The 72,089-nt window shown below is 41.0% G+C and overlaps 2 protein-coding genes across 2 annotated transcripts in view; both read left to right on the plus strand.

Moving 5' to 3' along the window:
* The window catches only part of LOC142108023 (nicotinamide N-methyltransferase-like), an 18,881-nt gene extending 16,791 nt beyond the window's left edge, over positions 1–2,090 (plus strand). The window contains exon 3 of the mRNA XM_075191714.1: positions 1,670–2,090. Coding sequence (XP_075047815.1) covers positions 1,670–2,090 — 421 coding nt within the window. The remainder of the gene's footprint in view (positions 1–1,669) is intronic.
* A 47,884-nt stretch (positions 2,091–49,974) lies between these two features.
* LOC142107918 (nicotinamide N-methyltransferase-like) lies at positions 49,975–57,879 on the plus strand. The gene is made up of 3 exons (XM_075191580.1): positions 49,975–50,131; positions 56,023–56,230; positions 57,459–57,879. The coding sequence occupies exons 1-3, from the start codon at positions 49,975–49,977 to the stop codon at positions 57,877–57,879; spliced, it is 786 nt and encodes a 261-aa protein (XP_075047681.1).
* The last annotated feature ends 14,210 nt before the right edge of the window (positions 57,880–72,089 follow it).

A 72,089-nucleotide genomic window follows, 5' to 3' on the forward strand; every position in this document is an offset into this window, starting at 1 on the left:
GATGTGAACTTTTACAAGGAGCTATTGCTCAGCAAGTTGGCCGCTGAACTGGGCCTTGGCTTGATGACGTGTCCTCCTTCACTTTCTCAAGCTGCTGCTGCTCGTACAAAATTACATTTCCCAAAAAGAAGTAGGGTAGACGCAGGGGGCAGACCAGAACAGTTTAACATCTGGGCTGGTTTGAAGGTTTTTTCAAAAAAATGTGTCACTTTGCCCATAACTCCATCCAATACAAGTATAAACATGTAAAGGATGGTGGAGGATTATTTTCAAGAGGTAGTTGATATGGAAATGTCAGACAGTCCCTTTTCTTACTGGGAAGAAAAGCAGGCCATTTGGAAACCCATGTACAAACTTGCTTTGCAATACTTAAGCTGCCCACCCTCCAGTGTGTACTCTGAACGAGTGTTCAGCACAGCAGGGAACTTAGTCAGTGATCGCCGTCGAAGGTTACTTCCCAAAAATGTGGAGAAAATGATGTTTAAAAAAAGGAACTACATCTTCCACGAATAAGGCCTTCACCATCCAAGACATCCAAGCCTTGACTGTTCTCTAATGGCGGATTCAAGCTGCGAGGAATTGATAGTCTGTGATGATGATGTACACACTGATGAGGGTGAGGATGAAGCTGAAGATAATGATGATAACATCTTTTTAAAACTTTCTATGTAAGTGTAGGGTGCAATCTACCCAAAGAGGAAAGGGACTTGTGGCATTTCCATATCACGTACCGTCTTCAAAGGCTGCTGTTTGGGCAATTCCTCCTCATAGACAGAGTGACCCCAAACTGGCTTTGTCCATTTCTCTTAATATTGTACAGTCTATAACGGCTGAATTTTTTTGTATTTTCGACAAGTGGAGGGGGGCCTAGAGAGCCAGAAACCAAACTGGCTTTGTCCATTTCAATTAATATTGTACAGTCTATAACGGCTGAATTATTTTGTATTTTCGACAAGTGGAGGGGGCCTATAGAGCCAGAAACCAAGCTGGCTTTGTCCATTTCAATTAATATTGTACAGTCTATAACGGCTGAATTTTTTGTTTTTTTCAACAAGTGGAGGGGAGCCTATAGAGACAGAAAGCAAACTGCCTTTTTCCATTTCTTTACATATTTAACTATAAGTGTAGGGTGTAATATACATCCAAAGACGATGACTGCATTACCAATATGCATAGATGGAGAGGAAGACAATCTGTTTTGTGTGTAGAATAAATGAAGGCCTACCTACCAGGAATTAAACTGTTTTTTTGATAATTTATTAGCTTTACAATTAGATTACTTATCTATGAAACAGGTGGAGCACTAAATTGGGTTATTTTAGGCCCAAAAACATTGATTTTCCAATAAAATAGCAAAACAAAAACAAACAAAACCAAAACCAAAACACGCAATGGCGGTTTTGCAAAACCAAAACCAAAACCAAAACACGACGGTAATCCAGATCCAAAACCGAATACAAAACCAAAACATGGGGGTCAGTGACCATCTCTACTTTAAACTGACTTGTTTTTCTTAGCACCAGGTAACTGATTATTGAGCCTTGCACACTTATATATCTTCTGACACATCTAGTTATTTTGACCATTCTTTCTGTAACACAAAAATCACAACATGCCTTTCTTATATCAGTTCTGAAAGTATTTATATATTCCCAAATTTATTTTATAGATCCACCCCTGAAGAGAAAGCAAACATGATAAGAAGAAAAGTCTCACTGATGAAGTGTGATGTCAGCCAGACCAACCCACTGCAACCCAATTCCCTTCCATTGACAAACTGTGTGATCACTACAGCGTGCCTTATTTGTGCTGCCAAAAACTTTAAAGAGTATAAAACTGTTGTTAAAAATGTTGTATCTTTAATCAAACCTGGAGGGTATTTGATTATATTTGATTACTTTGGAGCTTCATATTACATGCTTGGAAAGGCAAAACTTCCAGTTTTGACACTTGATGAAAACATTGTCAAGGAAGCAGTGGCTGAGAGTGGATGTGAAATTGAAGAGTTTAAAATTTTTACAGACTTTCATATTCGAGAGGAAGTATTTGATTGTAAAAAAACATTCTGCCTCTTAGCCCGTAAGCTATGAGGTAGAAGTCAAATCATATTTTCAGTGTCCATTGGCCTCAAATATTCATTAAAAGACAACTATATTAGTGATAACATATACAGCTTTTTACAGTGATCTATACAATATTGTCTTACTATATTTCATGCACATCAAGGTTCTGATTTAGAATTGGACATACTTGCAATATCTGTGGCACTGCACAAAGGTAGATGAACACATTATTGCATGTACACATAATTCATCATCAACATTTGTTTATATAACGGCAGCATATTCTGTAGCACATTACAATTGGGAATGAACACAGTAATAAAATATAACTGGGTAATACAGACAGAGAAGCAAGATGATATTGCTCAAAAGCTTACAATCTATAGGACAATGGGAGTTTGAGACATGAGGTTAAGTGCTACATATTGCATATTGGTCCAGCCAGATTGGAAAGGTAAAAGTGCTTAGTAGCCTCTATGATTCAGTCACAAATCAATGCTGATAAGAGGGTTGTTGTTTTGAATGGAATGTGTAGAGGAAGAGGTGGGTTTTCTGAAACTGCTTGAAGAGTAGAGGAAAATCTTGTTGTGCTGGGGAGGGAATGGGTACAGCCCAAAGAAAATCTGTAACCAGGAATGGGAGCAGGTAATGATTGTGGATGAGAGACGCAGATCTTGTGCACAATGTAGGTGTTGAATTAGGAGATAATTTGAGACAAGGGAGAAGATGTGCGTTGGTGCAGCTTTGTTGATGGCTTCATATGTTAGTAGAAGAATTTTATAGTGGATTTGATAAAAATAACAGGCAACTGGTAATGTGCAATATGGCTGATCATGGGGGTTGTATAATCTAGACATGGTAATCTGCAATATGACTGAGAATGGGGCTGTGCAATATGACTGGTCATGGTAATGTGTAATGGGGCTGTGCAATATGGCTGATCATGGGGGCTGTGCAATATGGGAAATGTGTAGTATAACTAATCATGGTAATGTGCAATATGGCTCATTATAGGGCTGCACAATATGGCGGGTTATGGGGCTGTGCAATATGGCTGATCAGGGTAATATGCAATATGGCAGATCATGGTAATGGACAATATGGCTGGTCATGGTAATGGACTGTCAGTCAAGAATCAGTCTAGCGAGATGAAATAAGCATTATCTCACAAGACTGTGTCTGTTTCCTCCAGTCTCCTGTGTCTTGTTCATTGCTAGTAGGGAGTGTACAAAACCTGCTCACTTGCCAGGAGAACCAGTACAGCTCTGTCTGCCTTCCTGCATCTACCTAACATAAATATGCCAGGAGCAAGAAAAGAAAGATAACAGGAGGCAGCTGAATGAGTCCCCCAGGATTAACTGGGGGCCCTAATCTGCTACTTGCCCTTCTGCTTTGGTAGCGTAATCCTGGCAGTCTTGACATGAAGCTATAATTTACATGTTTCACTTTACAAAATTAAACTAATATACTACTAATGGACTGAGTAAGATGACACTAAACATTAAACTCTTTCACACAAGCACTTTGGCAGTTACTAGAAAAGACAATACTATACCATTTTATCTTAGGCAACACCTTGATTTTATAAACAATTGCAGTTAATGTCCTGAGAAGTTTTGGATCTTGCAGCCAAACTGCAAATCCACAGATGCAAACAGGGGTTTACAGCAATTTATTCACATTGCTCAAATACCAAGTTAATCCATTATTGACTGTCCTGCTGGTCATGCTCCCAACATGGTCACACCCTTTGAGTGCTGCACTGCCACTGAGTGGTGGCGGACAAATTTCTTTCATAGACAACAATAGAGGAGGACCAAATAAGTTTCAGTATAGGGTCCCAAAAATTCTCTTGGAAGCCCTGTGTCCAGCCCCTCCAACAATCTTGAATCAATACAACAAATGTGGTCCCACGCTATTTCAGCCTTAGAACGTGGTGGCACAGATGTTTCACAAATTAATACTTCTCGCTAGAAAGTGGAAACATTCCTTCCTCAATTTATCTAGATTGACCTTTGCCAATATATTTAGATTATTGTTTACAATGAAAAAGGTGTGTAGAGCAACAGAAACTTTATATAATGAATTGGAATTATTACAATGTAGCCCAACAAATTATGTATCCTGAAAAATATCACCAGCTATAAACAATATAAATATTTCCAGGCTCAAAGTATACTGCTTTGTTTCAATATATCCAAGTGCAATCTTTCGAAAAGAGACTGCTACAAACACCTAAATCCACAGTTTTTCTCCTTTGTTAATCTGCCAGCATGTTTTTGTTTTACAAAGTTCAATATCAATTATAAAATAGTCCATATCCTAATTTCCTTGCTTCTGTAATTATCAGTGTACAATTACAATAGCTATACAATATCCTAATCTGTATGTTCCTGTAATATACAGTAACACTGGGTCATCTTCCTTGCATCCTTGATGTGTAGAAAAATGCAACCACGTTTGATAATCACATTTGAAAACAACTGCAATCAAGCAAAATGGCTAGACATCTTTTAGAAAAGCTGCTAATAAACACATGGAAACTAGAAAAGATACTAAAAAATCAATAAAAAGAAAAACCACCATTTTAGAGGAGTTTTCAAGAGCGTGCAGACTATAAATTCAGTGATATCACTGGTTCCTAGCCCCAAAATGGCTGCCTCAAAATGTATTTAACTATACATTGAACACCAAGCTTTTTTAACAGAAAATGTCTTGATATTACCTCAGGGATGTACAGTACAGATATGAAAATATAACCTTTAATATACTGCATTACATCCTGTATATTCTGCATATGACTCAGCACTTTAGACAATTTTATGCTGCTAACAATTTTTTCCCTAAATGCTCATTTTTTTTTTTTTCATTATTTACTTTTTTATCTCTAAATTCAACCACATTATATGGGAAATATCACAATCTACATTTGTTTTGTGGTATTTCATATACCACTTTGCTTGAATTTAGAGGCTGGTCACCTTATACCTTAGCAGCTCTTTATTTCAAACTTTTTATATGTTACGTAACCCAAAAAGAGCAAATGGGTGTGATTGCTGCCTTAACAATTGATCTGTTTGGTTCAAAATTAGATATCTTACAAATATTATAAAAGTTTCAAGAGATGTGTAAAAACTATCAAAGGGTAAAATATGACAGTTGTTAATTCTTGCGTGATATTAATACACTCTATCTCTGAGATATATCTATCATCTGGACTGTATTACTACAGAAATCCATTGATGTTTTCTGGATCTGATATGTCACAATCCTCTCTACCTGAAAATGCCCAAAAATGTTATGGGCCAAAGACAGCACCTCCTGAACTGGCATCTGATTTTTTAAGAAATTCTGATTAACCAGGTTTTCTGTGCAAAACAGGCTACAATCTCTATGACACATAGTGGCAGAGCACTGACTGATAGGATGGTCATTTTATACAAGTACATAGCTGAATGTGGGCTGCACCCAGAACAAAAATGGTGGGAGAAAGACCACGCACACAGCCTGTCCCAGATACAGCAATCTGAACAGCTGGCTGTGACTGGTGTCACCTTAGTCACTTAGCAATGAATACAACTTTTCTGCCACCATGAAGGATTTATTATGGTGTCCTTACGTTCACCAGAACCACTTATTAATGTTTCACACTTAAATCACATACATATGTAGCATGAGCCACCCTGGGCTCTGTAAGTTCACAAAAAATCATGAAGAGTACAGTAGATAAAATATGTTTAATCTGAAAAATGTTTCCAAGGCTTATTTACAAAAAGGTAATAAACAGACATACAATAGGTTTGCACAGATGACTTTCAGAAAATAAAATGGGAAATAAAATCAGAATCCCTACTTACAAGTTCAGGAATTAGCGTGTAAGGAGTACACAATGAGATGAATGACACATTTCAGTAATGGTAGACCCTCCTCAAAGAAATGGACAATCTGGGGGTAAATGTATGAATGTCCGATTTCTGCAAGTTGCCGAAAATCAACGACTTTGCAGGTAAAATTTAAAGTGGCGTTGGCTTGTAAAGGCAAGTTTGCCTTTACAAGCCATCGTCCCTGCAAAGCATGCCCTTGCAAACAATGGTTACCAGTTCAAGCTGGAACACATAGTTGCTCACTAGCTGGCAGTAGTTCCACAATAGTTCTGCAAAACCAACTGAGGATTCCAGGCATTAAACGTTGCATGAAAATCTCTTTGTTTTGCATAAAAAATTTCTGCTTTCTGGACTCCCCCCCCCCTCCCACACACACACACACACACTTTTTTTTTTTAGCAGGGTCTAGTGAGCAGGCACTTCCTTCAAAAATTGAGCACAACTTGGATACTTTATTTTGTGAAAGGAAAAATTCTAAGTATAGCGCAGGATTAAATTCATCCATCTTGTTTTACAATTGTTCCAATTAATACCCTGCAAATCACAGGTATATTACTCAATGTTTTCATTCATTCATTCAACAAACTACAGTTCCCCAGAATGCCTCTGGGAAGTTCAATGGAAGTTGTCTCTGCCATTTTGGAATGAATAAACTGCAAACTACATCCCCAGGCTGCAAAATGTAAATATACAGAACAAAACAAGCGCTTCAATAGAATGCTGTCCTATCTACACACGTTGGTACAACGGAAACCACCAATATAAACAACCACAAAGCTAAAAGAGGGGTGGAACCTACGTGCTTCCTGAATAGAGAGCATTTAATCACAGATAAGATAAATACTATTCAGATGAGAACCAGCTACAGTTCATATTTTAAAGATGTAAATATAGTTCAAATTTATTTCAGATGACAATGTAGATGTTCTTAGCAGTGCTTCCCATCTCCATGTGGTTATATCACAAGAAGGAGGATGGTGTAGCACTCATCAGATATAGCATATCTAAAAGACAATAATGGACACTGGTCTCCACTCTACTCCAAATTTCAAGTGACCTTCTTACACCTTTGGAATTCTTTCTTCAAAAGGCACAGATATTCCAAATATGCCGATATGCATGAGAATATCTAATACTCTAAAGGCAACGTTGCCATTTATATTCCACATAAAACAAAAAGAAAATGATATGGTGTAATCCCGTTTGCATAAAAACATAAAATTCTTTTATTGATACACTTACATTAAACATTCATGTTAAAAGCAATATAAAACGATTTTCTTAATATTGCATCAGAAGTTTGATTCTATTGTGAAACTGCCTAAAATGGTTGCTGATGAGAGAATTGCAAGTTGTTTTACTCTAAAGTTGCAGGGAGAGATTGAGTATTAATTTCATCTTGTACAAGTAAATAAGCTTCATGTATCCAGCTGAAATTTCGTTTTAACCTGTGGATAAGAATTTACCCCCCTGGGTTTTGTCTATTGTGATGTGACCCTAATCTACAGTCATTTCTGCTAATGCAGCTAACCTGAACAAGCTATATTCATCCTTGTTGCATCTTTCCTGATTTTGTGTCATAAGTGGTGTATAATTGCACTAAAAGTCTATTGTGATTAGAGATGTTCACTGACCCCCGTGTTTAGGTTTTGGTTTTGGATCTAGATTACCTTCGGGTTTTGGTTTTGGCTTTGGTTTTGTTTTGCTATTTTTTACAAAAATCCATTTTTTGGGCTAAAATCACATAATTTAGGTGTTATTTTATACCTACATTATTATTAACTTCACTAACACTAATTTCCAGTCATTTCCATTCCATGTTTACCATCTCACAGGTCACAATATGCTTTTCATACACTTTCAGCCAAATACTGCAGCGAGCTGGCTGGATGTTAAGCGACAGAGCAATGACACAAACACACTGCAGTTTACAGCACATCTAGAAAACATTGCCACAAACCAGTGTCACAAACTCATAATAGAAAAGAAATACAAGATGGAATTGTCCTTGTGGCCTCCCACCCACCCTTATGTTGGATCTTAAAAAGGACATGCACACTTTAACAAGCCAAGCAGTTCATCCACACTTTTGTGACTGAAGTGCTTATTTTCTTTCGGCCCTCAATAAACAAGATAACAATGTCACCCACAATTAGGAGAGGTAGCATGTACAAATTATCAAGCCAAGCAGTTCATCCACAAGGAGTGCCACTTTTGTGACTGAAGTGCTTATTTTCTTTCTGCCCTCAATAAACAAGATAACAATGTCACCCACAATTAGGAGAGGTAACATGTACAATTTATCAAGCCAAGCAGTTCATCCACAAGGAGTGCCACTTTTGTGACTGAAGTGCTTAATTTTTTTCGGCCCTCAATAAACAAGATAACAATGTCACCCACAATTAGGAGAGGTAGCATGTACAATTTATCAAGCCAAGCAGATCAGCCACAAGGAGTGCCATTTTTGTGGCTGAAGTGGAAGTTCAACGTGGCCCTCCCTAAACAAGCTAATAATGGGCTTGTTAGAGTAATGGCTGAAACACACATCAGTGACAGGAACGATTAATGGTGCAAGATGGAATTGTCCTTGGGCCCTCCCACCCACCCATATGTTGGATCTTACAAAGGACATGCACACTTTAACAAACCAAGCCCTTCAGCGACAAGGGCTGCCACTTTTGTGGCTGAAGTGCTTGGTTTGTTTGGGCCCCCACTAAACCAGCTATCAATGCTCTAAAGGCAGGTTAGACCAACAGTGCTGTCAAATGAATTCTACACTGTCAAGATGTTGTCGACATCATTTTAAGCATCATCCTCACCCTCATCAGTGTGTACATCATCATCACAGACTATTAATTCATCTCCGCCAGAATCTGCCATTATAGAAGTGTCAGTACTTGGATGTATTTGCCGGTAAAGGCCTTCCTCGTGGAAGATGTAGTTCATTTTGATAAACATCATCTTTTCCACATTTTTAGGAAGTAACCTCCTACGTCGATCACTGACAAGGTTCCTGGCTATGCTGAAAACTCTTTCTGAGTACACACTGGAGGGTGGGCAGCTTATGTATTGCAAAACGAATTTGTACATAGGTTTCAAAATTGCTTGTTTTTCCTCCCAGTATGGAAAGGGACTGTCTGACATTTCGATTCCAATGAACTCTTGAAAATAATCCTCCACCATCCGTTGCATGTTAATAGTAGGATCGGATGGAGTTATGGCCGAGGTCACACTTTTTTTGCTAAATTCTTTCAAACCAGACCAGTTGTATCAAGGTCCAATTTTGCAAATCCAGCAATTTTCTCGGGAGAGTTGAAACTCGCAGAGGTATGAAGCTGAGATTTCATGTAAAATCGCCAGAGATGTGCTTCTGTCAAAATCGCTATTTGCAAAATCGATAGAGATCAAACTCCCAACTGTTTGCCACTCCAGCTATACAAGTCAAATGTATGAAGCTGCAATTAAGCAAACTCAGGAGAGTTTGCTTTAACACACGCCAGATACAACACGCTGCTTGCTAGCAGCGTGTTGTATAAACACATCACTGTTACACTGCCCTGTCATACTGCCGGAGCTCCGGCAGCTGTCAAAACAGTAAAAAATAGATCAAAGTGTAAAAAAAAAAAGCATGGGGTCCCCCCTCTATTTAGTCTTAAACCTAGTGCTGCCAGACTACTGCTGGTTCAGTAAAAATCGGGGAAAAAATTTGCGGGGGGGGGTCCCCCCTATTTTCAAGGAACCAGCACTAGGCAAACCAGTCGGGATTGGTGGCAATATAGCAGTAGGATATACAGCAGGGGTCCTTCTCCCATTATGAGTAAGCAACTCCAGGCTGTTCAGCACTGGGCTGGATTCTCTAGGGAGTGGGGTCCGCCGAAAAAAATGAGCAGGCTCGTCCCCCCAGGGACACCCAGCTGATAGGACTAGGGCTCTTCCTACACTCCTGGGCGGTGGGTGTAGGGTAATAACGGCAAATAATGTATAAAAAAAACAAACAGACGCCATTTTGATTTGTGGAACTACAAGTCCCAGCCAGCCAGGGTGCCATAAATAGTGTGGGCATGCTGTTACTTGTATAACTACAAGCACCATATTAAAGTAATTCTATCATTTTAAAATAAGCATTGCTCAATCAATTGTATGTGTGTCCAAAGCACATGGTGGTTTATTTTAGCAGATGTAAATAGTCAACAATTCAATACGTTAACATATTATAATACAGTACAGTACAGCACAGCCAATACCAAAAGTTACATACATACATACCGCTGCAATCGCTGCGCTTCCATGGGTCCCAATGGAACAGTGTATCTGTTAGATAACTGTGGTCAGAGTTGACTGACCCTGATGGGGGATGCAGCTAATATATACAGTCAGTGTTTCATTGTGAACAATAGAGATGACGTAGCTTGCTTCCATTGGTCCAGGCACAGGGTGGCTTCAGGGTAAACAGTTCATAGGCTGATTCAATCTAAGGAATCCAAAGGAGGGGGTCGTCTCTCCAGGGGGTCTGCTCCTTTCATAGCCAGCATCATACAAAGGTTTATTCCCTAATATCAATAACTAAAGTATGCAATGTGCGATCTCTTCGCCGACTGCACCCGACAGCTGCTGATGATTAGGGCTTCAATATGATATCAGGCATGACACCTTTCCTATAACCTAAACCTTTAATAACACTAAAATGTACATATAATCATATTATATAAACTAATAATAAACCAAATGCTATCTGCTCATAAATTACAGTGTAACGGAACCTATATGAATTGTATAAATAACTAAATGTTGTAATGCGAGTGTGTGCGTGCGTATTTTACCGTGCGATCGCATCACGCCACGTGTTACTTGGCGTACGTTTCGCAACACGCACGGGAAACCAATATTAAACCAATATACTTTCGTTCATCCAATTATACGACTTCAACAGTCCACCCTTTGATAGTATAATAAACTATCACCTTAAAGATGTTATATGCAGGATCTCAGTACCACGTTTCATTGTTATGTAATACAAATCCCCCTTGGTGTATGACCACGCTGTTTGTAGATCTAAACAAGTTATCATAAGAGAGAGTCTTAATCCTCTAAACGATTTCTTCTTTTACTATAAACCGTACACTTCTGGAGCTTGGAGATAACCTTTTGTATGCCCTTCAAGGGTGCAATAAAACACTTAATACATTATTTGGAAAGGTACAAGGTACAGTAGAACATGTATCAGCTATACAGAATTCTCTACTACAGTTCTTCAAGTTTAACAGATTCTTCTGTCCAACGCGTGTCTTTAAGCTCAGAATACATTTAAACACTTCATGTTCATCAATAGCATCATCCTATGTCTATCAATAATGTCCTATACAATCTCCTTCAGCTTGCGTTAATATACACACTTCTAATAATGTCATCAGTTCTTTTCATCAACACTTGTGGGCGGGCTATTGTCTGTTTGTGCTTCCCAGTCTCTCAATACTCAGATTTAACAGTGATCGGCTTGCAAAGCATTGGGAGACTTCAGACTAAGGGACCTAGGTGTCCTACTTTTTCCCTTAGTGACCTCCCGCCTATAGTTCGGGTACCTCAAGAATATTTAGTGGAAAGAGAACTAATCCGACTTGATATAATCACTGAGGCACGTGTGAGCACACCCAGCACTTTGTTTGGTCTAAAACCTTCCCCTACCAAGAATGATAATCATTCTCAAGGATGCCTGCTCAAGTCCGAATATTACTGGACTGGCCTCGCTGGGTGTATCTCTTTTCTAACCATGGGGTCGCCGTACTTACGGACGTAATGCTACTCAGACAATAGCCCCTCGCACTTTCTCCAAGCTCCAAGGTTTCTAAATTTTCCTTTACCCCTGAATTGAATAGAGTAATTGGCTGGACTGATTATGCTACTAACTTCTTCCTCCCCAATACCTCCTTATCATTACCTGAACCAGTCTCTGTCACCTGCTAATAATCATAAGAATTAACCGCCCTGAGAAGAGAATGAAATGAGAGAACACAAAACAGGAAAAACTACAACTTCATGCTGGACAACAGTCTTAGCCTTTGGCTCAGGTGCTACTAACTGCATTCGAGGCCTTCCAGTACAGACTCATGAGTGCCCTTGGACCCTTCTCTAAGTGTTGGCCCCTCTGCAGTAGGTGGAATGGGCACCAGTGTGTCTCTGCTACCCTCGAAGCCGTGATGCTGGTAGCCTACACCTGGTACCTGTCTGTCAAATAACCTAAGCTTAAGAAATTTCTGCTCCACAACTTACTCTCCCGATCCAACATCCTGACAGTTAGTGTGACTTTTCAGGAAACAGTGTTTTGGACGTTCTTTGTTGCTGTCTCACTATTTACCTTCTCTCAAGATCTAACCTAGCCTCCCAGTTACAATCTCATCTCACGAGGGGTCAAGAACATTTCAAAAACTGACAGGTTAGGAGTCTGCCCAGGAGTTATCTTTTGGTAGCGGGAAAGGACTAGTGGCCGAAGCTATCAGTCACTTCAATCAAGTTCCAACTCTTAATCTATTCAATTCGTTCTACCGAGTACCACTACTTTATGTTCACACTGGTTTATGGCTAAGTGAAAGTATGTGATTTGTTACCACTACTCATACATTATACCTCTATTATCAATAACATGAATACCCCTATCATCTATTATAACTCTAGGACTATCACATTGAATAACAAAAGTTTTGAGTATGACACAGTAATACATTAGACACATTTCAATACACCTTTACCCAGACATATTTCATTGCTACACCAGTGTATACTTGAGGATCCTGCATATTGGTAATTGGATGACGTGTATTTGTTTTACCTGGAGGAAAACCCATCAGCAGGAGGGATATGGGATGGCTCTATTGGTCTACCTTGTCCATCTCTCCAGAGTCCACCAGACTCCTCACCACATCTCTTCACCTTCCAGACAGTTTATCCCTCAGGTAACACAAATCTTCCTATATTAACCAATATGTGTATGCGTGCATGTGTGTGTGTGTGTGTGTTCACATTTTAAAACTTAAAACAATACAACGAAAAACAAAACAAAACATAGATTTGTTAGCTGTCACATAAAACCCTGCTGTCTATTTGACAGCTATGTTCGCCCTGGTGTGACAGCCATGTATGGTCGTGTGTGTAAGTGTGGACTTTACTAGCAGCTACTTCAGTTGGTAACTGTGTCACTGTATAAAGTCCTCTATGTAGTGTCCTAATCATGTGCTGGTATTGCTATAAAACGATTTCTCAGTCACCTCAACATCGCCCCCTTGACTAGAAAAATGCTGAAGACCAATGTATATCAATCGATTTTCCCTCTGCCAACTCACATGTCATTCTCAGTACCTCATATTCAGCTACTTGACTAAGTGGGAAAGGCAAAGGGGTCTATTTCTATAACACTTTCTTCAAATATAATAGTATCCAGTACATGCCTGTCTAACAGTGAAAAAAATATAAAACATGAAAATTCTACATTTTCTAGGGTTTCACATTATGTCGTATCTTGTGGTATAAATCCTACTCCAATGTTCTATACAGAAATGCATATCTGTATGCCTAACCTCCAGCAATCTCCTATCCACCCTTTGTGCATCCATATAAAGGCACAATTTTGTACAGGAGGCACAAATCATAAAACAAACAAAACAAAACAGATATGCAATCTATAAAACATGAATCGTATTTCCACAACAGAACCTTTCTGCTTAAAAATCAGCAGTTTCTATACACATGAAAACAAAACCCCTGACTGTTTCTGTAACTCATGTCAATCTAGTGTGTGTATCTCTGAATTTGTCTTATGTAAAAAATAAAAATATGTTTTAGCCCCATTGTTGAGACTGTGTCTGATTTTATCTCTACCAGAGCAGAGAGAGAGAGAGAGAGAGAGAGAGAGAGGGAGAGAGAGGGAGAGTGGGAGAGAGGGAGAGAGAGAAAGAGAGAGAGAGAGGGAGAGAGGGAGAGAGGGAGAGAGAGACTAGCGTTTCTTAAAAAAAAAAAAAGAGAAATAGGAAAGCAATGAATGATAGGAATGTAAAGATTTGAATACAAACATACATGCAGAAAGGGAAAATTTTTTACAACAAAATGACAGCTGGATTGGACTCTGACTCTATGGGGAAATGGCTGTATTCATTCCACTGCTCCCCTTAGCTATTTGCTAACTATCACCCCTCCCCATACTTGACTAGGGGGTCTTAACAGTGCAATCCAGTGTCGTCCGTCATTTGTTCATTAAGAACTCTGTATCACATTGACTACATACCCTTTCAACGAATTTTCCTAACTTATAATAGAGAAATGTAAAAATTAACTGTTGATGACTCGTCTGAGATACCTAAACGATATTTTGGAGCAAAGTATGTATATACTTCATTGTTGGATAATGATTCTCAGCCAAACAAATTATCATGAGACACTGCAGCCTAAAACAAAGAGTGTTCCATTTGTCTATTGTTAATTAGTCTTTCAAGAGTAATTCTTCTATTTCTCTATCTCACCCCTTTTAAACACTAGTCTATACTTCTTTTGTCTACCTTTATCTGTGAAGAAAAGACAAGATAGTTATCTTTAAACAACAAACAAACCAAGCATTCTCATTCTTTACCATCGGCCAGCGATTAGGAAAACAAGCATTTGACAACATAAAACAAACAAACAAAATCAACAAAGATTACTTTTTAAACTCAGTTTCTTCCTAAAAGTACACACTAATACTTACCATAGATTAAACCCCCCCTGGTTGTAGGACTGCAATGTCTGACCTGAACTCTAGAGTTGGTTATAGTTCTCCCCCAAAATATTAGTTGTTACAGAGTGTGCAATCAATTGTAAGGGAACCTCTGAGAGAAGTGTACACCTCTTTTGTGGATGTCTATGTGATTTCCAACCCAGGTATCCGTTCTTCTCTCTACACAGTTCCTACTCATGTGTCCCTTCTTACGGCAGTAGAAACACGTCCCTGTCATGTCTGCACACTGTTTTGCTAGGTGTCCTATTTTATTGCATTGAAAACACTTCCTCAACTCATGTTGTTTCTCTTCCTTTTTACAATCTCTTGCGAAATGGCCTTCTTCGTTACACTTAAAACACCAGATTTTTCTATGTTTCTTATTATGTGGGTTGTATGCTGGTGGTCGGGGGTGCAGACCCTCTAATGCTGGCATACTTACCATCATTACCCTATCACTTAGTGTCTCTTTCTCTTTATTCATACTTCTATCATGTTCTATAGCTGACTCCCTGAGAACACTTACAGTACTTCCTCTCCAGTATGGTAATGAAGTTTGCACCCTTCTTTTCAAGTTTTCCCTAAGTCCATCCATTAGAACTTTAACAGCAACCTCTCTGTAGGGTACACTATCTTTTATGTCTGGTACCCCAGTATATTTGCCCATTTCTATTAGAACTCTGCAAAAATAGTCTGTTGCATTTTCACTATCTTTTTGCTGGATAGTAAAAATTTTACTCCAGTCCACTATCACTGGGAAATATATGGCCAACCGTGTGATTATTTGTCTAATATCGTCCTGATTATCATCCTCGGTTAAGGATTCATCCTCCTCCAACATACAATCCTTAATGAACTTTTGTATATCAGTATTGAGAGGAAGACAGGTCTTCAATAATACTCGCCAACCGTTATTAGTTGGCTCGTACACATTACCATAATATCTAATAAACTGCTGACATTTGGTAAGATCTTTCCTAGGATCAGGGAAATCAGACAAAATTGAAAACGTTACAGATCTAGTGCATGTATCATGCTTTGCTACATGTTTTAAGGGAACGTCACCATCTCTGTCCGCTTTCCCATTGGGAACTGTTGTAGTGCAGAAAGGATGTAAGTCTACCAAATGACTATGTTCTGAACTAGTTGCTGAAATTGCTGCTGCAGTACAATGGATGTCTCCCCCTGTGTTAACCTTTACATTATTCTCACCACTTTCAGTCGCTGCCCCTGCTGGTGGGGCTGTCCCTCTTCTTTGTCCTGAAACATTACTTTTAACATTACTTAAAACAACATACAAGTTACTAGTTACAGTTTTTACATTTTTGGTATTGGCTGTACTACCGCCCCGACCGAATTTGTCGGGGGCGTGTTTGCGCTCAGTTCGCTACGCTTTGCAACGCACACTTCCGGAATGCTTGTTTCCGGTACACTCACTTCCGCTGTGCGTTCACTGCTCTGCCACGTGTTACCTTCCATTTGCCACGATTTTAAACAATGATTATGTGCATTTCTTACTTCCGTTGACTTAATCAACCGTACTTTATCTTTTACGGTATTTAGTACCTCTGCATTAAAACTCCCTGTTGTTGGGAAAGGCCTATCACAATCTTTGGTCATTTCGACCCACGTGTCACAATACACAGTTGCGTATGCACCATATTTTTCACACATGAGAAATCTCGCTGACTCAATAAGACCTTCCTTAGGCAGTAAAATGGCCATCTTTAGCGTATGCTTAGCACCCATGTTGAACAATATACCTTCTACCCGGGAACACAGACACACCGCAATGCTCTGTTCCTTCCGGCCAACAATACCCTTTTATGTGGAATACAGACACACCGCAAGGCTCTGTTCTTTCCACCCAACAATTTCAACTCTGTTGCTACAATCACCGCTAGAGATCTGTAATGCTCAGTGAACGTATTTCCTTTAGCCGCGTTCACTCGCTTTTCTCGCACCAGGCGAGGATCCCTAATACAGAAATATCACTGTGGACCCCAAGGGCTATCAGCTCCTCGATACCCTGGCTCAACCACAAAAATCTGCTGAGTTTATTATAACTGGGAGAACAAAGTCGATACAATCAACCAGCCTTTCCAACATAATTCCTCCTAGCTGCTTCACCAATTCGCACTGATGGTTGTCATGCGGTTAGATCGCACAGCCTACCAATACTAATTATTAGCAAACCTTGCGATCTATTGGTAGCGCTTTGCGAAAACTCGGTTTTCGCATTTGGTATACCTGCCCTGTATACCGTCCTTCAGTTGGGAAATCCGCCTCGTCAGACAGCAACTGAGTACAATGAATAATAACAGTGTATCTACGTTACAAAATCACACACTATACACCATTTCTGCGCAGAAAATTGAAAGTTCCCAACAACAGTAATAATGTCTCAGAGGTTTTAACAAGTAATTATACTATGCACATATACTAACTATCAAGACGATTGTTTAACCACGTGGCAAATCTACCGGAAGTTTGCGTACGCACAGCAGGAAACACACATGCGCTCAGCAATGCAATACACTTTAAAACATAAAACAATAAAAAGAAACATTTTTCTTTCTTGTCCCTAGATTTCAATTAGCGTTCCTTCAGTCTATGCAACAACGGACATTCGGTCTCTCAACACAAAGTGAACCACAGGTCTTGAACACATTACGTTCTTTCCTGTCATGCGACGCGTTCGTCAATCCACCCTTTGTTGAGGAACCGAATACCGTGAGCGTTGCATACCTGCCGATAACGTAACTTACCTTCGAGCCCCCAAATTATTAAAGTAATTCTATCGTTTTAAAATAAGCATTGCTCAATCAATTGTATGTGTGTCCAAAGCACATGGTGGTTTATTTTAGCAGATGTAAATAGTCAACAATTCAATACGTATATTATTATATTATAATACAGTACAGTACAGCACAGCCAATACCAAAAGTTACATACATACATACCGCTGCAATCGCTGCGCTTCCATGGGTCCCAATGGAACAGTGTATCTGTTAGATAACTGTGGTCAGAGTTGACTGACCCTGATGGGGGATGCAGCTAATATATACAGTCAGTGTTTCATTGTGAACAATAGAGATGACGTAGCTTGCTTCCATTGGTCCAGGCACAGGGTGGCTTCAGGGTAAACAGTTCATAGGCTGATTCAATCTAAGGAATCCAAAGGAGGGGGTCGTCTCTCCAGGGGGTCTGCTCCTTTCATAGCCAGCATCATACAAAGGTTTATTCCCTAATATCAATAACTAAAGTATGCAATGTGCGATCTCTTCGCCGACTGCACCCGACAGCTGCTGATGATTAGGGCTTCAATATGATATCAGGCATGACACCTTTCCTATAACCTAAACTTTTAATAACACTAAAATGTACATATAATCATATTATATAAACTAATAATAAACCAAATGCTATCTGCTCATAAATTACAGTGTAACGGAACCAATATGAATTGTATAAATAACTAAATGTTGTAATGTGAGTGTGTGCGTGCGTATTTTACCGTGCGATCGCATCTTCAGCCAGGAGGGCTCCTTATTGTAAGATCCACGATTCTTCTGTTTTGATTGAAGAAAAATAAACAAACAGCTGGACCACCGCAAACAGCTTCTACTAGGTAGAAGCTCCGATATGCAATGAGCTTAGCTCATTGCGCTAGGTCTATTTATGGTATATGGGGATTTTCTCACGGTCTTTGGAAAATCCCCTAATACTATAAATAGACCTCGCGCAAGAGCTAAGCTCATTGCATATCAGAGCTTCTAGCTAGTAGAAGCTGTTTGCGGCGGTCCAGCAGTTTTTTTTTTCTTTAAAGAAAACTAAAGAATCGTGGATCTTACAATATGGAGGCCTCCTGGCTGAAGACTTCAATCACCAAGGGGGGCTTCGCGCCCAAGAAGAACTGAAGAGAATTCAAGCATGGACTTTTGGATAAAAATACGTTTGTTGACATTACAAGCATGGACTTTGGGAATTACAAATTTATTTTGGACTTTGGTGACAGTCAGATTTGGATTACAAAGCTGCTGACAACAGAAGATAACTTCAGTAGTGAGTATATTGGGTATTTATTATTTTTAATAAAAATATATGGTGTAAATGAGGGTGTTTATTGTCTTTATTGTGGGTTTATTATTTTTAATAAGTGTTAGTGGGTTTAATGAGGGAGTTGTGCTTTTGTAAACATTTTGGTTTGTGGAACTGCAGGTCCCAGCCAGCTGTGGGTGTCAGGGCATGTTGGCACTTGTGGTTCTCCAAGTGCCAACATGCTCTGGCTGCCATGGGTATGCTGGTGCTTGTAGTTATACAAGTAGCAGCATGCCCACACTATTTATGGCACCATGGCTGGCTGGGACTTGTAGTTCCACAAAACAAAATGGCAACCGTTTGTTTTTTGATACATTATTCGCTGTTATTAGCCTTCACCCACCGGCCAGGGGTGTAGGAAGAGCCCTAGTGCTATCAGCAATGGGCTGGGTGTCCCAAGAGGGGGGGCCCATTCGTTTTTTTTGGCGGACCCCACTCCCTAGGGAATCCAGCCCAGCGCTGAACAGCCTGGGGTTGGTTTGTCATTATGGCAGGGGGACCCCTGCCGTGTGTTTCCCTGCTATTGTGCCACCAACCCCGGCTGGTTTGCCTAGTGCTGGTTCCATGAAAATAGGGGGGGACCCCTTGCAAATTTTTTTCATGATTTACACGGAACCAGCAATAGGCTGGCAGCACTAGGGTTAAGACTAAATAGAGGAGGGACCTTACGCTTTTTTTTTTACACTTTGATCTATTTTTAATACTTTTTACAGCTGCCAGACCTTCGGCAGTATTGCAGAACAGTGTAACAGTGATGTGTTTACCTAAGTCGTTGCTACAACACAGGAGGGTTAGCTAAACATGGGAGTGTTTTACATCGCAGCAAAGCGCCAGAGATGACCAGTGATTTTTAAGATCAGGGTAAAAATTGCAGCTTGATACATTTGAGAAAATTGTGACTAAAATCGCGGGTTATCACCCAGGATTTTCCGCGATTTTAACACGCTGCAAAAAATCGGACCTTGCTAAATTTACCCCCAGATGTCAAACTGTTGTGGTCTGCGAAACAAATAAAATGCCACTTAAGTCAAGCAGGCGCTCAGAAAGACAGCTTGTATCTAAATCAGTAAGGTCACACCCATAATCTATAAGTAAATAGCATCACAAAAATAATAGATAAACTGACAGGCACCAATCAATAGTTAGGAAGACAAATGATCTTCAATACATCAAATAATGAAAAGCATAATCAAATGTACACATCAAAGTCAGCAAGAAGAAGTCTTATTGAAGATATAAATCCTCACAGAAATGATCCTGTCATCAAGATCAGCAATAAAGCTTATTTAGTAAAATACTCATTTTATCATGAATGTAAGTCAATGTCTCTATAGACACAATAAATGAACCTGAAACTCTCTGTGTGGATCTCCGTTCCCACAGAACAATAGTATAGCGGCTCCTTGGTAACCTCTAATATGACTGTCAGATGCTGCTCAGATTGTGTCAGATTACATTCACAAAAGGATGGCATAGATTTCACCAGGTCTTCTCACGGGTCTATTAGTTGGTTATCAAATCAGGTAGTGCCAGAATCGGTCAGCATGGCCACCCATGGTTCATATATAAGAAAATGAAAATTCACATAGTGTAATTCTGTATCAAACATTAAAACTTTTATTGACCCTGAGATAAAATATTGATGACTAGCATCCTTAGTTAAACAACATAATGAGCCTGAGTCATTAAGGAGAGCAAAGCATAACAAAGGAGTAACTGTGCATCTGGGCAAAACCATGTTGCATTGGAGTGGAGGTAAATTTAAAATGTGAGGACAGATTTATAGTTGGGGTAGGGCATGTCCTAGATTAACTTTACATTTCAGTGTAAAAATAAAGCTATCAAGTATCATTTGTCTTCCTAACTATTGATTGGCACCTGTCAATTTATCTATTATTTTTGTGTTGTGGTCTGCCACCTGCGTCATCCCTGCTTCTCTTTGGAAAGTGCAATTTCTTACGAGCAGCAGCTGCCTGAGAAACTGAAGGAGGAAATGCCGTAAAGCCACGGACCAGTTCAGCGATCAACTTGCTGATTAGGAGCTCCTTGCATCTCTTCAGATCTTGGTCAGTTGGAAGCTTAACCTAGGATCAAGCACAGTCGTCCAAAACATAGTGATCCGACTTCAAGATTTTAATAACTCTTGGATCATTGCGAAGCAAATTAAGTACTTGATCTACAAGGCCAGCATACTTTGTGGAATTGCTTTCTTTCATCTCCTCCTTCAGTTTCTCAAGCTCCTGTTCCAAAAGTCGAACTAAGGGAATGACTTGGCTCAAGCTAGCAGAGTCTAAACTCACATCACACATCACAACTTCAAATGGTTTCAGCACTGTGCCCAACACAGAAAGGATTCTCCACTGTGCAAGACTGAAATACATTCCCCCTCCTTTCCCAATGTCAAGGCTTGTGCAAAAGGCTTGTAAGGCTTTGCGCTGTTCCTCCATCCTCTGAAGCAAGTACAGGGTGGAATTCCACTCGTTTAACACCTCTTGCTTAAGTTGGTGGCAGGGCAAATTAAATTGTTCTTGGAGCTGCTGCAATCTCCTACATGCTCTGGAAGAATGCCGAAAATGTCCTGAAATTTTATGGGCCACTGAAAGCATCTCCTGCACCTCACTGTTATTTTTCAAGAAGCTCTGCACCACCAAGTTTATTGTGTGAGCAAAACAGGGAATGTAATGGAATTCACCCAGCTGTAATGCTCGCACAATATTGTTGGCGTTATCAGAAATAACATATCCTGGGGAGAGTCCAAGTGGTATAAGCCATAAATGAATGACATCCTTTAGTTTTCATAACAAATTATCAGCTGTATGCCTGTTAGTGAAGCCGGTGATACACAGAGTAGCCTGCCTGTGAGAAATGTTATGTAGTGGTGTACATGCTGCTGCTGTCCCTGCTTGTGAAGGCGAATGACCAACCCACTGGGCTGTCACAGTCATATAATCTTTTGTTTGCCCAATTCCACTTGTCCACATATCTGTGGTTAAGTGTACAGTGGGTAGAATGGCATTTTTGAGCCCAATTATTACATTTTTACGAACGTTCTGGTACAGTTGAGAAATAGCTTTTCTCGAAAAATGGTGTCGTGATGTAATTTGGTAACGGGGACACAAGACCTCAATTAACTGTGCGTTTATAGGGGATATTGGACGCAGATCTAACACTAGCATAGTCGCCATGGCGTCTGTGATCCGCTTTGTGACTGGGTGACTGCTGTCATACTTGCTTCCTCTAGCAAAAGATTGTTTCACAGTTAATTGTTGTAAATTACTAGTGGTCTTCTTCTTGGGCTGCTTATGGGTGGAAGATTCACCCCCAGCAGCAGCAACAGCAGCAGCAGTGGGACTAACACTCTAGAATTCTTCAGAGGAATCAAGGATAGTGCAGGAGTCATCTAGCCTTCGCAACTTGGTTGCAGGATTAACTCCGATCGCTACTGAGCATATTGATGAGGACGGTGTTGTGGGTCTAGATTGCCGGCGTCGAGATGTAGGTGGGAGAAGGGTCCTAGCTGATGATGGACTGCATGTTATTTTTTTACCATAACTTTCAGATTTTCCCAACACCTTGCCATGAACTCGAGTCAAATGGCGTAACATGGATGAGGTTCCAAGATGGTTAAGGTCCCTCCCTCGACTGCTTGTGGCTTTACATACACTACAAATGGCTAGACAACTGTTGTCAGGATTTGGGTAGAAATAATTTCACACATAAGAAGTGGATTTTTTGGTCTTATGTCAAGGCATGACAATGGCCTTCTTCTTATCACGTGCCCGAACTGCTTCCACTTGTGCAGGACTTACACAAACAACATCATCCTCATCAACATCCTCATTAGTGCCCTTGTCGGCTACACAAATCTCCCCCTCACCCTGTTCCAACTCCAAAGTGGCATTCTCAATTGGTTTATCACCGGCTACACTCGGGCTTTTCAGGCACACATCAGCAGAAATGCTGAAAGGGGCCTTCTTTATGTCACGAGCCGTGGCGGTACTTACAGCCGCGGCGGCTCACTTCCTGTTTTGCTCTGCGTCCCGGCCGTCACCTTGACGACCCGGACGCCACTTCCGGGTCAGACGGTCGGACGCTTCTGCCTCAGCGCTGCGTACCGGCAATGAGAAGAAGCCGTGCTCATGCGCAAACCCCCCCTAGCTAGCTTGCGGGCTAATTAGCAATTATTCAGGAGTAGCTTATGGGCGGTGATTGTATCAGAGCTGGGCTCTGATTGGTCACATGAAGTACTTAAGGCAGGGAGGGCTTGGCCTCCCTGCCAGTTATAGCGTCTGTGTAGTGTACTAGTGCTGACCTGCTCACTGTTTCTGCTGGATTGCTGTTTTGACTATTTGCCTGCTTACTGGATTTTGCCTTCTTCCCTGTGTCCCTGATCTTTTGACCTGTACTTCGGATTCTGCTAACCTGCTCATGACCCTGACCCTTTGGCGTGTTTTTGACTAATCTTCTCTGCAAGTGACCCCTGACCTTGGTTCGTTTACCAGAGTCGCTGTCTGCCATTACTCCTCATTCCTGGATTCTCCACAGCCAGTACCCATCTCACGACCCTCCGTTTGTCTGCAGCCACCACTAGGGGCAACAGTGAAAACCAGACCTTCGGAGCAGACTCTGGGTTTTGCGGTATTGGCTGCTGGAGTTCCTAACATTATAACCGGCCAGTGAAGCGCTGGAGAGGATTATTCATGGACGAAAGCGTGACAAAATCCTCTCCAGCCCAAGTTCTAGCTGGACAGATTCAAACCCTGTCTCAGATGGTCCAGGCACTGTCGCAACGGTTGTCGGCTCAAGAGGAAGCTTCCAGGACTGCGCAAGCTCAACAAGGTTCGTCTGTACCTACTCCAGAACCTAAGATGAATTTGCCAGACCATTTCTCCGGTGAAAGGTCACTGTTCCGCAATTTTAAGGAAAGTTGCAAGCTTTACTTTCGTCTAAGACCTCGCTCTTCTGGGTCAGAACAACAACGGGTCGGGATTATTATATCTCTCCTCCAAGGTGACCCCCAGTCCTGGGTGTTTAGCCTTCCTTCTACAAGTCCCTCACTACTCTCTGTCGATTCGTTCTTTAACGCTTTAGGCCTAATATATGATGAGCCTGATAGAGTGGCCTCGGCCGAGGCTCATTTCCGGGCTTTAAAACAGGGCAGGCGCTCTGCTGAAGAATTCTGTGCCGAATTCAGGCGTTGGTCCACCGACAGCGAGTGGAATGATCCTGTGTTGCGCAGCCAACCCTGTTTGGGTCTCTCAGAGGAGATCAAGGATGCATTGGTTCAATATCCTTCGCCAACGTCGTTGGAAGATCTCATGCAACTCGCCAATAAAATCGATAGGCGAATCAGGGAAAGGAAGGCGGAGAGAGAGACGCCGTCTGGTTTACCGACAGTATTCACCTCAGCATCGTTGGATCTAGAAGAACCGATGCAACTAGGAGCGTATCGCCTCTCAGCAGAGGAAAAGGGCAGAAGGCGGACTCTTGGCTTGTGTCTCAACTGTGGTGCCAAGGGACATTTCTCTCATTCCTGTCCTGCCATATCGGGAAAAGATTTGGCCTAGGAGATAAAGAGGGGGTTCACCTAGGTCTTCAGATCATCTCTTCTAAAAAGGCCTTTTTGGTTCCTGCCCACATCACCTGTGGAGCTCGTTCCGTTAACATTTCAGCTTTTATTGATAGCAGTGCCGCCGGGAACTTTCTTGATATGGATTTCGCTAAGTCTACTGGAATTCCTCTCCGCAGTATCAATCCAGTTATCACGGTATGTGGTCTAGATGGAGAAACTCTTCCAGGTGGCAAGGTCCTGTATGAAACTCCACCATTACATCTTACGGTGGAAACCCTCCATTCAGAATTTCTGACCTTCTACGTGATTAACTGTCCATCGGTACCAGTGATTTTAGGACATCCCCGGCTGCAACTACATAATCCAGTAATTAATTGGACACAAGGGGAGATTACCCAGTGGAGGTCTCCTTGCTCACAGACTTGTTTGAAATTGCCTCTTCGGACCTTACAACCTGTCGCACCGCTACTACCTCTGCAATACCAAGAATTCTGGGACGTTTTCTCTAAGAAGGCAGCCGACACCCTCCCTCCGCATAGGGAATACGATTGTGCCATCAAATTAATCCCGGGATCTAAATTACCTAAATGGAGGTTATATTCCCTCTCCGGTCCAGAGACCCAAGCCATGCATGATTATGTCAAAGAAAACCTTCAGAAAGGCTTCATTAGGCCTTCAAAATCCCCAGTGGGAGCTGGTTGCTTCTTTGTTTCCAAGAAGGATGGTGGTCTCCGTCCCTGCATAGACTTTAGAGGCCTTAACAAGATCACTATCAAAAATACGTATCCTCTTCTTTTCATCTCGGTCCTGTTTGACCAACTCAGAGGTGCTACCATCTTTACTAAGATTGACCTCCGCGGGGCATACAATCTCATCCGCATCCGGGAAGGAGATGAGTGGAAAACGGCTTTTAATACCCAGTCCGCCCACTATAAGTATTTAGTTATGCTGTTTGGTCTCTGCAACTCACCAGCAGTGTTTCAGGACCTTATTAATGATGTTCTTCGGGAGTTCCTTGATCAGTTTGTTTGGATGACATTCTGATATACTCGCAGTCTGTGTCACAACATCGACTCCACGTTCAACAAGTACTCCGTAAGTTACGGGATCATCACTTGTTCGCCAAGCTGGAGAAATGCGAGTTTGAACTGCAAAGTGTATCATTCCTTGGCTACAGCATATCTTCATCCGGCTTTTCCATGGACCCCAAGAAAGTACAAGCTATCCTTGACTGGGTGCAATCTGTTAATCTAAAAGCCGTGCAAAGGTTACTGGGCTTCGCTAGTTATTATCGAAGATTTATTCAAAGTTTCTCCGATTTGGCAGCCCCCATCGTTGCCCTCACTAAAAAAGGGGCAGATCCAGGCAACTGGTCTCCGGAAGCTATCCATTCCTTTGAAGCTTTTAAACAGGCATTCATCTCCTCTCCTGTTTTAAGGCATCCTAAACCTGACTTGCCTTTTGTTCTTGAAGTCGATGCCTCTGATGTAGGTGCTGGTGCTGTACTCTCTCAAAAGGATCTTGCTAACCAGCGATTGTTCCCTTGCGCATTCTTCTCTCGGAAATTCTCGTCTGAAGAGGCCAACTATGATGTTGGTAATCGATAACTCTTGGCCATCAAATGGGCTTTTGAAGAAGGGCGTCATTGGCCAGAAGGGGCGGTCCATAAAATCTCGGTCATTACTGACCACAAGAACCTTCAATATATCGAATCAGCAAAACGACTGAACCCATGGCAAGCCCGTTGGTCTCTGTTTTTTACTCGCTTCCGTTTTACTATCAGTTACAGACCAGGTTCTAAGAACACTAAGGCTGATGCCTTGTCCAGAAGTTTTCCTCTCATCATGCACCAGCTCCGAAACCACTACCGATTCTACCATCTACTCATTCATGCTGGTTTAGCCCAGGATTTGACTTCAATTCTTCAAAGATTCCAAAATTTGGCCCCCACTGGAACACCTGCGAATCACTTATTCATTCCGGTTCACCTCCGAAAGGCCGACCTCACGGAAGCTCATGATCATAAAATTGCTGGACACCCAGGTATCTTGAAAACTACTGAGCATCTTTCACGTTCTGTTTGGTGGCCAACCATGTCTTCTGATGTTCAAGATTATGTTATGTCCTGTGAAATCTGTGTCAGGAACAAGACTCCTAGGAATCGTCCTTACGGTCAGCTTATGCCCTTGTCTGTCCCTTCTAGACCGTGGACACACTTGTCAATGGATTTCGTTGTGGAGCTTCCTGTCTCAGCGGGCTACAATACTATTTGGGTAGTGGTTGACCGCTTCTGTAAAATGGCTTATTTCATACCTCTAACCAGACTCCCTAGTGAACAGACCTTGGCCTCACTTTTTGTTCAACATATTTTCCGACTCCATGGCTTACCGGTAGATATTGTTTCTGACTGTGGTTCTCAGTTTGTGGCTCAATTCTGGAGATCCATTTGTTCTCTCCTTGGAACAAATATCAGCCTCTCCTCAGCATATCATCCGCAATCTAATGGACAACTGAGAGGGTCAATTTGTCCCTGGAACAATTCTTACGTCTATATATTTCTGAGTTTCACAACAACTGGTCAGCATTATTACCCTGAACGGAATTTGCATACAACAATTCCTGCCATTTCTCCACTTTTGTTTCACTATTTTATTGTAATCTCGGTTTTCATCCCAGATCTAACTCCCTGGCTGTTCTTAATTCTTCTGGGCTTCCTGCCATACATTCCACAGCTACTGCACTGAAGAGCATTTGGAAAAAAGTTCATGCTGCCTTAAAACAAGCCTCATTTCCATCAAATATTTTTTCGGACCAACACCGTAGGAGCTGTTCTTTCAAAGTTGGGCAGAAGGTGTGGCTCTCTACCCGGAGTATCAGGCTCAGGCAACCATGTAAAAAACTGGGTCATAGGTTTATTGGTCCTTTTTCCATTATCAAACAAGTGAATCCAGTGGCATTTAGGTTGAAGCTCCCACGCTCCTTGAAGATTCCAAATATGTTCCACTGCTCCTTACTCAAACCTGTAATGTTTTCTAGTAAATTCAGTCGGGTCCACCCTCAGAGGCCTCATTCGGTGAATGTAGAAGGACATCGAGAATTTGTGGTACAAAAAATACTGGATTCCAAGAAAGTCCAGGGGCAAATTCACTTTCTTGTCCAATGGAAGGGCCGTGGTTTGGAAGAACGTGCCTGGATTCCAAGAAAGTGCCTTCATGCGGACAGACTCATTAAAAAATTCTTCAAGCAATTTCCCAGAAAACCAGGGAGTCGGGGTTTCCTTAGCCCTCTTTAAGGCGGGGGGTACTGTCACGAGCCGCGGCGGTACTTACAGCCGCCGCGGCTCACTTCCTGTTTTGCCCTGCGTCCCGGCCGTCACCTTGACGACCGGGACGTCACTTTCGGGTCAGACCCGACCGTTGCCAAAGCAACGGTCGGACGCTGCTTCCTCAGCGCTGCGTACCGGCAATGAGAAGAAGCCGGGCGCATGCGCAAAACCCCCCCTAGCTAGTCTGCTAACTAATTAGCAATTATTTAGGAGTAGCTTATGGGCGGTTATTGTATCAGAGCTGGGCTCTGATTGGCCACATGAAATACTTAAGGCAGGGAGGGCTTGGTCTCCCTGTCGGTTATAGCGTCTGTGTAGTGCACCAGTGCTGACCTGCTCACTGTTTCTGCTGGATTGCTGTTTTGACTATTTGCCTGCTCATTGGATTTTGCCTTTATTGCCTGTGTCCCTGATCTTTTGGCCTGTACTTCGGATTCTGCTGACCTGCTCGTGACCCTGACCCTTTGGCGTGTTTTTGACTATTCTTCTCTGCAAGTGACCCCTGACCTTGGCTCGTTTACCAGATTCGCTGTCTGCCATTACTCCTCATTCCTGGATTCTCCCCAGCCAGTACCCTTCTCACAACCCTCCGTTTGTCTGCAGCCAACTCTGTCCCCACCACTAGGGGCAACAGTGAAAACCAGACCTTCGGAGCAGACTCCGGGTTTTGTGGTATTGGCTGCTGGAGTTTCTAACACTTTATGGGTACACTATCAGAATGGTCACGATTACACATAGCACTCGTGGATGGACTCTCCTCAGCGATTGGTGTCATTTCTGAATCTGAACATATATTTTCCTCTAAATGTTACAACTCTGCCTGTTATTTGTATCTAGCAGCAGTAGCTTATACCACCAGAGATGCTGCTGTTCTGTTCCTGAACTTTTCTACATGCCTGAAGGAGTTAATCACCTTGCATTATGCCTAATTAGAACTGCACCTGTCGCACTGCTTTAAATACCTGCCTCAAGCTGTGCTCTGTGCAGTTCATCCTTGTATACCTGACTGCTGCTTGTGTTCCCCCTGTTCCAGTTTGATTCTGCTGATATTTGCTCTCCCGTTGTGACCTTGGCCTGTTTACCGTTTATGCTTGTCTGCTCGTGACCCCGAACCTTGCCCGAATACTGGATACTGCTTGACCTCTCGTTATCTTAGACCTTGGCCTGATTACCGGACTATGCATGTTTACTTGTGACATTTACTTTGCCTGGACTCTGTTTGCTTCCTGGACAAGACTTTTGCATCCTGGAATTGGGTAACTCACCCTTCTTATATCTGCATTCAAACTATATTAGCATTCTGTGGAACCTGTTATTTCTGTGTACCTTCCTGCCACACCTGTTCATGTTTATGTTGGGAGGTATACCTGTTTATGAAAACCTGCATGATCCTGGAACTGAATCCTTGCTTATATATATTTTGCTTATACCTGTTTATGAAAACCTGAATGTTCCTGGAACTGAATCCTTGCTTATATATTTTGCTGGAATAAAGACATTTGTATTATACTTCCGTGGCTGCTTGCTGAGTTTACTAGGAATCGTAACACTAATGCCTTACTGTTTTCTTCCAGCTCGGCTATTACACGTAACAGTATTTGTGCACCACTTTTGGACTCCGAATTACTTGGTCTTGCTTGGTCACGAGTGACCTTACAAGAAGAAGCCTCAGTAACAATTTTAGATTTTGCATTCATAGAGAAAGGCGAAGGCCTCATTCTTTCTTTGCCACTGAGTGTGTAGAACGGCATGTTGGCAAAAAAATTTATATATGCAGTTAACTTTTCCTGGATTACAACTCTTTTTTTCTTTTCTTCAACACGGTAAAATGTGTTTTTTTTTCCTGACTTCAAAAGACTATGTACTTTTACATAGGCTTAACCAGATGACTTACAGGGATAACTATCATCAGGACTGGCGGCAGCAGCTGCTTGCTGATCCTGCTCTTTTGTGTACTGCTGTAAATTCATTTTGATGCACCGTACACTTATTGGTGCAAATTCAGAAAAAAAGCCTGCAAGGACTTGTATTTTAATATTTCAGCAATGGCAAAATTACCAACGCAGCCTTCTTTTCAGGTGTATATTAGACCCTACACTTATTAGTGCAAATTGAGAAAAAAAGACTTGTATATTAGTATTTCAGCAATGGAGCTCTTCTGTTTGCCACTCTATCCTACCCCTTATGTATCCCTCTCTCAAATGGTGCTAGATCGCCGCGGAGGGCGGTATTTATAGATTCCAAAAATCGCGAGATCCGAGATCCGATGAAGTCACAATGACGTTTTGTCTCTTTTTTGGAATCCGAAAAAAAGCGAAAGTACTGAGCCGATCATCGAAGTTCGGGTGGGTTCGGTTTTCAGGAAAATGAGCCCACCCATCTCTAATTGTGATTGAATTGTCTATATAATCTGCTGCAGCAGCATTTAGCCTAATGGTCTAATTAACTCATTAGCAACTGACTGTCTCTCAAAGTATTTATCCATGGGGGCGTGGCCTGGCAGCCAAAATGGCAGGACAGATTCCCTAACAGCTCCCACCATCGTGAGTGCAATCAGGCTGCTACTCTGTCTCACACCAGAGCCCACTAACTTAGGCACAGCTGTTTGGACTGCTGATATTCCAAGTTACCAATTCATACCCGCTTTGGTTATCAAACCTGTACTAGTGGTCACATCTCACCACTGAGCTGGTTTTGGCGGGGATAACGTACCACACGTCTTACTACTGTGCATGCAGGCCATAGCTGCTAACCTGCCTGGAACCCAGCCTGCTGCTGTACATACATCACTGGGAAGGAACTGCACAGTGACCTCAGAACCCCTGCACACACTGAGGATATTCAGCGAAGAACGGGGCCTACTTGTTTGCCGTGAGGAGTCTCAGTCAGCCGACATCCTCCCTGGGGTCCCGCACATGCTGTCAGGTCAGTGAGGTGTCTTCCAGCTGGCATCATATCCTTGCAACTGCATCTCAGCTCTCTCTCTGCGTGCAGACCAGGCTCTGTGAAGCAGCTCTTCCCCTGGCATCTGCTGCCTATATAATCATCACCAGGCTTCAGACTTGTGCTCTGGGTTTGTCTCACCTTTTAAGGGCAGCTCTGCCATTTTAGATCCCCACGAGGAGCACTGGTGTCTCCATAAGCAGAACTAACAAGCAGCTCACACTCTGGGAACACATAATATTGTTGCACGCTGTGGTTGAGAGTTTGTGGCAGCTATATGCCTCTAGATTACCTACACATAGTGTAAGATCCCTGTAACAAAAGAAACAAGGAACTTAACCACGACAGGGAGAAAGCAGAGAAAAAAAACACTTTGATCTGCCATTTGCGGCTCTGCTGCCATCTAGTGGTCCTTTGTTATTATTACACCCTATGAACACTCCTGCAAACAAAAAGTAAAACCAGTAAAGGGAGGGAAAAGGAGAAAGGAAAACAGCATAAAAAACATTAAAAACTCCTAAAGGGGAAAGAGAGGGGAAAAAAAGGGGGATTCCCCGCAAACTTCTCACGAGCACCACACTCGATTGCAGACAGATCCTGTGCAGTCCTCCCTGTATTGTACTGTCATCTGGACCACAGTCCTGACACAGTCCTCTCTTCTATGGACATTTAGCCGTACACCACATGCTGGCAGGGGGGGAGCCTATTCTACTCCAATGTACTATTCCAGATTCATATAAGTCTCCCCACCTCTGTGGGCTTGTTCCTTGTACTTTACTTCTCTACTTAACCTGGGTCTCCGATAACTCCAGTTATACCTGTTTGATTTACTGGCCTTTCGTATTCTGCCACCATGCCTAAGGGGGGGGGTGGGACTCCCATTCCAAAAATCTCCCACAATATTTTGCTAAGCAGTCGACCCCAGCCTCTCGCTCAGTGAGAACAGATTCACCACACACTTCTGCTGATTCTGTTTCTGATGAGGACGACATGGCTCCCATCACTCGACAAGATTTCATGTCTTTAATCAAAGAAATTAAAGAACTTAAGTCGTCTGTTTACACAGAAGTCCAAACCGCTCTCCATTCACTACGCGTGGAAGTGACTTCTCTTGGTGACCGACTGACCGAGTTGAACAGAAGCTGGAGGCTGTGGTGTCTTCCCAGTTAGGAATAGAAGACAACATTAAATGTAGTCGTAATGAACTGGCCTCTGTAGAGGACCATCAGGAAGACATGGACAACCGAGCAAGATGAAACAAATTACATATAAAGGGCATTCCTGAAACAGTTGAGCCTGCACACCTAGACCAATACCTCAAGAAGCTTTTCTCCCAGCTGGTCCTCGAGGTCCTGGAGGATCACTTACTTTTGGACAGAGCTCATAGGGCCCTAAAGCCTAGGTCACCGAACCAAAATCAACCTAGGGATGTTATCCTCCGGCTCCATTTCGACACTGCCAAGGAGATGATTCTACGTGGGGCCCGGAAACTATGTACAATAACGTATAAAGACCATACCATACAGATGTTTCGGGACCTGTCACCAACTACCCTGGCTAGACGCAGAGAGCTTGCTCCAATAACACAAGTTTTGTGTGACCATGATATGCGATATCGGTGGGGCTTCCCCTTTTGCCTCTTCCTTTGGCATCAAGAGCGCCAGCTCTCTGCACGCACATTCCCAGAAGTACAAGCTCTTCTTCACCGACTTGGCCTAGCTCCTGGCCTTCCGCCTCGCAGGATGCCACCCCTCAACCCCAAAGAATGCCACAAAGTGAATGGTCCACGGTCTTGAGACACTCCACTCCTCGCAAGCCTTCCTCTTCATAACCTAATTTGCTGAACCCTTTTTCTTTTTTTTTCTGGCTTTGGAGGACCCTTTCCAATTCTGACATAACTGTACTAAGGCGAGCACCAGCGGCTGACACTTGCTTTTTGATTGCTCCACTGGACACTGCCCTAAAGATTTGAGAGGCCTCCCGGTTCCAGTCCTTTTGGTTTGGGTTTGCCTTCTCTCAATGTATTGTTCATATGTTGTTGTATGGTTGAACTTTTTCTTCTTCTGTATTGCAGGCTGATCATCGAAACCACTGTCTCCCCAACGAACCAAATGCTGCCTGTAGTTACTGTCCTTGATATGTGGTCATCCTTGCTCTCCCACCTACAGCACTGTTTGATTTTTCTGTTTATGTTTATATCTCTACATGCTACTCTGTGACATTTACCTGCTCTATATGTCCCTTTATTTTTCTTCTTCTTCTCTCTTGTCTTAAAAGTGCAGTGATATGATTATGTGGTATTTTATTTATTATTTTCCCACTGTGTTTACTTATGCTATTATGCTCTCTTACTTTTACTCCTGACCCGTTGTTACTTTTGAGCCCACTGGGGAGATGGTACTCATCTCCCCCCCCCCCCTGCTTGCACCTTCCTAACTGCTCTCTCTGGTTGGCTACTGCCAGTCACGTCCCTCATAGAGCTTGTTGCTCTCAGCTGGCCCCTGGGCACCTAGTGTGCCATTCCTTTTTCCTTACTAGCACCATGGATGGGTGTTAAGCACCACACCTGCCCTCTTACTCTTGCAATCCTGACACTCTCTATACACCTACCTTGATTCCCCTTTCCTGGACTTTCCGTTTCTCCACTCCCTCAGCTAGCCAGAACCTTATTTTGATGATCCTGTTTCTCTTTCCTGACTCCCCACCCAAGACCTTCTCATGACTCATGGCAAACTTTACGCTTCCCTCCAGGTCCTTAAAGGTGATCTTGTTTTTCTCCAGGAAACCCACTTTGTTAAACGCCTCCATCCAGAACTTAGATCCAAAAGATTCCCTCTCACTTACCATGCATTTGACTTTGCTCAGAAGAGACGCGGGTTGGCAATCCTTTTCGCTCGCCATCTTGTTTTCGAGCTTCCGGAAGCTCGTAGAGATAAGGAAGGTAGATTTCTTATTTTAGTGGGTAAACTGAACAACCTCCCTTGCACCTTGGTGAATATTTATGCTCCGAACCAGGACCAGCATAAAGTTATTAAACAACTGGGTACAATACTATCTCAGATTCGTAAGGGAGAATTAATAATGGGGGGTGACTTCAATGCCGTCCTTACCCCTTCCCTGGATAGATCTAGCCCCCCGACCTCCCCCCCGACAGGAGAGATGGGAGGAACTCCAAGGCCCTGCAAGAGTTCATGAGGCTGCATAACCTGTATGATACGTGGCGGATCATTTACCCTTTAGATCGAGACTACTTCTTCTATTCCCCCGTCCATAACACATATTCATGAATTGACATGATCCTGCTCAGCCATGACCTGACCCTTAAACTCCTTAATTCTCACATTCACCAAATCACATTGTCAGATCATGCCCCAATAACCTCAGACCTTTCCTCACTAGCACTATGTCCCTCATCCTTTTCCTGGAGGATTAATGAGTCTTTACTCCATGACCGAAACACAGTGGCACACCTCAACTCCCTTCTGTCTGAGTATTTTGAAACAAATGATTCCCCAGACATTTCACCTACAACCCTCTGGAATGCTCATAAGGCCGTCATCAGGGGTCATCTATTAGCCCTAGCTGCGAGTGCAAAAAAGGAGAAATTCGCTAAAACTATACGCCTTACTGCCTCCCTCCAACAGCTAGAGACCCAACATAAATCTAACCCAGACACTGCCATTCTTGAACAAATAGTCTCTGTACTAGGTGAACTTGACCTTCTGCTCTCCCACCAAGTTTCAATTCAATTTCAATCACTAACGGCACACATCAGGGATGTCCCCTCTCATTTTTGCCCTGGTCATTGAACCCCTGGCAGCCACTATCCGAGCCTCCCCAGATATAAAAAGTGTGAAGACAGAGGTACTGGAGAGTAAGCTCTCTCTCTTTGCCGATGATGTGCTTCTTACCCTTCAGCAACCGCTGATCTCCTTGCCAAACTTATTCAACCTTTTGACTAGATATGGCAACTTGTCTGGATATAAAATTAATATAACAAAAGCTGAGGCCCTGCTCCTTAACCTTCCCTCCCAGGATTGCCATGCACTCACCACTCACTTTCAGTTTCGCTGGCAAAAGAAAAAACTAAAGTACTTTGGGATCTACATCACCACCTCCTATGAGTCTCTATACCAGCAGAATTATCCAGGTCTTTTCCTCAAGCTTAGGTCTGATATTTTTTCCTGGCGATCCTTCATTATTTTGTGACTGGGCAGGATCATCGCTGTGAAAATGACAATCCTCCCCCAACTCCTTTATCTATTCCAGGCCCTCCCTATAAAGATACCTCTCTCTGAATTATATTCTATGCAACAATACTTGACCAAATTTTGTCTGGCGGGGCAGGTCCCCCAGAGTTCGACTGGCACTACTTAAAAAACCTACAAACTGTGGTGGTAGAGGCTTTCCCGATGTTAAAGCCTACTATTGGGCAGCTCAACTTAGTTCAGTGATGTCCTTTTATAGTCCTCCAGCCTCCCACTCGAGGGCAGATATCAAAGCTGCTTATCTCTCTTTGCCAGATCTGTCAGGTATATGGGGCTTGCCAGCTGTCTGCAGCATGGCTTTGATTAAATGCCTCCCTACCTTAGTATTCGCTGCTCGGACCTGGGAGATCTGTAAACGTGTCCCAACCCCTATGTCTATCATGCCCCTGTGGCACAACCACGCTTTTTATCCAGGTATGTTCCAATCCTTTTCTAAGGCATAGACTACAGCAGGTAGCCATTTTGTTGGGGACCTTCTGATCAAGGGTAAGCTCATACCCTATGATGTTCTCTGCTCTAAATTCCCTGATTTCCACCCGCCTCTCTATCAATACCTACAGGTTAGGCACTTCCTCCACTCTCTCCTGCGAGGCGACACACCTTATATCACCTCCCCATTTGAAACCCACTGCCTTTCTTCCCCACTGCGGCGGGTTATGATTTTTTCTCTGTACAACCTACTCCTGGAAAATATTCTGACAACCGGGAATACACACGAGAGGGAGTTGGAGAGGGACCTTGGCCCTCCCCCGGAGGAGGATTGCTGGGAGACCATCAGATTAAGTGTGGCCTCAAGCTCTATATCCACACTAATTAAACAGAATGCATACAAGCTCTACTATCGATGGTATCTTACACCTGATATGATTGCACGGATGTATCCGTCTTCCTGCCCTACTTGCTGGAGGGATTGTGGCCATAGAGGGCCTTTGTTTCATATCTGGTGGTTGTGCCCAGTCATCTCTTCCTTCTGGGATAGGGTTGCTGGTCTCCTCTCATCCCTTCTCCAATGCCCTGTTAGGAAGGATCCATGGTCATTCCTCCTTTGTTACCTTATACCAGACCTGGATCCCCATTCAGCAAAACTGGCTTCACATGTCTTAGTGGCTGCCAAGTGTCTGATAGTTAGGTCATGGAAACGTATAGAACCTCCCCGTGTCTCTTCTCTTAAGTCCTATATCTGGTTTATTGCCAATATGGAGAAAATTACCTCCCACCTGCGAGATAAGGAATACAAGTTCCACCAAGTCTGGGCTCCCTGGCTATATCTGTAGTCCCCCGCTCACTTCCTTTCGAGTAGCCTCTCCCCATGTGATTATTAGCCCACATTCCGTGATATAGTTCTGGCAGCTTTCCCACCTGTGGGTTTCCTACTTCCCCTGGCATGTAATAACTGACGACTAATCCCCCTCCCCTCCCCCCTATGCCCCCCCTTAATTTACATTGCTATAATTTGATTTAGTTAGTTTAGTATTATCATTTACATGTTTTACTACAAATAGCACTCTTACTGTGAAATGTGACACTGGTTGGTTTGCTATGTTACCACTATTTGCTTTATGCTTGTTGTCACTTGCGTTTGTATAATAAAAATTTTGAGTTAAAAAAAAAGTATTTATCCAGTGAAATCCATTTCATTGAAGCACAGTGCCTAAATTTAAAGAGATATATATTTATTCAGTGACCTATATGTTGTTGTGATTTATGTTTGCATATTGCTGATATTGTTGAACCAAGATTCCTAAAATGTTATTTATTTAGTGACATGTAGAACAACATTACATGTTGATGGTAATTTGGTATTACTTCCCTACACTACCACTACTTATCTGCCACTGTGGTAAAACTTTATGCCACAAACAAAGTGAATAAACCCACAAGTTTATGCAGTTTAAACTTAGTGTTCCTTGTTTATTTTCAACACTACTGGGGGGACCTTCACCTCTACCATCTCACCGGGCCTGTAGAATCCTCCTCTAACCTACTTCTGGGGTGTCAACCATCCGCTCTGTTACATATGTGCTGCAACGGCATTAACTTTAGTTGAATTTGTTATAATGGCTATCTTTTAAACTTTTGATTTAATCATTTAAAATGAAAAGCAGCAAATAGCTGAAGTTAGTAAGATTTTTTTTATTACTATTAATTTATAAACATATGTCACAGTATTCTTTAAGGGCTAATACTCATTCACTAAGGAACTATGATGCAGCTGTTTCAAGAAAACCTTTAACATATGAATCAGCAGCCTGTAATTCAGGTTGACATTCCATGAATTCTACCCAGGGTGGAGTCCAGAAAATCAACTTTTACATAAGTTGAAAAACTTGAATTGCTTTCTCAAACTAAGTAAAATCGCTTGGAGTTGTAAAATACATAGTATAACGATGTAAGATAAAAGTAAACACCTCCACTTAGCCTTTAAATCAGTTAAGGGCAATAGGCAGCATTCCATGCCTTTCACCTGTGGTTCCCAGCTCTTTCCAGCTATTTTTGTCATATTTCTATGTCACTGCTTGTGCTATTTCTTTAATTAAATGTATTGCTATAACTTATCACTGTGATTAAGGATAATTTGCAGCCCTCATGAAGGTTAAGGGGCTGCACCATGCGGTCTCTGTAGGGGTTGCCCATCTCTGCTTTAAACGATGTACAATGAATAGGGTGTAGGCATTACCTAGTGGAATCCAGGTCTATGTTACACTGTAAATCTGTAATTCAAAAATTCCAGAAAAAACTAGTAAAACAACTGTTCTTTTCCCTGTTTCACACATCCATTTTAAAGGGGTGTTGTCAGTAATAAGTTTAAATTGTCTGCCTAACAAGTAGTATCTAAGGTTTTCTAGTGCCAACTTAATAGCCAATCCATTTACACTATGGCATACATTCTCTTGTCCATTGAGTTTACTACTCAAATAACTGAATGTTGTTCACCATCTGAGCTACAAATGCCCTTGTTACCAGCATCTGATGCATCTGACAGTACAATGAATTCATGTTTGACACTGGGTGTAATCAGCACTGACTGGGTATAAAGGGTCAATTTTAAAGACAGATACACATTTCTGCCTCTGGATTTCATGTAGTCATAACTGACTTTTGTCTTTTAGAGAGGTCAGTTAAAAGAGAAGCTATAGTACCACATTTAGATATAAAGCTTCTAATGTAACCAGTAGCCCATAGGATGACCTTCACTTGTGTTTTTGTTTATTGATCAAAGGCTTTTTTAGCCCCTTTATTTATTAATTTTAGGTTTTGCCAAGCTGCATCCAATGTTGTAATCCTGGTACTTTAACTCTTCCATCCCTATAAAACAATTTTTAGGGCTGACTATCTTGCAAATGCAGTCAAGCATAGCCTGCATTCTTTGCAGATCATCTGCCAGCAGGGCTGGCATGACACGCGGCCGCATCGCGTGTCATGTGATGCGGCCGCCTGTGCGGCCCCCAGGCTGAAATGTGCCAGGCCGCGCCTGGCTGCAGGTTTCTTTAGTTGCGGCTTGTCTGGATCCTGGAATGCTGGGGGCCCTATTTGGGGAAAAAAAGGCTACATTTAGGTAATTCCACACAACCCTGGCGTTAAATCAATACCACCCATGATTAATAATTAGGCCTTCCTCCAGCTCCAACATTACAATAATATGCCCCTTCATCATCGCCATGCCTTATGATCACACTGCGCCCTCCATGCTGCTTTTGCCCCCTTCACCTGGCTCCCCTTCATCACACTATACTATGCTGCTCACCACCTTTTTCAAACCCACTGTGCCATGCCTCCCCCCTTTTAAACCCCACTGTGCCATGCTGCCCCCCGTTTTTGAACACCACTGTGCAATGCTGCCCCCCGTTTTTTAACACCACTGTGCCATGCTGCCCCCGTTTTTAAACACCACTGTGCCATGCTGCCCCCCTGTTTTTTAACCCAACTTGTCCATGCTGCCCCCCTGTTTTTTAACCCCACTGTGACATGCTCCCCCCTGTTTTTCAACCCCACTGTGCCATGCTGCCCCCATTTTTAAACCACTCTGTGCCATGCCCCCCCTGTTTGTTAACCTCTCTGTGTCATGCTGCCTCCCCTGTTTTTTAACCCCTTTGTGCAATGCCCCCCCATTTTTTAACCCCTCTGTGACATGCCCCCCTCATTTTTTAAACCCTCTCTGCCATGCACCCCCCATTTTTAAACCCCCCTGTGCCATGCCCCCCCCTTGTTTTTTAACCCCACTGTGCCATGCCCCCCCTCCATTTTTTAACCCCTCTGTGTTATGCTGCCCCCGTTTTTTAACCCCTCTGGGCCGTGCCCCCCCATTTTCCTCCCTTTACTTACCTTTTCCTTTTCTGCTCTCTTCTATCTTGGTCCTCTCTGCTCGTCTCTGCTCCATTCAGACTGAATGCTGGGCATGACGTCACGCCCGGCATTCAGTCAGAATGGAGCAGAGAGGAGCAGAGAGGAGGGACGCCTGCGCTGCGATCACGTTAGTATGTTTATTTATTTTATTAACTACCCTGCTCCCCCCACCAACAACCGAGCCCCCCCCTGCAGCAAAAAAAAACCGCAAGAAAATTTTTTTACTTTTGAAAAAAAATAAATCGTCGGCGTGAGGGCCCGGCCAGGGTAATTAGTACCCGCTCCCGCCCCCTTTCGGAGGCCCTGTCTGCCAGTATGATCGTATCATATAGTTAGGCAGCTGAAAACTGTCTATATGGTCTCAAACTTTTGTCTATCAACCTTTTGGAAAGTTAATTGGGTCCTATCTAACACACAAATCATCACCTTATGTTGAAAAAAAATCCTCATGGCAAAAGAAAATATGGCCTTTTCTACACCAGTTTGTGATTGGTACTTGCCAATATACTTCCATAAAATCTAGAGTATTCAGGTATCGGACTGTTCCCAATATTGCAGTCAGTTAAGATTTATACAACAGGGATACATTTAATCTATCTATGACAAGAGCAAGGATCATTATAATGCCCAAATGCAGAAAGGACCCAAATATGTGTGACATTTATAGGTAGAGATGCTCACTGACACCCGTGTTTTGGTTTTGGTTTTGGTTTTGGATCTGGATTACCTTCGTGTTTTGGTTTTGGTTTTGTTTTTATTTTGGTATTTTTGAAAAAAATACAAATTTTTTTGGTCTAAAATAGCCTAATTTAGTGCTCCACCAGTTTCTTAGATAAGTGAGGTAATTCTAAAGCTAATAAATTATGAAAAAAACAGTTTATTCCCTGGTAGGCTGTCCTTAATTCGAACACTTGTCTGCAAATTATACAGACAAACCTGGTTGTCTACCTGCTCCATCTTTGATTATTGGCAATGTAGTGAACGTCTTTGGGTGTATATTACACCCTCCACTTGTAGTTGAATATAAAAAAAACAGCCTGCACAGACTGTGGAATTAGAAAGTAAAAGTAAATGGACCACGGTAGTTTGGTGGTTATCTATACCCCCCCCCCCCCCGCCCTCCACTTGTAGTTGAATATAAAAAAAGCATCCTGCATAGACTTTAGAACTAGAAATTCGAATATACAAAGAAATGGACAAAGGCAGTTTGGTATCTATTTGCATCAGACCCCCCCCCTATCCACTTTTAGTAAAATAGAAAAAAAAAGTAGCCTGCATAGACTGTAGAACTAAAAATTCGAATATACAAAGAAATGGACAAAGGCAGTTTGGTATCTGTCTGCATCAGATCCCCTCTCCACTAGGAGTAAAATAGAAAACTATTCAGCCGTTATATAATCTAGAATATAAATAGAAATTGAGAAAGGCAATTTGGTATCTGTCTGCATCATAATCATCAACATCCTCATTAGCACCCTCGTCACCTCCACAAATCTCCCCCTCATCCTCTTCTATTTCCAAAGTAGCATCCTCAATTTGTGTATCACCGGCTACACTTGGGCTGTTCAGGTCCACATCAGCAGAACTGCTGAAAGGGCCCTTCTTTATGGGTACACTAACAGAATGCTCACAATTAGACATACCACTGTTGGATGGACTCTCCACAGGGATTGGTGTCATTTCTGATTCAGAGCAAACATTATACTCTAATGCCTTCCTGTTATCTTGCAGCTCGGCTTTGACTCGTAACAGTAGTTGTGCACCACTTGTAGGCTCGGTAACATTTTTGGATCTGCCACTAATAGAGAAAGGCAAAGGCCTCATTCTCTCTTTGCCACTGCGAGTGTAGAATGGCATGTTGGCAATTTTTTTTTTATCGGCACTTAACTTTTTCTCAGTTAGACTTTTTTTTCGCTTCAACACAGTTAAAAGATTTTTGGTGTGTGTTTTTTTGGATGATTTCAAAAGACGGTGTAGTTTGACATCGCCTTTCCCAGATGACGTACTGGGAACACTACCATCAGGACTGGTGACAGAACCTGGTTGCTCATTTTGCTCATATGTGGACTGCTTTGAATCCATTCAGAGCCCAAAGCACTTTTAGAGCTAAAAATAATTTGGTAGATACTGCTGACAGATAGTAATTTTGACAGCCAGAAATATTTAGGCAAAATAATGGGGGACACCCCAAAAGCACTGGCGAGTGCTAAAAATTATTTGGTAGAAACTGCTGACAGATAGTAATTTTGACAGCCAGAAATATTTAGGCAAAATAATGGGGGACACCCCAAAAGCACTGGGGAGTGCTAAAAATTATTTGGTAGATACTGCTGACAGATAGTAATTTTGACAGCCAGAAATATTTAGGCAAAATAATGGGGGACACCCCAAAAGCTCTAGGGAGTGCCAAATATTGAAAAACAAAAACAAAACCCTCTATCCTCCTCTCTTCTCTAGCAATTTTTGTTAGCACAATTGGAATCAGAATATTGTATTCTCTGTCCCTGCTCTAATCAGCCTGTGACTACACCCTGCTCTCTCCCTCTGTCAAATGGCGATGGATTGCTGTGGAGGTGTGTATTTATAATCTTCAAGTGGCGCGAGAAACGAGCCCCGAGATTCGACGACATCACGATGACGTTCGGCCTCGATTTGGATTCTGAGCGGGCGTACTCGGATACCCAAAGTTCGGGTGGGTTCGGTTCTCGGGGAACCGAGCCCACCCATCTCTTGTTATAGGCCTATATCGATCCTCAGTAAAGATTTAAATATTTTTGCAAAAATCCTTGCAGAGCAAATAAAAAGAATATTGCTGGCTTTGATCCAGTTGGATTGAAATTATCACTTTTATTTTTACAGAGATCAACAACGCTATCAGCAACTTTATGGTTTGGCTCAAAAAACTCCGGCCTCAGATGATTCCTAGGAGGAAGGCCAAGTTGAGAGTCAGTGGATGCCCAGGATGAGAGGCAGCTGGAGGCACCAGATGAGGACCTGGAGGAAGAAGAGTGCAAGACAGCATCCAAGGTCCCTGAATAAGAATGTAAGTATCTTGATTTAACAATATCATTGTTATCATCATCAACATTTTTTTATATAGCACCAGCATATTCTGTGGCATTTTACAATTGGGAACACAGTAATAAACAATACTGGATAAAACAAAGAGATAAGAGGGCCTTGCTCGCAAGCTTACAGTCTATAGTAGTATGTTTTTGTGTGTTGTTTCTGTAGAAAAGTATTGGCCTCACAAATTATTTATTTGCTGTTTCCATAATATGCTTAGGCCTAGGCAAACGCGACTATTTTGTAGGTGTAATGGCCATAACAATTGCACCACAACTACAGCTGCATCTGGCTCCAAAGTGCAGACCTCTGGAAAGTACTGTGTTAACAATAAGCCGAATCTTAATGATTAATCAAACTAGTGGACTGTTCTTGACACAGATCAGATGTTCTACAATGAAAAATGTATATAAATATATAAACTATCAATACATATAAATATATGCAACTAGAGATGGGCGGGCTCGGTTCCCCGAGAACCAAACCCACCCGATCTTCCGGAATCCGAGTCCCGAGCCGAGTCGGCTCGGTACTCTCCCGCCTATTCGGAAAATGTCATTGTGACGTTGTCAGATCTCGGATCTCGCGATTTTTAGACTGAACAAAAAGCAGCCTCCACAGCGATCCAGCGCTATTTGAGAGACGGAGAGAGAGGGGTTAGGTTGCAGGAATAGAGTGGGAAGAGAGCAGTTATATAGCAGTAATAGAGCAGGAAGAGAGTAGTAGGAGGCATTTTTCCTAATTTACACTACAAGTGTTTGGGGTGTCAGATATTCCCCTCTTTGAAAAAAGCTATTTTCTGTTGTTGAAATAATAATATACCAGCACTATATACTTCTGAATTTGCACTAAAAGTGCTTGGGGTGTCACATATTCCCCTCTTGTAAAAAAGCTATTTTCTGGTGTTAAAATTATAATATGCCAGCACTATTTTTTCTGAATTTGCACTACAAGTGTTTTGGGTGTCAGATATTCCCCTTTTTGAAAAAAGCTATTTTCTGGTTTTGAAATTATAATATACCAGCACTATATATTTTTGAATTTGCACTACAAGTGTTTTGGCACTCATTAAAATGGATTCACAGCAGTCCACATATGAGCAGGATCAGCAAGCAGCTGCTTTCACCTGATGGTAGTCTTCTCTGTACGTCATTTGGTAAAGCCTATGTAAAAGTACATAGTCTTTTTAAATCAGGGAAAAAACACACAAAAAACCTTTTACCAGGTTGTAGAGAAAAAGAGCTGTAATCAAGGATAAGTTAACTGCCAATAAAAAAGAAATTGCCAACATGCCATTCTACACACGCAGTAGCAAAGAAAGAACAAGGCTGTCGCCTTTCTCTATTATAAAGAGGATTACCTGAAATATACATGTGTATATATAAGACAAAGAGGATCTTAAAACTCTAACTTTTGTGGCTAGACATTTTTTAACGATACACAATGCAGACCCCACAGGGGTTAAAGTTTTTGGAATTATGAGAATCAATTTAGGAAATCGAGGGGGCAAACTTAATCAGGAACTACTAAAAAAATAAAGTAAATAGAAAGTAAATATATCTTCCTTCTGAATCCCGAATGGTCTGAATGAAAATACTCAATCCTCAGCCTTCTTATAACATTGAAGTCAAAATTTAGTTTATGTTTGAACATTCATCTTCAAATACATCCAGTACCTTATGGTATCATCTACTTATATAAATCCTTTTTTTTTCTCCATAGGCTACATCCTAGTAATTCATGTTTTCACATTAAAATAATAAACACATTTATTTAAAATAGTTTAAATGCAGAAAAATAGTATTAATGACAAAATAGTTTAATTATAACATTTAGTAATTTATTACATTCTATAGTTATTTTTTTCACAAATTCACTTTTTTCTTAGAGTTCTTCACCTAGGTTTGCACAATATAATTAATTTCTAAAGATCATTTATGAGATATTAAAAATGTAACAATATAATATAATATATAAGCAAATAAAATTCAAGATAAAGTTTTTTTGTTTTGTTTATTTTTTCACTTGCAGCTCCTGTCGAGTTTTAATGTGATGTAGAATGTTTCAATTTATAATATCACAAATCTAAGATTAACTTATTTATATAACAAGTCATAGCAATTGTATGACAGCTTCATATGTATTTATATAAAATATTATATAGGGTAAGTTACTTCATTATTATTATTATTATTATTATTATTATTATTATTATTTATTTTCACTTTAATTTTTATAATCCTTACCTTTAAAATATTTTTGTACTTACCTCATCTTATTTCCACTACTTTAATTTTAATTTTTATAGTACACTATCTATGGGACTAAAGCTATTATATAACTCAGTACATAGACTTTTTATTTATTATCCACATTAGGTCATATTACATACAATATGCACATAAGTCACCATTTTTTTTTAATTTATGTATTTTTATTTTCATTTCATTGTTTCTTTTTTTAGGAAAGTTTCACCATCACTTATTTAATTACTTCACTCACTTATTCAGTTGGCACATTATATACACTCTATACATATTTCTTTATTGTTTTTAGTCTATTTTCTCTGCATATTTAATAATTTCATTCCATAAAATAATGATATAAAATCTATATATAATATATGTCTTTTTTAATAAATACATAGTTAACCTTTTCCCAATTTTCCTAAATATCAATTATCCTAAATTATATTATTATTATACAAATATTCTCCAGAATAATCATAATTCTTCTTTTTGCAGACTGTCTTATATATAGTTGAATTCGCATTTATAAAGTTCCCTGCATGATCAATATACCATAATTCTCATTGGCACATTTGAGTGCCAATCTTCACAATTTAATTCTCATTGGCTGGGATTTGTTTAAATATTCAGCCCAGATTAGGACCCAGTTGCCTCATTTTAGAAGCATTTGAGTAAGGTAGAGCAGGTTTTTAGCAAGTGGTTGTTTAATGATTTAGCTCAGATAAGCAGGCTTTATTAAAGGAGTATTAGGCATTTTTACCTCCAGCTAAAATACAACTCACAATAACAGATCCTTACCTTCTCAGTTGTGAATACAATTCATTCAGCTCTTAACTGTGTAATAGCATTAATGTTACAGATCTAATCTATTTAGAGGCATCAAGTAGTGTTTGTTTGGTGCTAACAACTTGGTTATATAGATAACTAGCTAAAGCCATATCAGGCAGCACTAATCACCTGCTTGTGCAGACTTTGGCAACTTGAAATCACATCTTTGAACAAGCTATATTTAGTAACATGCTCAACATTAGACAAGCTGTATTGATATCATTAGAATAAGAAAATTAAATAAAGATTTCAGCTATATAAATTACTTAGCACATAATACTAGATCTGTGTCATCTCAGGAGTGTTTATAATTCACCCACCTTTTAAATTCCATAACCGGATTAACAACATAAATCTATTCTAGTTAGAAACACCAGTGAGCATTTGTTTGATGCAAGAAACCTGATCCAGAGAAACAGCTATAGCTGTACTGAACAGCATAAATCATTTGTCCATGCAGATTCTTTTAATAAGTCACACAATGTGCTTTGCATTAGAAAAGCTGCATTTATCAAATACAGTGTATATTTTGTATGATACTATTATTCATTGTTATATTTGGCTATACAAATTTTGCATCATACCATTTATATTACTCCTAATAAGAGCCATATAAAGAGGATTACCTGAGATATACATATATATCTGTAGCTACTCATTTACACCACTAAGTTTTAATATTTCGCTTTTATTATATATAATTTTAATTCATATGAATAAAATTTTGTTGTAATGTGTGTTTTTTACATTTATCTCATCTCTATGAGCATTATAAACCATTATGAGAGAATTTTGGAATATACTAATCATTACAATTACTACTGACCACACATATGAGGTGCGCCTTCCCTAGTTAGTATTTCTTTCTCTCTCCCTTTTTTCCCAGTAAACTGTGGATTATTGTTCTGCCTATGGCAGAGCTTTCATACAACAATTTGCAACACTCATCCACAAGACAAAGTCATTTTATGCCAATTTAGGGTTTCAATACCTACTACCCAATTTTCCACAGGATTCTTCCATTTCTATTATTACATCCAGATTAGAATCACTACAAAATAACAGACACTTTCTGGGATCAAAACATGTGCTGAAAATTCTGCTTGCTCAACTCCTGTCACTTACTGCACATCCTTGTGTTCGTGACTACCCTCTTGTGTACTGATCTAGCAAATGTCTGACTATCCTGCTTGTTTAATGACCCAGCAAACGTCGAATACCCTCTTGTATATCGACCTGGCAAATGTCTGACTATTCGCTGGATATATACTTGGCTATTGGGCTTCAGAAAATGGAGAGAGAGAGAGAGAAGCCAACACATAAGCTTATATATTACATGTGCCTCCAATAATAAATATACTTCTGAATACTACTGTGTACAGCATAACATAAACTTTCGGCCTGTTTTTCATTTAACATACCACTTTCTTGCAGTTTATGAAGATTATGAAGACAGTTGTTTTGCTTCAGATTAAAAAAGAAGAAAAATATAGAAAAAACATAAAGCAAAAAGAGTATACATTATTTCTTAAATTTGTTATAAAAAAAAGAGAGGTTCAAAGGTGACCAGGTGCCATTATAAAATAAGCCTCAGAGTACCCATTGCTGCCAGGGCATGCTGGGATTCCCAAATGCCAGCATGCTCTTGATACCCATAGTCCACCGGTGCCTATAAGTCAACAAAGTAACATAAAAAAAAAACCAACACAACACAAACCTCATTTTTAAATATTTCATGTAACATCCTGATGTTTTTTGGCAAATAACAAACAAGGGTAGTGAAGCACAAACTAGCTCCTAAAAGCTCCACTACAATGTTCCTATTCCCTATTCCCATTCAAATGCATAGTGTACGCTATTGCATGTAGGTTTGAGAAGAACCTAGCAGAAGATTGATGTACTAATACAGGTAAAATGACTCGGCACGCTATTGTGCTCGTAAAGTAATTCTGTTACTACCAAAGTCATCAAGCAGCAGATATATGATCCGTGTCCTGTTGACTTCGGGAGTACGCAGCACCAATTTATGCATGTTCTCCAATAGACTCATGATGCGCTGAATATGCGTGCCTTAATGACTCAGACCCATTTTAGTAGAGGTGCACATAATTAATAGATTTCCAATATATGTATATGCCAAACTAAATGCCCTTCTGTGTAAGGGTTTAAAACCTATTCAGATTAAAACCTATGGAATGTCTTATCGTTAACTTCTGCTCTAATCAGATTAGTTGGTCAGTGTACACTATGATTAATAAATTTGAATATTTCATTATCATATTTTCATACTCCTTTGAAACAGCTATGACAAGTATATAATTTTAAAAAGCATTTAAAATGAATTTCATAGTATCAAAATCCCTGAAACTTCTGTGAGCCTGGGTAGCCACTAGCTAATCTCTTCACATTTCCATACCAGCACTTCTACTTTCCCACTTTGATCACTGATCTGCTGGTCTGGGATGTCCACAGTTGTGAGTGGGGATAGAACAATATGTAACCAATTCTATTATCAGGACAACATCGCTAATTATTTCAGGATGTGAGTGTGCTGATGTTGTGGGCAGAAGCCCAGTCATGTGATTATATTAGTGAGAGCAGTGTTGCATACTATAGATTGTGTGTCATAATGTGGGAATGGGAATGGGGGTAAGTGTGAAGCCACATACTGTGCAATAGATAGTGGAACAGGCAGGGTCCCACAACAGCACAAAATAATGATTTGAGGATCCTGTCATACTAATGGAGGAAGATTGTGATGACAAATGTACCTCTATATGCAACAAAGTTCATACATTCAACTGCTCTCCCACTAAACCAAACAGGTTTTAGAACTACAAACACCAGTATAGCAGACATGGAGGGCAACAAATTGCTTATAATGTTCTGTTTCTGTCTCTGATGCAGACCAGTATTAAGCTAGGTGCTCTTCAGCTATTGTGGAATTACAAGCCCCAGCATACCAGTCTCTGTCTTCTGGTAATTCAGGTATCACACCTGACTTTGAAAGACTCAGACCTTTTGTTCCTGTACTGTAATTGGTACTAAGCCTGTTTACCTATCCATTTTCATAATAACGAGTTACACCAGATCAACTTGAATTTCGAAATGGCTGGACAGGACCATACACTGTAAAATAGTCTGCTAAGGTGGTCAAAATGTGATATGATTTTCCAATCAAATTTAACTATGTGACAAAGACAGAAATATTAACATTCACATTCACAACTATGTGCATTTCATTTAGTTCTCAGTCTTTTTGAAAACACAATCTCTGGAATTCCCCCCAAGCAGAACTGCTTGGTATTCTTTGACAGTAAGTACAGCTGCTGCAATATCAGTCTTATACTTTATATTTATTAGATACATGTAAACACGCACTGAGTTGTAGACTTACTACTTCATCATTTAAAAAGTAAGACACTTATATGTTTATGTTTAAAATATATGTATGTAATGCATGTATAAAAAGTATATCCTGACAGTTTTTGTGAAGAATTGTGAAATCCCTCTAAACAAAAATGATGTGCCTGCTCCTATGAACTCTGCACCACTAAGTAGTCTATGCATCAAGCTAATTTCCACTTAAAAGATGAGGAAATGACTGTTTCCGCATCTTTTAAGCATATTTGCTATGCATTAACTGCCTAACGTAAGAGATTTCACAGACATCTCCTCCGTTTAGGCTAATACTGTGCAGCATCGCAGTCCCCTTAGATTAATATGGGGACTGCGGTGTTCTGCAATGCATCAAGCTTTGCTAAGCTTTGCATTGCATGGACAGTTAATGGCATCTCAGGATGGCGTTACCTGTCATTTCTTATGGGAATCTGCTGAAGCCTCTCTGGCTTCGCAGAATCCGATACATGGCTATGGTAAGCAGGAAACTGAGATCACAGGAGAGGGGTCACTTCGCTGGGGCTCTCAGAGTAGCCCCTGCGTGATGCATCTTAGCAGTGCATAAATATGCATCACTGCGATGTGCAGCGATGCCTATTTAGTTGCACTGCATCAAATTGATGCATAGACCCCTAAAAGAGATAATAACACCACAAAAATGTGTATGGTTTCTGATTACACTACTGTAAAAAAAAGGCGGGTTCATCCCAAAGCACAGCATTATTAGTCAGTGTTTAAATAGCTTAGCAATTACATGGTAATTCACAAGCTGAACACAACACACTGAACACCTAAGTGAGGTGAGTATATCAAAGTATGCATCAATATATCAGTATACAACCAATACAGTGTTAAATTAGGATGCTTAAATCTTTAAAAGAAACAAAACAGTTTTGTATGGATTTTATTTCCTACAGCAATCTTATGTATAATATACAAGATTTATGTATTGTTTTAATTGTTTGCAGGGGTTCATATTATGTCTTGCTTAGGATTCTACTCTACAGCATTCAGCTAACAAACGCCACAGAAAAGACTTGGATGTGGGGTTATGAAAATTACATTCTTGCCGACATATGAAATAAAAGAACTCTGAATATTGTTTGACTACAGAGAATAACAGAGTATTTCAACATTACAGTAAAATGTGTTGATTCATTATCACCATTTATTAACAGGTTGGTTGAAGTCAAACATGGAGATTGTATCCACTTCGGAAGATCTTGTAATTGACAATAGTTTTGATGCAAGGAAATACCTTGATACGTACTTTTCGAAGGACCCGAAATGTCAGAAAATTGATGAAGACGTAAAATATGCGCTCAAGTTTCTGGTTAATGTCTTTTCTTCAGGTATGTGATAATTTGTAATGTAAGAAAGTTTGTGTCAGGTTAGATTAGGTCAGTGATGGCTAACCTGTGACACTCCAGATGTTGTGAAACTACAAGCCCAAGCATGCTTTGCCAGCTATCAGCTAGTTATCTACTGGCAAAGCATGCTGGGGCTTGTAGTTTCACAACACCTGGAGTGTCACAGGTTAGCCAACACTGGATTAGGTCTATGTAGCAGGGTTGATATATTTATCTAATCAGTTTTACATTTTGTTGGAATTAAAAGATTGCTTTATACCAGGGATACTAAGCATTGTAGATATTTTACTGATGATTTAAAAACAAGTTTTGTTATGTTTACTGACACATTTTATGTTATACCAAGATTAATTTAAATGAGGAAGTAACAGCTGCAGCAAGTGAGTCAGGTGTAAATTCTACCTGTCCAAACATTAATAATAATTGATATTCATGTACCATATACACAGTTTTATGACCATTTTTTTCATTATTAGACATACCAACAAAGTAACTAGCACTTATTCAGAATTTTGAAAAAAGAAATCTGCATTTTTAAATTCTTACATTCGGCTGCCTCGTAGAACTTGCTGAGCGAGGCTGCAACACCGGCATACGCATTAATCAGGGATAGTCAATAAGGGGTTTCCAAACCGATGTAGCAGTCATGTCAATCTTAAATGAAACTGACATAGAGTAGGTAAATATGTGTTGCATTATTTCTCTTGCATTGTTACTTTAAACTGCTTATTCCTCAATTGAAATAAAACCATTATTAACCAAACAGTAATATATGTTAGGAAAATTAGCTTTAATAAAACCTAGAAAATGTTAAAATGATGGGAGTCTAATTTAATGGAACTTGTTTACAGTAGGCAAGGACTGCATGGAAACTTGATATGCCTGTTATATGGCTTTGTGTTGGTGTCGGGTGGAGTAGTGCCAGGAGGATGTCAGTCTTTTAGTGATATTCTGTTTCTTACTGCTGATTAAAATTACACTACAGTTTTACGGTCAATGACTTTAATGACAGTTGGCAAATCTGCTCCATACAGATCACTTTTTACCTTCTAATTAATTTCCCTGGATATTTTATTGATTTTACTCCTATATATTATCTCTATTGTGGGACCATTCTATACCTCAGCTATAATGTTCAATTCAATGCTATATTGTTTTAAATACAATTACATTTTTCTAGAACCTATTTTTGACTGGAGTAAAGGGGTGGTATCAACCACACAGGGTTTTTATATAATTTTAAATATGTTACATTAATTTTAATATATAGGGTATTCGATAAGTGGGGAAGCACCTTTTTAAAAAAAAAAAAAAATTAGATTTGCATCCGAGATGGCCAAATTCAAGATGGCCACCACACAGGCCACATAACCTAAAAATTTTCCCCCACTCCTAGATCATATGTGTAGACACTGGGTTAATGTTTCCTTACTTATTTCGGTTCAATATTGGATATCCTGCAAACTAATGCATAGTTTGCATTCTATGAGTTTGTTTTAATGTATAAATTTAATAGTAGGAGCATAGCATATATATTTAAAAGTAAAGCATGTATATTCATCTCATGTAAGTGTATAAGCCCATGTGTATCTGTGTTTTTATACCTAGCTTTATCTTTCTTCCCCTCACTTGCACTGCATTTAAATATATAAAATGCCACCTAAATGGAATTTAAATAGTCTTATTATATGTATTAGACACAAGTACAAAATATCTTCCATTTGCCGTCATTTATAGCTGTCAAATGTTTCTGTTGAAACAGATGTCACTATTTGGTGGAAGGGTAGACCTCATCAATGGTGGACAGAACAAGCTATAGAATAAAAAAAAGTAATTTTACAAATGTGATAACGGTTGAATGATGTTAACAACATTATTTTAATCAGTGGGATAGTTATGTAGCTCATATACATGGGCAACTTATGTCATAAAATCCTTAGAGTGACTAGAGCCCATATTGAAAAGGGAGCATACTTCCTATATAGATTAGCTGGTCAATAGATACCAATGTTTAATGGGAATGTCCAATGAACACAGAAAAATAATGCAAGCATTTTGAACATACTTCTGAAAGCACTATCAGGTGACAAAACAAGCGTGGAAAAAAAGCGACTAAGGGGTCTATTTAACATTGGTGGTTAGTGGGCGGCAATAAGTATCATCTTGTATTGCTGCATAGTGCAATACAATATGTACTGCCAATTGTATTTACCATGGCTCATTGGCAAAAGTCACATCCTAAACTAACTAAAAACTCCTTCACAGGCAGTTAAACGCTGCCTTCAAAGATATAGAAAATATATAGAAAATATTAACTTCCAAGAACATGTCTTAATATTTCATGTTTTGGGTTATCAGTGTGCCACTCTGTAATTGGGGGCAAAAACTGCACAAGGGTTGTGAAATTTTGATACCAACTGTATAGAAAAACCAAAGTAGTCACAAATCTTTTTAAATGATATATAATATTGTTGTAATTCCACTATATTTGATATGTAAATGTGTGGGAGGTTATGACTGGATTATTGAAAGGGGTATTATGTCTCTTGCATATGTCCATGAAAAGTTATGGAAAAGTTATGTAAAGTCAAACCTTTTAGATTATTGGTGGACTAACACCCAGAAGACATATGCTTCCCCATATTAGCATATACACTGCCCCTCTGAATGCCCTCCCTGACCATGTTAACCATTTGAATGCTAGAGTGTAAATTGTTAATCCATTTGACAAACAAGCCTAATGTGTGCCAGCTTGTACATTTGGGTAACATAGTTTTTATGTGTTAAGTGTTAACCCTTTGATTGTTTGGAGGTGCATTGCTAACCTGTGTGTAATAAGGAGTATAGTGGGTGACAATGGGTGACAGTATATTGGGGTTCTATTGCTCTTATTCAATAGGTGATAGCAGAACATAGGTGTTGGTGTCAGAGCACTGTTTGGGACAATTCAGCATATAACCTGTGCAATATGTCTGTGAAAGATTGAGTGCTGGAATACGTTAGCTAATATTAGCTGATATACTTTATTTATATATTTCCCAACTGATAATGAAGAGATATCCAAACAGCTTTATTCATCTGTCTGCAGCTCTTCTGAAAAAAAACAGCCTTTAAATGTACCATCCCCGTGTAGCACTAAAACCTCATACCAACTGACATCAAATAACATGTCTATTGGATTACCCATTCACATTAATACTTTAATTCTAGAATGTTTTATTTCCATTGAGGTTGGACATAACCTGCTCATTTACTTGATTATACAATCTTTTGACAAAGCAAGATAATACACAATGTCTCTTGAAGCATTACTGATGCAAATTAACATATAGTTCAATAATTACTGCAAAGCACCTCTTTGTGTAATACTGACATAAACAATATCTCTTGAAGATAAACTAAAGCAGATTATACAGTCTTTATACAAGACCAAGGAGAGGAAAACACTTCCTACCCAAATGCGTACTTCAAACATAAAGCTTGGTGGAGGAGGAATAATGGACTGGGACAGTTTTTCACAGTTTGGCTTGGGCCCGTTAGTTCCATTGAAGGGATATCTTAATGGTATAGCATACAATGACATTCTATAGACTTTGAGGCAACAGTTTGGGGAAAGGCCGTCCTGTTTCAGCATGACATTCCTCTGTGTACAAGGTGAGGTCCATAAAAATGTTGTTTATTGAGTTTAGTGTGGAAGAACATGACTGGGTTGCTCACAGCTGTGATCTCAACCCCATCACACACCTTTTGAAAGAATCGGAACACAAACTGCCAGCCTTGTTCCAAAATCTAATATAAATCCTTTGCAGAAGAGGAATGGCTATGCAAAGCAATATGACACACAAATGCATTGTCCTATATATGTGATGAGATATATAATGACATGCATGAATTTGTTAAAAGAAAATACTTATTGCACAATAGAAGTAAAAATGTATATATATATAATAAGCAAATAAAAATACTGTATACATTAACAAATGTCAATTCAAATTCCTGCATTTAACTTCATATGTCCCCATATAGCCTATATACCAATACATAGCCACTATACATCCATATAATTTCACATACAAAGAGAGGCAATATGCTTAAATGGCCAGATGCACACATAGCCTCATATGATCGGTGGCAATGGTTAATCCGATGCTTTTAATAACGACACTGAGTATAAAAACATATATAATCTGATTGCCATAAAAGCGGCCTGCTTGAAATGCTGACTTACATTAATAGAGACACAGAAAATATCCGAAAACACTAGCTTGCAGACTGCTATCACTTTGAAACTCCCGGCAGCACACACTTGCACACTACATAGCTGGCATCCATGCAGGTTTGCTTGTAATTATGCACTATTATACATATGCTGCAGGAACTTTCTATATGCTGCTCGTCCGTGCAGCATTACTGTGTTGTGGGCACAGACTCCTCTTATATATATATCTAGGGAGCCTCCGGTCACCTGCTGGGCGCTTTTGAGAACTTTATATACTGATGGACACGCAGCTACTATAGCTGCGACTGTCCCCATTAGTATCTGGATGGAAGTAATGGCGCAAAGCCGAAACTTCCGGTTATCTGCACTGGCTGCACATGCGCAGTTGCGCAAAATGGACAAGTTCTCCTCCTGGACTACCAGGGAATACAGGTAACCTGGGAAACGGGGAGACGGAGCAAAGCGCTCTATATGCTAACATCATATTTCACAATATCATATATGGAGGTGTATGATACGGGTTAGGTACGTTATTTCAGTTGCGATTACAGCGACACTGATTACAGTGACATAAATATATCGAAGACTATGAGGCAGACATGAAAAAAGTATAGGCTTACCATGAAAGTGACACAGAACATTTCCGACGCGAGTGCTATAAATTGTGACAACAGAAAATCCTGACAGTTGAAATTGATGTCACATAAAATGGCAATACTGAGTTTCCTATTGTTAAAGCGGTAATGGCAGGACCCGGCGTTTTACCCAAATGTGAACAGTAATCATAACTCTAACCTTAACCAAACCTAGTCCTAACTTTAACCCTAAACCTAACCCTCAGTTTGTATTATCCATGAGGTGGTTCCTGGCATTGCCGCTTTAAAAGCGGGAAACTTAGTATCGCCAATTTATGTGACATCAATTTCAACTGCCGGGATTTTCTGAAGTCTCAATTGATTGCACCCGCATCGGAAATGTTCTGTGTCACTTTCATGGTAAGTCTATATTTTTTTCATGTCGGCCTCATAGTCTTCGATATATTTATGTCGCTGTGGTTAGTGTCGGTGTAATGTCACTCAGAATGGTGACTATCACCGTATAATACTATGGAACATAGCCTCCTCCCCATGATTCAGAGATACTCGAAAATACTCTGCTAGATCCGTCCATCTCCAGTTATTACTTTCTATGGGAAATAACATAAACATGAAAGCTCCTGCTTTTGGTCACAAAAGCACAATAAGTTCAGGAACTGAATTGCATTAGCATAAAAATGTATTGCATTCTCACGTAAGATGCATTATCATGCACACAAACAGGTAGTAGAAAAGACCTCTTAATGTAATTAAAAAAGAAATAAGTTTTGCTTTTTAGTTTTACTCCACTAAAAGCCTAGCATTCCTGTTTCTGCTAGGCAGAGAAAACTATCTGACTGATTCAGGTGTCAAGTACCATTATGAAACTATTTCACAAATTCTGTGAAGAATATATCTTTGTGTTCATGCAAAATAGGATAATCTTTATGATATTACTGTTGGTGTTGTGTGTTGACTGCCATCACATATGTGTGTGCACCCATTGTAGAATACTCTTTTCTCTCATCCTTTTGCTAATAGTTGAAATAAAATGGTTGTTTTTTCCCCCCTCTCATTAGGCCGTGTGAAAGGCAAGAGCTTGATAGAGATCGGTTCAGGTCCTACTATACATAATATTATACCTGCCTGTGAAATCTTTGAAGAAATCTACCTTACTGATTATACCCAGGGCAGCCTACTACAAATTGAAAAATGGCTGAAGGATAGTAACGATGCTTTTGATTGGTCTCCTTTCCTACGATATGTTTGTGACATTGAAAACAACAGGTATTTCTATAGTAAGATCAACTAATTAAACTTTAAAGGCTTGCCCATCTTTAGGCAACTTTTTCTCTGTATTGACGAAGCTGAATAAGACTGAATTGATTGCAAATTTACATAAACAGCCCTGTCTGGCTTCTATTGGAAGTGAATGGGGGAGTACTGGGGGAGTACTGGAGGAGCACCTACCCCATTTATTACATGGGGGCATTACACACAGAGGGGTAGATGTCCATAAGTAAACAATCCTGTGAACCTGTTTACATGGGCAGGATTAATATCATACACCTATTACTCATATGCAATATATTTACAGACAAGGAGACAATAAATTGTGCATGTAAAGAGGTACAGACATTAATTTACAAAAATAAGTATTTGCTGCAGGACAATTTGCAAATAATCATGTCTTACACTTTCATTGTGTGTATATGTTGCTCTGAAATACAGGAGTTAAACAAAGTATACAGATATCAAGAAAGCTCAGTCAAATACACCCAAAAATGGAATAATATACATACAGACAGACTTTCCCACATATTTTGTAAATGTTTTTGGCTCCGGATTTAAAAAAATATAGATACAGTTTTACTGAAGTAATAAGAACACTTGGGGTTAGGGAGAATTTAAGGTGCACTCTTTTGGCCAGATTAGCATCTGTACAGCCTTACAGTGAATATTGTAACAATGCTTCACACAGATCACAATGTTGGCAAACCTTTAAACTACTTACACCCACCAAGTAATATGCCACAAATAGATGTTAAATTGGCTTAGAGTAAGACTTTAATTTAATTTGAATGGCTGAAATCACCATTTAATGAGTGTTCTATAAACAAGAGGTGTCAACAGTGGTGATATCTGAAATTCTCCTTCTCACTGCAGCAGTAGAATAAGCTTTACAGAGGCATCAGGCATTGTGTAACCTCCAAAGTGTAGACCACACCCTTATTATTGTTACCTGGATGAGAAGAATTTCCACTTAGTTATTCCCCTACTGTGAACTTCCCCTTTAATCTAAGAATATTGAGATAAAAGCGTCTTTACAAAAGTGGCACTTTAAACTGACTTGTTTTACTTAGCACCAGGTAACTGAATACTGAGCCTTGCACACTTATATATCTTCGGACACATCTAGTTATGTTGACCATTCTTTCTGTAACACAAAAATCACAACATGCCTTTCTTATATCACTTCTGAAAGTATTTATATATTCCCAAATTTCTTTTATAGATCCACCCCTGAAGAGAAAGCAAACTTGATAAGAAGAAAAGTCTCACTGATGAAGTGTGATGTCAGCCAGACCAACCCACTGCAACCCAATTCCCTTCCATTGACTAACTGTGTGATCACTTCATCGTGCCTTATTTGTGTTGCCAAAAACTTTAAAGAGTATAAAACTGTTGTTAAAAATGTTGTATCTTTAATCAAACCTGGAGGGTATTTGATTATATTTGATTACTTTGGAGCTTCATATTACATGGTTGGAAAGACAAAACTTCCAGTTTTGACAATTGATGAAAAGAATGTCAAGGAAGCAGTGGCTGAGAGTGGATGTGAAATTGAAGATTTTAAAATGTTTACAGACTTTCGTATTCAAGAGGAAGTATTTGATTGTAAAAAAACATTCTGCCTCTTAGCCCGTAAGCTATGAGGTAGAAGTCAAATCAGATTTGCTGTGTCCACTGACCATAAATATTCATTAAAAGACAATTATATAAGTGAAAACGTATACATCTTTTTACAGTGATCTGTACAATATGATCTTACTATATATATATTTTTTTTAAATTTAAATTTTTGAAACCGCATAAACATGTAAATAGACACATTCAGATTATACTTTGACAAGAAACAGCCAAAACAAAAACAAAGAGGCATTTTAACAGAGATGAAAATGGCAGAAACGTCACCAAAGAGCTATATATAGTTGAATCGAAAAAAATAAAAACAAATAAAAAATAAAACGAGAAACAGTCACAGAGTAGCGGTGTTTTTATAATACTTAATTATGCGAGAGGGTTAAGGGGAAAAAGGGGAGGGGGGAGTCAGCCATTACCCGGGATAGAGGACTGTTGCCAATTAAACCATGGCGTATACACTTCCTTAAATTTCGCTACAGTGTCGTTCAACAAGGCAGAAATATGTTCCATATTGGAAATGAACCAGATGCGGTTAAGCAGCTCTGCTTTAGATGGTGCAGTGGATTGTTTCCAAGCTCTTGCTATGAGTAACTTAGAAGCTAGGTAGATAAGTGCGATTAAGCAGTTTTCGGCTCTGCTTATATCGGGGATAGGTTGGTTTAATAAAATCTGAGCAGGCTTCTTAGCAACTTTAATACCAGATGCTTTTCGAGCTATAGCTAAAGTCAGGTTCCAGTAAGTTTGGAAGACAGGACATACCCACCAAATATGCAAAAAAAGTACCCTTGGCCCCGCAAAGGCGCCAACATCTATCTGAAACTGATGGATACATCCGATGCAACCTCTCTGGGACCAGATATCAACGCCTGTAGATTTTATAACAATTTTCTTGTATACCTGCATTAATGGAAACCTTCGCTTTTCTTGTTCGAATAGTGGACCACTCCTCGCTGTCCATAGATACCCTCATGTCCCGCTGCCATGCCTCTTCGTGGGGCTCGAGAATTTGGTCAGGTGATGTTGTGAGTGTGCAGTATAACATTGAAATAATACCTCTACGGCCTGCGGAGTATATACAGTGTCGTTCAAATTGAGATATGCTACGGAGTCGGGTGGAGCGGGTTTGTGATTATATAAAATTACAAATCTGTAAGTATTGAAAATGAATTGGGGGAGGGGGATAACATTTATTTAGATTTTTTTCAAATGAGGCTGGGACAGTTTCCCCTTTGATATGTAAGAAATGCTCAATCTTGTGTCTGCGCCACCACCCGGAAATTACGGCTGATCTCCCTGGTGGAAATAATGGGTGATTCCATATAGGAGTCAAGGGCGACGGGTACGGAGCTAAGCTGTAACTTTTGTTAGCCGAGTCCCATAAATTTAGAGTGGAAGAAATTGATGGGCATGAGTACACCAAAGCAGATCTACAGGATTTAGGAAGCCAAACTAAATGATGTACAGGTACTTCCAGGGTCAGAACATTTTCTATGTCCACCCATTTTTTAAGACCAGGGTTGAGATGCCAAGAGATTACATTGCTCAGTTGCGTGGCCAAGTGGTATTCATACAGTAACGGTAATCCCAGGCCACCAGCCTCTTTGGGTTTAGCCAGCAGGTACCTACTTAGTCTGGGTTTCTTCCCCTGCCAGATAAAACGGTTGCATGTCGATTGGAGGGTTATCAGAGTTTTCCGGGGGATTGGCACTGGGAGCGTCTGAAATAAGTACAGAAGGCGAGGGAGGATGTTCATTTTGATAACTTGAATTCTACCCACCCAGGAAATGTACATAGGTTTCCATCTAGATAAATCATGTTGAATGGCTGTTAATAATGGCACATAGTTAGCTTTATATAGGCCCAAAAAATGCTTGGTGATATTTATCCCGAGGTATCTAATCGCGTGAGGACGCGACTGGAAATTGTAAGATAATTGTAAAGCTTCTTTAGTTTTACGTGGAATGGGAAGGGGGAGCGCTTTGGATTTAGAGTCATTAATTTTGTAACCCGAGAGCTTACCGAAATGTGCGAGTTCTAACATTAAGTTCGGGAGTGAAACAATTGAATTAGTCAAAGTAAGCAAGACATCGTCTGCAAAAAGAGAGATTTTATATTGTGTCGAACCCAGGGAAATACCTGAAATGTCTGGATTAAGACTTATTTTGGCTGCCAGTGGCTCGATACAGAGAGCGAACAATAGTGGGGATAGCGGGCAGCCTTGCCTCATGCCATTATGTAGCTGGATGTGACTAGAGACCTAGCCATTGGTCATGACCCGAGAGGTGGGGTTCGTGTACAAAGCTAATAAAGCTTGTAAGAAATGGCCATGGAGACCAAATGCCTCTAACGCTGAAAACATGAAGGACCAAGCTACCCTATCAAATGCTTTCTCTGCGTCCAAGGCCAGAAGTAGCGAGGGAAGTTTATTTGAGTTAACATGATGGACTAAGTCTATTACTCTACGCATATTGTCAAGGGCCTGTCTGTTAGGAATAAAACCCACCCGATCAGGGTCTATGAGATCAGCCAGGACTCCGTTCAGTCTATTAGATAAAATTTTGGCAAAGAGTTTGATATCTGTGTTAAGGAGGGAAATTGGACGGTAATTTGCACAATTGGTGTGGTTCTTGTCTGGTTTGTTTATGACTATAATAGTGGATGAGGTAGAGTCAGGGTGAAAAGAGTCGCCATGTAATACTGCATTGAATAGGGCAGTGAGTTTGCGAAGTAACTTGGGTGCAAAAGTTTTATAATACGCCATAGTGAAACCGTCTGGGCCTGGTGCCTTAGAAGGCTTCTGTGATCTAAGGGCGAATTTGACCTCTTCCTCTGTAATTTCGTCAGACAGTTTCTCAGCTTTAGCCCGGCTTAAAGTCGGGAGGTTACAAGAGCTCAAATAATTAGTTATATCCGTTTTGTGTGGGTCAGCGTCCCCCTGGGTAGATAGGTTGTAAAGTGCCTCGTAGAAAGAGTGAAAGGTTCTGTTAATATCTCGGGGATCGTAGTTCAAATTGCCTCTTGCGTCCCGTATTACGTTAATTAATTGAGATGCCCTTTTAGCTTTAAGGCTATTTGCTAGTAGTGAATCTGCTTTGTTACTTTTCTCATAGAACCTTTGACCCACCCAACGGAGGCTCTTTTCCGTCTTTTCAACTATGAGATGACTGAGCTCCCACCTCAGCTTGGTGAGCTGAGTTAGCACCTGGGTAGAGTGTGTTTGTTTATGTTCTGTTTCAAGTACCAGGATTTGAGAAGAAAGTGAGTCAATCCGCGCCATCCGCTGTTTTTTGCGGGAAGATGCCAATTTAATAATCTCTCCCCTGATTACTGCTTTATGCACCTCCCACGTAGTGGAAAGGCTTACATCCTCCGTAGAATTAGTCTCAAAGTATTCCTCCAATTTACCATTCAGCAAGTTTTGAAAATGTGGGAGCCTAAGCAGGGCTCCGTTCAGTTTCCAGTTAGTCCCCATTCCCCCAGTGGGGGCGAGGTCAAAGGTCGTTTCGGTTGCTGAATGGTCCGACCAAGGGTTGGAGTGGATATCTGCTGACATTAATGAGGACATTAGTTGAGGACAGCATAGAATCATATCTATTCTAGAATATGAATCGTGGGGGTAAGAGTAAAAAGTATAATCTCTTGCAGAGGGGAAAGTGGCATGCCATGAATCAAACAGTCCTGCCTCTGCTATGTGTTTGTTGAGGGGTTTAGAGCCTGGTGTGTGGGCTCTTGAAGGTGTCTCTGTTGACCGATCTAGGGTTTGGGAAAGTATTGTATTGTAATCGCCTCTCAACAGGACCCTACCCGTGCGCTGGGAGTAAAGTTAACGGAATATAGAGTGAAAAAAGGAGGAGTGTCCTGTGTTGGGTGCATAAATCGTCATTAATGTTATCGGAATGGGACCAATCTTACCTAACAACATAAGATAACGGCCTTCATTATCTGCGATTGTCTTGGTTATAACGAGTGGGACGGAGTTTCGTATCATAATTGCCACCCCGTGCCGCTTGGAGGTATAGTTCGAGTAGTAGACAGTAGGGAATTTCCTGGAAGACAGCGGGGAGTGGTGATCTCTCTTGAGGTGAGTTTCCTGCAAGCATACAATATCAGCATTGTGTTTGTTAATATAGGAGTGCAAAAGGGATCTCTTTTGAGGGGTGTTCAGCCCTTTAACATTCAAGGATAAAACCTTGAGAGGCATTTACTTAAAAAAAGGACAGTTAACTAAAAATGGAATAAGAGGCCAAGTTAAGATTATTAACTCCGAGAATACCTGAGAGGTGTATCGAAAAAGGGGGAGGGGAGAGGAAGGTTAGCACACGGGGGATAGAGAAAAAAAAACAAAAAAGGGAAGCTGGGGAGGGAAGGGGGACAGCAGTCAGAAATTCCCAGGAGTGGGAGATCTGCTGCTACTTAAGAGCCCTAGGGAGGGAAGGCTCGGTTTTGGGACTTATAACCGCTTTAAAAACGGATGAGAGAAAGCTATCCTTTAATTAGTGTTGACTATAGTAGTCCCTATGTATTAAGGTGGAGGGGGGGTGGCGGAGGCCTGGGGTAGCCACCGCCATCCAGAGCATTCAAAAATAACATAAGTAACACTTCAACAAGAAGGGTCAAATATATGTAAAAACATTTACAATAACAAACTAGCTAAACAGTAGGTTACTAGCTAAAACAGATACTATAAGGCGGGTTCCGACGTGGAAGGTCCAGAGATACTCCCTGACATGCTCAAACCAGTCAGGGTGTTTTTCCAAACGTTGCAAGAGCTGAGCGACGCTTTACCATCGTCATATGCCCTCAATGTAACCTTTCCTTCAGGACCTTCCACACCAGGGCCAGCAATTGTAAGATAACCAGTACATCAAAATTTAGTCATGCGCCAAACTATGGAAAAGGAAACTTACAGTTGGGCAGCTTAACTTAGAAAAAGAGGGGAAAAAAAGCCACTGGGGCTCAACCTAGAGTTCAATAACCTGCAAGAAAAGTAATACGTTAGAGCATCGCTATTATCGTGGTCAAGCAGGTTGTGAGTTTGAAGCCTCATCCTCAGGAGATAGATTGGAAGCTGGACGGGTCTGAAGTTGATGTAGGCAATGACGGCCCTCCTCTAGAGTTCTGATAGACAGTTGGCAATCTTCTAGCAGTACCACCAGACGAAAGGGGAAGCCCCAGCGGTACTTATAGCCTTGGTCCCTCAGAGCGCTTGTGACTTCTTTAAGGTCCCTCCTCATGGCAACTGTGGAAGGGGCTATGTCCTGAAATATTTGTAATTTGGAGCCTTCAAAGAAGATAAAGTTAAAGTTCCTAGCACTCCTTGTGACCTCCTTCTTGACTTTAAATGACAGGAGTTTCAAGATGACATCTCTGGGTGGAGCCGAGTCCCTCGGTTTAGGTCTCAGGGCTCTGTGCGCTCTCTCAATTTGAATCTGGGAGTTGGCCAGGGAAGGGACCAAGTGAATGAATAAATGGAGCAAGAAGGGTTCTAAAGAAGCTACATCAATAGACTCCGCGATGTGCCGGATACAGAGGGTATTTCTTCTCTTTCGGTTTTCTAGGTCTTAATTCTTGTCCCGTAAAAAGTCAAATTCCCTGCTAAGATATTCCAAGTCCCAATTAGTTTCGCTTTGGAAGGACTGACAATGAGTCTGGGATTACTCCAAGGTGTTGGTGCGCTGGCCCAGGTCTGCAATGTCTTTTTTTTAGCTCCCCCACAGTCTTCTGAAATTCTACAGTGAGGGAGTGTTTGAGATCAACAAGGAGAGTAAGGATGTCTGAGATATCCTTCTTTGTTGCCGGAACATCTTCTTCCTCCATGTCCACGCCCCGAGATGGCCGATTTCTTGGTGATGAGGGACCCGTTGCACTCGGCTTGTCTTGTCTAGGGAAATGCTGAGTGATTTCAGCATTCTGTCCGATTTTGATCTTAGAAGTGGCCTTACTCATGGTTAAAGTAGGAGGAGAAATATCGTGCTGCTAATGTAAAAGAGTTATTTGCCCTTTTGTTAATGCTCAGGACGGATGCTGCCACTTGATTCACATCTGCTGAGTGACACAAACACAAGTCGAATCCAGTTGGTCACACATACAGGTCATCTCAGATCCCTTCTGTTACCGTGATTGTTGGCCGCTGGTACCTGCGTGTAGTTGTTGCTGAGAACTTGGCAGGTGTAGGTGGCCGAATGTAACCAATGATGTGCGGGTCCCGACCGGCAGTGATCCCAGCAGACAGCAAGAGTTTGCTTTCAAAGGTGCTGATCCTCAACAACAACGACCCTTAGGTTAGCCGATAATTTGGGCTCTTGTAGCGTCGACCTCTCCTCCCCTATGTGGGCCACGAATCCTTGGAGTGTGGTCAGCTCTAACAACTAGTTTTTCCTAGCTGTCAGGCCCACGTACCTTCAAGTGCCACAATACGACTGCCGGGAAGCTACTTGTTACACCCCTGGTAGAAGTGCAGCTCTTTTAAATTTAAATTTCAGACCACTTTCCCTGTCTGCAGTTGTAGTCTGTGGCCACTAGATGGGGATCAAGCGCTGTTCCAGGAAGACGATCTAATCGGCCAATCAGATTGTCAGACTTGATTCAAACAGCGCAGGTGAAAATATCAAGGTAACAGCGCCACCTAGCGGATCCTCCAAATACTATTCAGGCAAGATGACACTGAAAAAGAAGGTGAGTGATGGCAGCCACAGCTTCCGGTTTACTTGGGTGAACAGAGCCCCACTCGATTTCAGGTATCAGCTCCTGGGGGGTCTTGTGTAGGTGCACGCTGCTCATACAGTTGGTCTCGCTACTTGCGCCTCCAGAGCCCGGGTCTGAACGCTCCTTCTTCACCACAGGGGACTACGCATTCAGGGGCACTTAAATCACAATCGCGGGACCCTACCTCCGCGAGGGACGTCAGCGGTGGGTCACCCGGGAGATGTTCAGTAGGCAGACCCAAGATATGCAGACAGCGGGAGGGCGCCAGCGCTAAGTCTCCAGCTCCGCCGGGACGGCGGTTCAGATAATAGCTGGGCTGGTCAAAAAGTGTGCGTTGGTGAACCCTCCATCCGGGCTCAACAAGAGCGGGTCCCCAGAATGGAGAGAAGCGACAAATTATCGGGTTATTTGCCCTATATGTGAGGAGCTCTCTGTTTGTGTGTCTGGCCAGAATGGCTGCTAGGCCACGCCCCCCTGATCCTACTATATTTAATGCACATCATGGTTCTGATTTAAAATCTGTGGCACTACACATAGGTAGATGGACACATTTTTGCATGTACACATAATTCATCATCATCATTTGTTTATATAACGACAGCATATTCTGTAGCACTTTACAATTGGGAACAAACACAGTAATAAAACATAACTGGATAATACAGACAGAGAAGTAAGATGGTATTGCTCAAAAGCTTACAATCTATAAGAAAATGGGAGTTTGATACATGAGGTTAAGCGCTACATATTGCATATTGGTCCAGCAAGATTGGAAAGGTAAAAGTGCTTAGTGGGCTCTATGATCCAGTCACAAATCAATGCTGATAAGAGGGTTGTTGTCTTGAATGGAATGTGTAAAGAGGAAGAGGTGGAATTTCTGAAACTGCTTGAAGAGTAGAGGAAAGTCTTGTTGTGCTGGGCAGGGAATGGGTGCAGCCCAAAGAAATTATGTAACCGAGAATGAGAGCAGGTAATGATTGTGGATTAAAGATGCAGATATTGTTCAGAATGTTGGTGTTGAATTAGGAGATATTTTGAGACAAGGGAAAAGATGTGCATTGGTGCAGCTCTGTCGATGGCTTCATATGTTAGATGAAGAATTTTATACTGGATTTGATAAAAAAACAGGCAACTGGTCATGATAATATGCAATGGGGCTGTGCAATATGGCTGGTCATGGTAATCTGCAATATGACTGGTCATGGTAATGTGTAATGGGCCTGTGCAATATGGCTGATCATGGGGGCTGTGCAAAATGGGAGCTGTGCAGTCTAATCATGGTAATGTGCAACATGGCTCATTATGGGGCTGCACAATATGGCGGGTCATGGGGCTGTGCAATATGGCTGATCAGGGTAATGTGTAATATGGCAGATCATGGTATTGGACAATATGGCCAGGGCCGCCGAGAGGGGATGATGGGTACTAATTACCCGGGCCCGGGCATGTCAGGGGGCCTGGGCCGGACCCTTGCACCGATGATTTTTTTTTTTTCTTCAAAACTAAATTTTTCTCTTTTTTTTTTTCGTGGCGGGGGAGGGCTCAGTCGTTGGTGGGGGGAAGTTAAAAAAAAAGGGTAGTTAAAAAAAAAAACATACTCACGTGATTGCGGCACCGGCGTCCCTCCTCTCTGCTGCTCTGTGCTCCATTCGGACTGTCTGAATGCCGGGTGAGACGTCATCATGTCACGCCCAGCATTCAGTCAGTCTGGAGCAATGGAGCACAGAGGAGCAGAGAAGACCAAGAAAGAAGAGAGAATAAAAGGTAAGTGAAGGGAGAAAAACGGAGGGACGGGGGGAGCATGGCACCGAGGGGTTAAAAATGGGGGGGGGGCATGGCACAGAGGGGTTAAAAAATGAGGGAGGGCATGGCACAGAGTGGTTAAAAAACAGGGGGGGGCAGCATGGCACAGAGGGGTTAAAAAACGGGGGGGCAGCATGACACAGAGGGGTTAAAAAACGGGGGGGCAGCATGACACAGAGGGGTTAAAAAATTGCGGGGGCAGCATGGCACTGAGGGGTTCAAAAACGGGGGGCATGGCACAGAGGGGTTAAAAAACAGGGGGAACAGCATGGCACAGAGGGGTTAAAAAATGGGGGGGCAGCATGGTACAGTGAGGTTAAAAAATGGGGGCAGCATGGCACAGTGGGGTTAAAAAGGGGGGGAATGCACAGTGGGGTTAAAAAACAGGGGGGCAACATGGCACAGTGGGGTTAAAAAATGGGGGCAGCATGGCACAGTGGGGTTAAAAAGGGGGGGAGGCATGGGACAGTGGGATTGAAAAAGGGGGGGGGGAGCAGCATAGTATAGTGTGATGAAGGGGAGCCAGGTGAAGGTGGCAAAAGCAGCATGGAGGGCGCAGTGTGATCATAAGGCATGGCGATGATGAAGGGGCAGATTATTGTAATATTGGAGCTGGAGGAAGGCCTAATTATTAATCGTGGGTGGTATTGATTTAACGCCAGGGTTGTTTGGAATTATCTAAATGTAGCCATTTTTTTCCATATAGGGCCCCCAGCATTCCAGGATCCAGACAAGTCGCAACTAAAGAAACATGCAGCCACAGGTGGTGAAAGTGAGAAGAACAGGTAGGAGAGAGCAGGACAGTATGTGAAATGTTTTGATTCTAGTAGGGACAATGGCAATTTTTGGTGAGTGTTCTGCCCAATGTAAGGTGCAGGCCAAGAGTGAACTCTTTGTGTACACATTGCATTCTTTCTATACTACACTGTGGTGCTAGATGTCCTGAAAGTCAGGAGTGCTTGGACATATGTGACGCTCCGGCGAATTGAGAGCCTAGTGATTTTGATGTGTTAGCCACGCCCCAATGGTGCAAATGCATAACCATACCTCGTAAAAAAATTTGCGGCGCAATTTTTTTTAGCATACTCTACTATAGGGGGGGCCCCATGAATTTGTTGTATCGGGGCCCTGAATTCCTCTTGGCAGCCCTGAATATGGCTGGTCATGGTAATGGACAATATGGCTGGTCATGGTAATGGACTGTCAGTCATGAATCAGTCTAGCAAGATGAAAGCACTATCTCAAAAAACTGTGTCTGTTTCCTCCAGTCTCCTGTATCTCGTTCATTGCTAGTAGTGAGTGCACAACACCTGCTCACTTGCCAGGAGAACCAGTACAGATCTGTCTGCCTTCCAGCATCTACCTAACATAAATATGCCAGGAGCAAGGAGAGAAAGATAACAGGAGGCAGCTGAATGAGTCCCCCAGGATTAACTGGGGGATTAACTGGGGGCTACTTGTCCTTCTGCTATGGTAGCGTCATCCTGGCAGTCTTGACATGAAGCTATAATTTACATGTTTCACTTTACAAAAATAAACTAATATACTACTAATGGACTGAGGAAGTTGGCACTAAACATTACACTCTTTAACACAAGCACTTTGGCAGTTACCAGAAAAGACAGATATTGTACCATTTTATCTTAGGCAACACCTTGATTTTATAAACAATTGCAGCTAATGTCCAGAGAAGTTTTGGATCTTGCAGCCATACGACAAATCTACAGATGCCAACAGTGGTTTACAGCAATTTATTCACATTGCTCAAATACCAAGTTAATCCATTATTGCGTGTCCTGCTGTTCATGCTCCCAACATGGTCAAACCCTTTGAGATGTTTCACGAATGAATACTTCTCGTTAGAAAGTGGAAATATTCCTTCCTCAATATATCTAGATTGACCTTTGTCAATATATTTAGATTCTTGTTTACAATGAAAAAGGTGTGTAGAGCAGCAGGAAGTTTATATAATGAATTGGAATTAATACAATGTAGCCCAACAAATTATGTATCCTGGAAAATGTCACCAGCTATAAACACTATAAATATTTCCAGACTCAAAGTATACTGCTTTGTTTCAATATATCCAAGTGGAATTTTTTGAAAGAGATTACTGCTACAAACACCTAAATACACAGTTTTTCTCCCTTGTTAATCTGCCAGTATGTTCTTGTTTTACAAAGTTCAATATCAATGACAAAATAGCCCATATCTTAATTTCCTTGCTTCTGTAATTGTCAGTGTACAATGCTATACAATATCCTGATCTGTATGTTCCTGCAATATACAGTAACACTGGGTCATTTTCCTTGCAGCCATGATGTGTAGAAAAATGCAACCACGTTTGATAATCACAATTGAAAATTACTGCAATCAAGCAAAAAAGCTAAACATCTTATAGAAAAGCAATGAATATACCTTTTCTGCCACCATGAAGAATTTATTATGGTGTCCTAAAGTTCACTAGAACCACTTATTAATGTTTTACACTTAAATCACATACATATGTAGCATGAGCCTCCCTGGGCTTCGCAAGTTCACAAAGAATCACATAGAGTATGCTAGATAATATTTGTTTAATCTGAAAAATGTTTCCAAGGCTTATTCACAAAAGGTAATAAACAGACATACAATAGGTTTGCACAGATGAGTTTCAGAAAATAAAATAGGAAATAAAACCAGAATCCCTACTTACAAGTTCAGAAATTGCCGTATGAGGAGTACACATTGAGAAAAATGACATATTTCAGTCGTGGTAGACCATCCTGAAAGAAATGGACAATCTGATGTCTGAAACAAGCAATTTTTAAACCATTTCTTGTTGGGCTCTTCACCCCCCACCTTAGGAATTTTATTTTTCACCCAAGTTAGATGGATGCCCAATGTCAAGGGGTACCATGAGGGATGACTGGGATCCTGCTGTCTTGGCTGGGATTGGCTAGACTCCACCCAGAGGCGGAAGGTAACAGAGTGGAAGGTATTCACCAGGGATCCCCGCAAGGAGATTTGTGCTTAGCGTTTTCCACCCTGCAGGTCACGGCCCTCTAGGGAAGTTCCCAGTGAGACAGGACAGAGAAATAACTTTGAGAGGTGAGAGGAGTACCCAGTAGCTACTGGAGGTAGGATGAGATTAGACTGAGGGATGAGTTATGAAGGGTAGAGAACAGGAGTTTTTAGCAGTACACTGGAGAGGAGGAGGCGATGATCCAGTATAGTGCTATCCACAGAGGAGCAGATGAGCAAATGTCAGCGATGTGCAGGATATACAGCAGACGATGAACCACAGCTATTAGCACTTGGGAGTGGAACGGATCAGCGGAGGTCAGCGGTAAATGCAGGAGAGGTTGCGGGCATTGATCACAGCGATTATCATTAATGAGTGGAACAGCACTCTCGTTCAATGGTAGCATACGCCACCTCTTGGGGGAGTAGTTTTCTACTTAGGAAAATTATAGGGTGCTCCTCCCTTTACGCTGTCACCTGGCTAAGGACAGCTCCTAGTCCATAGTTAGACGCGTCGTTCTGTACTATAAACCTCAGTTTGAAATCTGGGGAGTGAAGCACGGGACTGAGCCAGAGCAACCCAGAGCAGATTTCAAAGCTGTAAATGCATTTTCACAATCCTCTGTACAATTAACCACCTGCGGTAATTTCTTATTTGTTAAGTCAGTCAGAGGTTTGGCTAGGGTACTATAATAGGGTGCACCTCTCAGGTTATTATATATGATAGTTTCTGAACACTTTCTATATCCAGAATTTATGTATTTAGGGATGTTGTATTATGTGTATACCTGCTGTGGTTGTTCCTTCCTTCTTGAACACCAAAAGTTTCCGTATTATAAAGTCGGGAAGATGAGAATGTGACAGGGATGAGCTTAGTGCAAGTTTCTCCAGAAGGCACTAACTTGGGAACTTTTTTCTCAAACACAAGCAATTTCACTGGGGTTTTAAAACACATAAGTCAGAAACTTTGGGAATATGTACAACTTTCCCAGTGCTTCTGCAACAGCAGAAAACATGAACTGTTGGTAGACATTGAGGACTAAACTTGAGCACCTCTGCAAACAGGCTAGGACTTTTGTTTATGTTTTGTTTATTTTTGGAGCTGCTAAATAAAGCTAGCTGTGGGTACTTAAACAGAGGTACCTGACAGGTGTGATATTGTTTGACTGAATCATGGAAGTGCAGCCGCTTACCAAAGGTAACAGCACCCCTAACCTGATCTTGCAACACCTACCTTGCACGCCCCTATATAAAGGTTTTCTACACCCAAATCTGAGGTGTCCCCCGCAACTCACACACAGTCACCTCTCCCCCCTCACCTCAGAGTCGGACAAACTGTTCTGGGGGATCTCGGACTCGTTGACCTCCATGGATATAACATCCGGCAAATTTCTATCTGCTGTTTTGCACCCGGCTCATCCCCTCCACTTCCGTCAAGCACTGGCATGTTCGTTCCCAGCCAAGCAAGTTTTGCAATTGAAGAAAAAGATGGAAAAAGGAAATGTATACAGCAGATTCCCTCAAGAATTAATGAAAAGTTTTCTTCTTCTGGCTGCTCAGTCACAGCCTGCTCCAGCTGCAGCCCCTGCAAGGTGAAAATTGCAAATTTGCAGGGTGTGGGAGGAAAGAGCAGGGGCACTGGAGTATGCTGGCTTTCTATTTGTGGCACATGGGGTGGGATGCTGAAATTAAAATATATTGTAATATTAAAAAAAAAAAAATGTTAAAATATAGAATTAAAACATATGTCAGTTTTTTTTTTGTTTTATTTTTTAGTTTGTGTTATAAAAATCTTCCAATAAAAAACACATAAAATACAATATTCAGTTATGTGCAGCCCTGTCAGATTTAAACGGAAAACATGTGGGAAGTGGATGACGTCACTTCCGCTACACATTTTTACCTCCACAAACTATTTTTACTAGGTGCCAGCAAAGAGGTGTCACTTCCAAAAGAAACACGCTGAACCTTGATACCACATAAAATGCCCCCTATCATTCAGTAGTGGAAGCTCATAGAGAGCAGTAGTCATCTTTTATGGGGGAGGGGGGGGGGGTTATATCATTGGATTACAAAGGCAGAAGATTTTTTAATTGGTTTACAAAGTTTGAGGAATTCCCCATTAGGTTATGACGACGGGAGATTTTAATATGTATTAAAGTGAAGAAAGAGGGGTTTTGGTGAGTGTTTTATTCCATTAAAATGTGTTTTAAATTATGTATCTCTGTTGTTTTATTTGTTATTGTGGAACTACAAAGTCCAATTAGCACTAGCAGCCATTAACTGGAAGGGTATGATGATGGTTGTGATTCAAAAAGCACTAGCTTGCCCTTCCAAACAATGGTTACCAGTTCAAGCTGGAACACATATTTACTCACTAGCTGTCAGAAGTTCCACAGTAGTTCTGCAAAACCAACTGAGGATTCAAGACATTTAATGTTGCATGAAAATGTCTTTGTTTTGCATCAAAATTTTCTGCTCTCTGGACCCCCCCAACCATGCATTTCCTTCAAAAACTGGGCACAAGTTGGAAACTTACGTATTTTTGTGTGCACAAAAAATCCAGGTATTGTGCAGGATTAAATTCACCCATCTTGTTTTACAATTGTTACATGTGTAGTACCCTGCAATTCACAGGTATAGTACTGCATGAATTCCTTCATTCATTCATTCAAGAAACTACAGTTCCCCAGAATGTCTCTGCCATTTT

Source organism: Mixophyes fleayi, chromosome 11 (genome assembly GCF_038048845.1).
Source record: "Mixophyes fleayi isolate aMixFle1 chromosome 11, aMixFle1.hap1, whole genome shotgun sequence".
Lineage (NCBI taxonomy): Eukaryota > Metazoa > Chordata > Amphibia > Anura > Limnodynastidae > Mixophyes > Mixophyes fleayi.

Excerpts from the sequence above, each read along its gene's own strand:
- LOC142107918 (XM_075191580.1), top strand. The coding sequence starts at position 49,975 with ATGGAGATTGTATCCACTTCGGAAGATCTTGTAATTGACAATAGTTTT. Across the intron at positions 50,132-56,022 it reads GGTTAATGTCTTTTCTTCAG|GCCGTGTGAAAGGCAAGAGC; the intron begins GTATGTGATAAT and ends CCCTCTCATTAG. Across the intron at positions 56,231-57,458 it reads TGTGACATTGAAAACAACAG|ATCCACCCCTGAAGAGAAAG; the intron begins GTATTTCTATAG and ends TTTCTTTTATAG.